Genomic DNA, 72089 nt, shown 5'->3' with positions numbered 1-72089 from the left:
CCAATCAAAACACATTTCTATAAGGTATAATTTCTTGAAAGAAAAGGTTGAAGCAAAGGAAGTCAGATTGGTTTATGTACCTACTAATGAACAGATTGTAGATATTATAAAAAATCATTTCCTAAAGATACTTTTGAATATCTCTCAGATCAACTAGGGATCACCACCCCTCTGGAAGAGACTTAGAGATGCAACGATGCATCATCTTGTAAGCCTATCAAACATATTTTCTGATCCGGGTTGATGAGATGATGTTGCTTCTCAAGTGGAGTAGTCAGCCATTCAGTTCAGTATTTTTGTTTGGCGGTACCCATCCTTTGTCATTGATTTCAAAGGGGGAGATGGTGTTCATGTGAAAATCAATTAATCAAAGGGGGAGATATATTTCAGATCAGTCTTTGGGAGATTTTTGGCATTCCTTGGCACTCAGATGATTTTCACATTAAGTGTTGCCATCAATGCCAAAGGGGGAGATTGTTGGCAATATGCTTGATTTCGTTAAGTGTCATCATTGATGTAAACATTGTATCATGGCTGGATATGGTAATGCTATTCTGGATGGACCTATCCCAGTTAGACTTGGTGTTTGTCTTGGTTTTGGCTGTGATTCTAATGAGGTATGATCAGATCCTTGGATTCGGTTTTGGATGGTTATTTAGGATGGTTATATTCTTGTCATATTCTATTGATTCATGTTTTGGTGCTCTGAAAGCTATCGCTTATGTTCCCGGTTGATATTTCTTGGTACCAGTTAGCTTTACCGGTTGGTGATACTTGATGATTTGGTTAAGAGATTTTGGTCTTGCTTATGGAAATGGTTTCTAACATGTTGAAGGCGTTCTTCATCATTTTCTAGTTATTTGGTGGCTTTGCATTCTCTAGTGTGTTGATTTGGTGGTCTTATTTGGATCTGATTGATTGTTCTATGATATTGCACTAAGGGTTTCTACCAGTTGGTGAAATGTGTTGGAGATTGGTCTTTGTGTGATTTTCGATAGATGTAATTGTTTGGGAATTTTAATTTGGTCCATTCTATGTAATATAAATTATAATATTGGTTCAATAATATCATGTGATGTAATTTTTGTAATTATGGGTTTATGGGTTTATGGTTTAGCCAACCTTATCATTAAGGTTGATGATCTATATTTATAGGTGACTTATTCATGTAATCTCAGTGTCAATGGTTATGCTTGCATTATCAGAGAAAGTTTTATGTGTGAATAATGATATATCCTTCAGCAGAAGGCTATGAAGGATTTGGTGTTACAGGGCAGACATATGTGCTTAACCAAAACTATATCAAGCATTAGGAGATGCTACTTCCACAGTTCATTCTCTCTGGATTAGAGTCTGATGTGTTTGTAAGTCAGTGAGACTTCTTTTTGTGATGAGTAGTGTGCTCTATGTAGTTGGCCTAATTGCAAGTGTGATCCCCATTGTAATTATTTCACATACTATTGCAGAAGTATTATTTGATTATGAGTAAGGTTTCCCACCGTGGTTTTTCCCTTTACTAGGTTTTCCACGTCAAAATATTGGTGTTGTGTGTACTGTTATTTCATGATTCATCTTTCACTGTTTTGGTTTCTTTGTGCTCTGGTATAAAGTTTATAATCTGCATTAACTATTATACTTGTGAGAAAATTGATTCACCCCCCCCCCCCCCCCCCGCACTCCTTAGTTTTCTTCTACTATCAGAACTGTCTAACAATTAATAGGTTGTACGGTGGGAAGTTAAATCTCTACCTAGTTGAATATATGGTTGAGAAAAAAAGTATGTCTCTCCATAATAGAAATGTATGACTGCAAGAAGAATATCACTACCAATAATAGTGTTGGAGGAAATGGACTCTATTGTCAAGACTAATATAGCACTACCCCAAAAATGATTGCTCCACAGACTACAATAATATTAGTATCACAAAAATTTTAATTTAGATCGCCACCCAAATTGTACCATAGTCATGAACTAGGTAAGAGAATATCACTCATGAATATATCATTATTGACTTGGATAGGAAGGATATCATTGCCAATAGTCTCATACTAGTTGATATATCACTCTTTCTAGTCAATGTAGGCATGAATACTATTGCAACTAACAAACAAAAGAGGACGAATATCACCACAATAGAAAACAGATTGAATGGAGGCAACTTCTAAAAATTTTGAGAATTTTTTATGCTGAAATGATATCAAATTCACAATCAATGTTGTGAGAAGATTTATATTCGATCTCACTTGATTACTTAATCCTCTGAATGGGAAGGCCATTAGCTTGGACCAAATTTGATAACAATTTCAAGAAATTAGATACCCATGATGAAGCTGGCCAAGATTCACAATCAAGCAATAACCAACCACACAAAATAAAATGTTGCAACTAAGTAATGAACAACAAATGAGATCTAGAAGAAAAGATTGAGATTAACTTGCAATGTATTGCTATGAATTGATATGGGTTTTTTCTAGCAAAGAACAAGGACATATATATTTATATTAAAGTACATGAATATAAGGAATACCACAAAATCTATGAGAGGAGCTAGGTGAACTCAGAGGACTAAAACTAGATCTTGAACTTCCACTTGAGCTAGAACTGGAGTTTGTGGAGAGAGGAGGAACATAATTATCTTCCATGTTTATGATTATTGATGAATTTTGTTGCACACCTTCTTTCCACTCCCATATTTCCCTTTCATCAAAAATCACCTCCTAACTAACAATCCATTTCTTTGTGTCAAGGTTATAAAATCTATATCCTTTAGTTGTAGTAGAATATCCCACAAAGCTAAAAATTTGGGATTTGGCATCCAACTTCTTCCACTTGTGAACTAGAACATGCACATATGTCAAGCAACCAAAGACTCAAAAATGAACCACTGAAGGCTTGTGACCACTCCAAACTTCCTTTGGAGTTATATTTTGAATTGCTTTTGTGGGACTTTGATTCAAAATATATACAATAGTTGTAATGACTTCTCCCCAAAAATTATTTTGAAGATTCATTGTCTAAATCATGCTTCATATCATTTCCATAATGGTGTGATTCTTTCTTTCAACAATACCATTTTGTTGAGGTGTATATACAATATTAAGTTGTCTTTGTATGCCATTCTTAATACAAAAATAAGCAAACTCATTAGAGGTAAACTCGACCCCTCTATCTATTCTGAGTATCTTGATATGCAATTTATAGAGCCTACCAAACATCTTTTGATTTGGTCATATTGACAATTCGAGGTAAAATTGAAATATCCAATGCAGATTGAATGGTGTAAAGATCTTTGTTGTCCTTCTTTTTGTCTTCTTTCAACTAATCTTTTTGTTGTGGTGTCCATGTATTCAATGTGTTTTGATACCAAATGAAAGATTATAATAATTTAAAAACTCACAAAATACAAAACATCAACTGAAGAGAAGACTAAATATTATTGATATGAAAAACATAATTAAAAGTTACAATAACACTAATTACATTTATAGACTACTCAATTCTATTAACAAAGAAAAGTAACTAAAAAACTAATAGCAATTTTTCAACTCCATAGACAAAAATTTTTAAAGACAAAAACCACTATTTAGACAATAGTTTCTAAAGGCTAAAAACTATAAAAAACTATACTAATGTGTATCTTAATAGTTTCCAAACTTCTATTTTATTAACAAAATAAAAACACATTCCTAGTAGTTTCCATCTAGCTTTGATCTCCATGGAATCATTATAATCTTGAGCTTGATCTCCAACATAGCAACATTCTATTCTTGAACATATCATTCCAATATTGAACTTGACTTCATCCTTGCATGTTTTTTCCTTTTCCTTTTAGAGTTCAACTTAGGTAGTTTGTAATTCATTTGACTCAAATCCAAATAATTTCACTTTTCTTATGAGTTTCATTGTTTGGAATTCACACTCACTAGCGGGGAGCGGAGCTGCACATTTGCATGGTGAAAGATTATGTCCGAGATTAATGTACTAGCAGGAGAAGCTGCCCACAACACCCATTCAACAAACTCTATGGGAACTCATCTCACTTAATGATGATGATGGGAAAATAGAATTGAATATGGGCGATGGAAGAGTGAAAGTGAACACAGGGATGCCTCCAAGTAAAGTTGGAACACAAGCCATTGTTGTTCCTTTGAGAAAATAAGAGACTCTTTCAAGGAAAAGGTTACATTTGATGGTTATGTGATAAATAAATAAGACTGACAATATTAAGTTTGTCCATAAATAGAATTAGCACAAAATATTTTATTTTTTTTCAAAATGGACTTATTATTAATTTATAATAAAAATTATGGAATTCATATATCAAATTGAACACATACTTTTGTTGCAAAATGAAGATTTCATCTTCATACTATATAGAAACAAACAATCTTTTATAAAAGTTCCAAGTTTTCCATCTCAAACTACTCCAAGTGGCTGAGGAAGCTCATGAAATATTTTTCCAAAAGAATGAGATGGATAAAGTCCATCAAACTACTAATGGAGGATACATTTTTGAGGACCTCAAATCCTTGTGGGAAGATGTTGTTGGTCATTATGTACCTTTGACGGTGCTATAAAAGCATTTTTACCTATCATTTCACTATTTTGAACCATTTTAGGCATGATAGGTGTATTTTGATTCCCTTTTATTTGCTTTCATCTATGTGTAATAGTATTAATGCTGACCTAAAAAAATGGATCTCCCCTGCTCTTCATCAGGTTTTAATCATCTTCATTGTTCAACATGCTAAATCCCTAGAGATTAAGCCTCACCCCTCAACCTCTAGGAAGAACAATATCCACTATGCCCAAAATGTGCATTGGCAGTACAATGATGAATCCTCAAATTCTTCATCTTCTAAATAATATTCTTTCCACTTGGGTACCTGTACGGACAAGAACTCTTCTAAGGCAAAAAGGTTTGATTATGATCAAGAATGCTCTAACAAGGGAAACTCTAATTATGCTCCTTCTGATTAGTTTGTCTTGGATTCCTTTAGCCCTAGCTCTGCGAAATATGTCAAGGCCCCTAACCTACCATTCTTTGGTGGTAATAATAGAAATTTTGAGCTGGGTTCTACCTCGGGTGTTAAAAAAAAATCCTTCCCTCTAGAGGTCTCTCATGGAAACAAAATTGCCAAGAAAAAAGTGTATTGAAATATAGACAATTGTATTTTGCCTAGGCTTGATGAGAATCAACAAAATCTAGATTTCTACATTGAAATCCTTGTTGAATTGGATAAGACTACCCCTGTATATAGATATATGGGCTCCTCTATAGTGGATACACTAGGGGTTCATGAGAAAGTGGTGAAGGTTTCCATGGATGGTCAAACCAGTTTTTTTCAATCTGGTGGTTGCGAAGATTTTTGGGTTGAAGAGAAAGATCAATAACCTTATTGTTGGACTAAGCACTTCGAACTCCCCATCCTTGTACAACATGAACAACCTACTTGATGTCAACAAGAAGCTGGTGGTGGATATTAAGCCCATCAAGAATGAACATGAACAAAAAATTATGAACTTGAAGGTGGCTCTAGATAAAGTCCATGAGAAGTTGAGTGTTCTTATTGTAGTGAGAAGAACAACCATGACTAATAGTATGGAGGTCCTTAGGAGATTGAATGAAAAATTCTAATCTCTCAATGTCTCCTCCTCAACCACTCATGCTTCTCCCTCCATATTGGTCTATGGAAACAGAAAGGAGAAGGTTGGTACGCCAATATATTATGATCTTTCTCCAATAATAAGCCCATTTTGGTCTCTTAATACACAGCCAATTCCACTTGCCCCAAATTTCCACTTGAAGTGCAATCAAAGTTTATTTTTAACCACCCTTTGTCAAGAACCACCCATTGAACTCCAATCCTCAGATTTGGTCAATTGCCCCTTGCAAACCCAAAACATGAGGGCACATTCAAGTTAGGTAATTCCTTCAACATTTCATCATCCCAATTAGTTAAAACATTGTGTTTGAGAGACTTGTTTCTGATTACTTTTTTGTCTAGGTCCATCACTTGTTACTTAAATTTTCCATACAAAGTCTCCCCTTCCATATCCTTTCTCTGAGAGATCCTTCTATTACACTCCTTCCAAATTTCTTAAAATTTTGTGGATGGTATAATTTCCCATAGACACCAAAATAAGACTTTATTATGCTTCATTGGCCACATTTTAAACCACTCTTCCAACTCGTGAGGCATGGGGTACTGCAAATTAAGTTTGTTCATAAAATTTTTTTATCATTTCTTTGAGTACGAACAATTGAGAAGAATGTGATTTGCTGATTCATTGTCCAATTAGCATAACACACACCTCTAGACACCTTGGAATCACAATCTTTGAAATCTATCTTCAGATAGCATTTTCCTTTGAATTTCCATCCATACAAAAATACAAGCATTGGGAAGACAATGGCATCCCCACAATAATTTGACTAGCCAGACTTCTATAGCAATTCTAGCCTCTTTAATCTTGTACCCCATGTTAACCTTGTATGATCTTGAATTTGGACCACACCATCTGAGAATGTCCTGTTCATTAGATGGGAGAAATTTCTATTCCACAAAATATCCTTTAGAGCCTGCTTCTGCTCCTCTGAAGCATTAATATTGTCTAAGGAGTTCTATTGCCAAAGATTAGTTCCATTTTGCTCAATCATACTCCTATAATTATAAATTTCCTTCCCCCAAACTCTACTAGTCTCTTCTTATATAGCTTCCAAATTTAGGTTGGACGCAATTGGAATTTCTCTTGACTAAGAATCCATCCAAAAGGAGGTTCTTCCCCCATTCCTAACTTTCCCATTCATTTATGTTATAGTTATGTAGTAGATTATGAAGGCAATATAAGAAAAAAATAAAACTTGTTATATTGATATTCATTCGGGATGCCTTTAAATAGGAAATACCAAAATAAATCTATTACAAAACTGCACCACATAAACAAACAAAGAAATTGTTTATTGATTTGACCTAGAACTAAACCTGCTAACTAATGTAATACACCAACATCCCTCCCTTAGTACATTAATTTGAACAAGAGTGGAACATTGCAAGGGTTTTGAACCCAAACCTTCTAGAGACTTTGATGAAGTTCCTTCACCAATCCTCCTTTCTCACCCAAGAAACATCGAACTAACTCCATTAGTGGATCTCTTGACTAAAGAAACTGCAACCATCTGTACAACATGAGAAAACATAAGTATTCCCACCCTCTGTGCACAATGAGACACATTTCCTCTAAAATTCCGCATCTGCTCTGAGTGTGTCTAATGCCTCCTATAGTACTACACATGAGATGCCTTCCCTTTGAAATTTCACATCTCCTCTAAGTGTGTCTAACACCTCCTCAGGTCTTGTGAAAATAATCCCTCTTCTGTTGTACAAATGACCAACCAAATGTATGCACATGAGGCACCTTTCCTATGAAAGTACACATCTCCTTCGAGTGTGTCTAATGTCATCTCAAGTTGTCGACAAATCACCAATCAAATGTGAATACACCAAGTCAACAAAATAGAAATCTTGCGCCCCCTTTCTCCTTGAAGGGACATATAATGCCAAGTCCCCTCTTTTCTTCAAGGACACAAATGTGATAGGATGCTTCTCATGCAAATAATAATCCCTGAGAGAGAATCTATTTTGAGATGACAGATATCCTCCTGCCTTCATTACCTCCAACCTCCAATATGAGCCTTTTATAGTTTTATCATTTTGATACCACATCAATCTTTGTAATAATACTAGCATCTAAGTTGTTGAAGGCTTTGTCATGTGTAACAAAAATGACTTTGGTTGTTCAGCCATAATTATTTAAAGATTCATTAACCCTTCAATAGTTATATAAAGTGTTCAATGGGTGGATCTAAAAGAAGAAACAATGTTTGACATATGTGTAGTTATGATAACAATGTCAACCTCAACCAATGATGAGCCCATACACCTCCAAAAATAAAACAAAGCTTCTTATATCTCCATTGAATACTTTTGAAAGCTCATACCATAAATAATACCTTGTATCTCTTGAATGTTTTATCCCTTTTAAATGAGACAATTCAATCAAAATTTTATACAACAACTTGCCTTGACAAAATAACTCCTTTATATCATCATTTGCAACAAATTGCCAAATTTTGGGCACCCAAACAAACCACTACTTTGAGGCTTACACGGCTTACATTGGATTGCAGATGACAGTTAGAAAAGGGATTAACCATGTTTGGTTGGAGAGTGATTTGATGAACATAATCAAATGCATTAATAGACACTAGGAGCCAAGTTGGACAATCAAGCATTTGATCAAAGATTGTCATCTCATGATTCCCAATTTGGATGACTTTAAAGCTTCTCACACGTATCAGGAAGGAAATGCCCCCGCCGATTATATGGAAAATATTGGGGTGGATTATGTGGAGGTTAATTGGTGGACGGAAATGGAAAGTTTCCCAAGAAACCTATGCGAGATGACTAGAAAGGATGCTAAAATAATAAGCCACTGATTTTCTATTCATAATGATAGAATGTCGTTGGGATAATTTTTCTTGGCACAAGTTTTTCACGCCTCCCAATTCTTTCTATTCTAGAGGCTTCGCTTGTTTCTGGTTAGGCTTGCTACTGTGTGTTCTAGGTGTGTTTTCTTGCTCTTTCAGAATTATGCATTTCATGGGGGGAAAAAAGAATAGGATGGAACCTGCCTCTTTTGATAACTGGAAAAGGAATATTGTTGTTTGGAATGAGATTTTGGACAGAGGCCCAATGCTGTATATGGAAAGGTTGAAGGGGAATTCGTCAAGTGCCACTATAGATTTTGTGAGTGGTTAGGATAATGGTACCCTTAAGGTCTATGGCACTGAATTTAGGATTGTTGAAGATTTTATCACTGAAATTATTGGTATGCAAACAGAGGGAAGGAAGTTTTGTAGAGAACAAAAATCTGCTAAAGAAGTTATCTCCACTTACTTCGACAAGAAGAAGGAGTGGAATAGGGTTCAGAGGATGGCTAATGATGGCTACAACCGGGAGGATCTTCAGACACCTTAGGTCAATGTCATGAAGGTTATCATGAGATACATCACTCTTGATGGTCAGTATGCGAGCATTTTTTCCTACCCCTTTGTCATTTTGAATCAGTTCAGGCACGATAGGAAAATTTCCATTCCGTTTTATCTTCTATCTTCTTTAAGGCATAGTCTAGAGAAACATGTTGAGAATGTGGATAATCCAGTCCTCCATGAGTCCTTATTCAACTTATTATGGATAATTCCAAGGCCCATGAAGTCAGGTTATTCCCTGTTATGAAAACCCTTTTCTTTTTCCAAACTAGAGGTTCAGGTGGTTTCTGACACAGATGTGGAAGGGGAAGATAGCGGGCTTGCCAAGGGCTGGAAGGATCACGACTTGTCTAACGATCCTGAGTATTGTCCACCTACTAGTAAGGGCTCCATTCAGAATATTTCCCCTGGTACAGGTAGTAGTAGGCACAACAAGTACCCTAGGAGGGCCACTAGCAAGTCTAAAAATCTAGAGACCAAGTTTCCTAACTTTGTCTCTCCCAAATCAAAGAATCCCAAATCTGGAAAGGGAGGCCAATATAGATAGTGAACAGGAGATTAATATCAAAATTCCCATAGACATTGATCCTTGGGAAACAGGGGTGTGTTGTCATTGACCCCGATTTGGATAATTGCATTTCCTTTGTGGCCAATGGTTAGTTGGATTGTCTTTAGAAGATGGGCATGGAGATTGAAGTGTTAAAAGAGGGTATAAAGGGTATTGTGGATACTTTTACTGATAACCTTGGACCCAATAAAACAGAGAAAATTCTCCAGTTGACCCAGAAAATTAGTGAGGATGTAGACAAGATGAAATCGAATTGTGAAAGAAGAATATGGAATTTGGAGGTGAGTGCGGAAGAAATTAAAGGAAGTTTGAAAAATCTGGTTGAGATCACCAAGGCCACCATGAGTAATAGTTCGGAAGGATTTCAATGAGGGTCAATAATATGATTGTGGATTACAGGGTTGATCCCATTACTAGTGTAAGTCCTTTAGACTCCAAGCAGAAAAAGAAAGTGAAGAGTGCAGGTGGTCAGATTTCTCACCCCCATACTACAATAGGTATGTGTATTCATACCATGAGCAAGAATTAGGAGCAAGGCAGCCCCAAATTTATCATGGACGAGTTGGAGACTATCAACAAGAAATTTATTCAAAAGAATGCATATTTGTCGCATTCTTATCAGTAGGTCTATGTTTCTTCTGGTCATGGTCTTTTTTGTGTTTTATCCTATTTTGTGGGCTTGGCCCAAGTAACAAGTTGGTTTATCTTTTGTTGCTGGTTTTGGTCTTTGATGCTTATTCTCTGGATATTGTAAAACTTTTGGGTTTCGGGTCCCTATAAAACCCATTTACCTTAATAAAAAATAAATTGCCAAAATAAAAATAGACTAGTACTCCCAATTTGACATTAACTCAATACTAAAATTACATTTTGAATAAATTAAGAATCTTTAACTAGCATGAGTTCATACCCACATTTCAAACTACTGCTTTTACTTTTATCAATGTGATACGATTAAAGCATCATGTAAAGAAATCTCCGTTAATTAGACTCAGTGTATAGGAAGTCTCAAATATTGAGTAGTTTACATACTATGTTTGTTGCAATCATATCAAGCACAACAAATGGAAAAAATCCTTGATATCAAACATTGCAACTTTTGAGAATATGGCTTCCAACACTTGAGCAACATAAAACTCCTCTTCAATAACATATATTCAAATGATCACAAAGCATTCATAGGATCACAAATAACATTGCACAAAGCAATGTAAATTTAGTAAAAAGTAATGGGCAAGAGCAGCAGAGGAGGTGAGAGCAATGGAGGAGGAGTTAAGGTTTTAGCAAATGGGGAGGGAGATAGCAATGATGGAGATCCATATGAGAGTTGAATTGCCTTGCCCTATAACTCTTTAGATAAGGCCTAGGTGTTTGTATTCTTCCTTGGTTGGAAGACCCTTTGGTGGCACCCCATATTTGTGGGGTTTGTGTTTTTCTTCTTTCTATGTCCCCCTGCAAGGTTCTTTTATAGTGGGTTGGACCATTGGCAACTTCCTTTCAGATCTACCTCCTTTTGAGGGTAGGATCTTGGGACTATGCTATGGAGCCCTTTTCTTTTGGGCTTTTGAAGGATGTTTTATGATCTATTTGGCTTGTTGTGGTTGTTTGTGAATGGACTAGTGAGGACCTCCTTTTCTTCTACCTTGTGGTTTTTGCATATAGCTTGGTCAACATTTGTGAACAGGATGAACCTATTGGGGTGTGCACAGATCTGAGTGTGACTTGGCTTTAGGTTGTCTGGGTTACAAACATGGGTTTTTCTATGTCCTCTTCCATAAATTTGATTGTTGTTTATATGGTCTCTATTCAATGGCTTTGATTGTATAGAATCCATTTCTTTTGTACAATTATTCTTTAGATTTGGATAATGGATGTGTGGGATCCCTTTTCGGTGTGGATTCATGTGGTGGTTTCCTTTTGTCGGAAGAATTTCTCAACCTATTTCTTTTTGGCTGCATGTAGTTTTTGAGCCTTACTTTTTGTTGCTTCCTGCCCTGTTCTAGGCTCTTCTTTCCATGGGTTGAATTTTTTGCTAGAATGGGATGCGGTCTTTGTTGTGGCAATGATCTCTAATGTGGAGTTTCTTAATTCCCCTATTATTGATGAGTTGTGGCCCCTTTTTGAATGGTGTCACACATGACAAGAACATGTTATAAATGGCACAACTTTAACATTCAAGACTCTTTACATTGCATTATACTAAATTAGTAAGTAATTACACCTCCTCTACATGCCCAGAACTACTATGTCATCAATAATTTGCTAACATATTCCCACTCTTCATGCAGCAACAATGCATAAAAAACAATGTTCAACCCTATCATCCTCGATGCCATGCCCAGTCATTCCCTTGTTGCCCTTATACCATATGAAGGCGATATAAGAAAAAAAACAAAAAAACTTAATATATGTATATTCATTCAGGATACCTTTAAATAGGCAATACCAAATTGAAACTGTTACATAATATAACATAGAGATTTTTTCAACCACATAGAGTTCTAGATCTTCCTCCTTCCACCATGATGCCTATTTTTTAATGTTACTTTTGGTGCATTGGGTAGCCATATGACCTGTTTGGAAGCACCTTCTACATCTAAACAAAATACCTTTGTAATCTTTAGGTTGCAACCAAAATCCATTAAGAGATTTGAAACAAAACTCTATAAGGGGAGCCACCTTTGTGTCCATTTTAACAAGAATATAGACATAGGTGGTATGAAGGAAATTGAGAGAATCCTCATCAACTCCCGAAAAATTTCCTAACATGTTTCCAATAGCTTCAAAACAAGATTCAGTCCAAAAATGCAACGGTAAGTTGGGGAGTCTTACCCATATTGGTATCTTCTCAAAAGATTCAGAAGCTAGGTTGAAGGCAGGATGCCATGGTTTTAGCAGGAGCATTTCACTTATCTCCTCGTTTTACCTATAAAGTTTTACAAAGGAAGTATTTCAAACAAAGGGCAATCCGGATCTGCTACTTCTTAAGAGACAACTTTAAGAGTCCATGGAAGCTACGCGCAAGAATTTTTTTTGAGTTAATACCATCATCATTGCAATGGATTGAATAAAATGAGTTAAAGAACTTTTAAAATTAAGTATTATTAGTCCCTGTCTTCAGCAGGAAATAATGTTTTCATCTCAAAATAAAAGTTGAAGAAAAAAATTGTGTTAATACCCTCATAGTCACAATGGATTGAATAAAATGAGTTAAAAGAAATTTTTAAATTAAGTATTATTAGTCCCTCCAAAAAAAATTCACTAGTATGTTTTGATTACGTGTAAATTGAAAAATTTAATCTTATACCAAAGTTTCATTTTTGTTTCTATTAAACTATTCTAAAAATTCTTAATTTTTTTATTTATCATTGAATGTTTGATTTTCTACTAGGGTTTATTTAATTTTAATTTATAAGAAAATATTTATGATTTTGACCTGTGAACACTGGCATTTGTACATGTATTTTAATGACTATAGCTAGCATTCGTTCATAATTGCCGATTGTAGTTTTAATAGTTGTGCCATTCATTGAGAAAAAAAACTCTGCTCATTGCTGCTACAATTTCATTGCATTCTCGTTTGGCAAGGGTGGAAGATTTAAGGAGGTAGAACATTTTCTTTGCATAAAGTTTCAGAAGTAGACAAGATAAACAACATAATCCAGGCGACACAAATCCACTGCATAAATCTAGGTATGGTTTGTAATTTGATACATATTTTTACCTTAGCTATGTATGCAAATTGGTCAACAATTCTTGGATTTGGTTGTAGAAAGCTACCATTATTTAAAAGTTGCAAATTTGGGAATTTTGGCATACTTAAGATGTGTTGTTTGTAACAAGCTATTTTGTTTAGTATTGTTGTTGAATGCAAATTCTTTTGTGAATTCTTGTGTTGCAATTTTAAATGTTGCAGTTATGCCATGCTGTAACATGTTTTGTTCATAAATTACTTAATTTTTTTTTCATGTTTTTCCTCTTAATTTTTCTTGGTAATTTGTGGATGTTTAAAAAAAAAATATGATGTTGAGGAAGGAATATGATTTAATGTTTTCCTAACACAAACATCTGACTACCTAGTTGAGAACCCTAGGAATGTCACTGTTTGATGAGATATCATGTTGCTAACAATGTTATAATATTGACCCCATTCTGGGAATATCTATATGTTCATTGATGTAGAGTAATAATATTAATGATGTTATTTAATGTAATTAATTAGATGAAATTATTATTATGGTGTTTAATTGTAATTAGATGCGAAGGGGATGACATTGTATCATTTGAGTATATGAGAATGAGTACAATGTACACTTGGCGTGTGAGTGTTTTGTTGAATAACTGGAATACCAAGAGGGGAGGGGTGCATTAGTATTCCTTTGAACTTATTTATACTTCTTATTAACTAATCACATAACATATTTCAAAGTGCAGTAAACAAAAATGCAGACATAGCACATAACACCAGATTTATATGTGGAAAACCCAATATGGGAAAAACGGAGAGATGATACTCCGGTTTGGCTCACTGTTGGTTTTGGACGTGTTTTACAAATTACCAAGAGGGCTTATAGCCAAATTTACAGAGTATAACAAATTTGAACTACTACAAGTGCATCAAACATATGCATGGAATACAATTACCTTGAAGTACATAAGTTGTCACATAAATTCGACGTGCGGAACTAGAACACAAAACATAACCACAAATATTTCACATATAGTACATAAAAATAATTATTTCAACAACCATACCTCTAGCAAACCATATCTTTGATGATATATATTTGCACCATTTAATTGTCAAGTTAGCTCAGCCAGAGTGGATGAGACCGAACTTAACCACACACTATAGAAATCCAAGTGCCTTCATGCTGTGTTGGCTTTCAGCTACAAACTTGAGAAGTGTGCATCATAGCATATCTAGATGGGACCAGATCTTGAAACATGAGCAATAATCATATCTGGGTAGGACCAAATTCATAAGAAGCTCCTGATAACACAAAATATCAAACCTCAAAGCTATACAAAACATGATAAAGAAAACTTTTTTGGATCGGATCACATACACACATGCTGGATAAAAACAATAACCATGACATCAATGACAAAAATGACAAATAGGGGTAACTGCACCAAGATGGTGAGTAGAAAAGTGGCCACATTCTGGAAATTCAAAAATGTGCTAGGCTTGGTAACACCAAGCCTAGCCAAAAACAATTAAAAAAAAAAAAGTTCCTAAAAACCTGTATAGGTTTTGAGGAACATTATATTTTATAATAAAAAATCAAAAGTTCTTCAAAACTCATACAGGTTTTGAGGAACATTTTATTTTATAATAAAAAATCAAAAGTTCCTCAAAACCAAAACATTATACTTTTTATAAACCCATAGGTTATGCAAAACTAGAAGATTTTGTCTTAGTTCTGCATAACCCATATGGGTTATATGTAGAACTAAAAACCAAATAGGAAGTGGGCAGAGAGATAGAGTGAGACAAAGAGAGAGGGTGATAATAGGATTAAGAGAGAGAGAGAGAGAGAGAGAGAGAGAGTAGGGAGTAGGAAGAGAGGGATATAATAGGATAAGGAGAGGGGGAGGGAGAGAGGGTTAGAGATAGAGAGAGAAAGGGATAGGAAGAGAGGGAGAGAGACGGGGAAAGAAAGAGAAGGGAGAGAAGGAGAGAGAGAGAGAGAGAATAGGATAAGGAGAGGGGGAGGGAGGGAGAGGGAGAGACATGAAGATTAGGAAAAGGAGAGGAGGAGAGAGAGAGGGGGGGAGAGGGAGAGGGAGAGGGAGATTAGGAAAAGGAGAGAGGGAGAGGGAGAGAGTGAGATTGGGAAAAGAAAAGGGAGAGAGGGAGAGAGGGAGATTGGGAAAAGGAGAGGGGGAGAGGGAGAGGAGGAGGGAGGGAGATTGGGAAAAGGAGAGGGGGAGAGGGAGAGATAGAGAGAGAGGGGGGGGAGGAGGTAAGAGAGAGAATAAGAGATAGGAAGAGAGGGGGAGAATAGGATAATGAGAGGGGGAGGGAGAGAGAGGGGGAGAGAGAGAAGAGATTGGGAAAGAGGGAGAGGGAGGGTAGAGAGAGAGAGAGAGGATAAGATAATGAGAGGGGGAGGGAGAGGGGGGGAGAAAGAGAGAGAAGGGGAGAGAGAGAGAGAGAGAGAGAGGAGGAGAGGGTGAGAGACATGAGGTAGATAGAGAACGAGAAGGAGAAAAGGGTGAGAGACTCGACAGAGAGAGAAGTGTGAGGGGGAGACAGATGAGATAGAACTCAAGGAGGATAATTAGGGCTTAAAATAGACACATACGGTGATGGGGGAAGGAAGACGAGAGAGAGAGGGAAAAAAGGGAGACATGCATGTATACAAACATATATATATATAGACATGCATATATACATACATAAACACATATTATATATGTATGTCTGTACATATATGTAGTAAATGATAAGTTTACAAACATACATTATTATGTCTTCATAACCTATATGGGTTTTGTGAAACACAAAATAATGGTTTTAGTTCTACATAACCCGTATGGGTTATTGGTGCAGGAGCACCTAGTCATGCTTCACTCTCCATTTTGGGTATTTTTCATGCTTAGGTGTCTTGTTAGTTTTGAAATATTTTCATAGGTTGTGTTTAGTCATGTCATAAGTGGTTGATCTCATTTTGTGCTTGAGAGATCAAGTTTTGCTTCTTAGGGCTTGAAATTGTCAATTTTGTGCTTCTAGGCCAAATAAGGCTAAAAAGTGAAAAATTGCTTTATAGGCTTAGACATACTTTGGAAAGCATTTAAACATGTTTATAAAGTATTTTTTTTATCATTTCTAGGTGATTTGGGAAGGTTGGTTGTGTTAGGTTGCTAAAATGTTACTTGGAGCAACAAAAGTTGTCATTTTTGCTTGTAAAAGTTGTCATTTTGGACACTTTTTGTAAAAAGAAGACAAAAAAATGCCTTATGTCCATACAGGAGTTGATAAACACTTTAAAATTCTATATATATGCCTCCCTCTTCTTGGTATAGGGTTGGCTTTTGTACTTTCCATCATAATCAATCAAAAGAGCAGCAATTTTCATGTTTTTTCTCATGTTTTGCACTCCATTTGTATATCAGCCCATACTGGGAGTTATCATTTCCATGATTTACCTTTTGGAAAGTTATTATATTATATATCCAATTCTTTTTATGTAATTAGTTTGCAGGTTTTGTGTATGGAAGTGGGTTGTACAAAATGGTTTCATTTTTGGCTCTTTTGCTGCCCTGTCAAGGGTTGTGGTCTTCAAAATGCATCAACTTGTCTAAATATAGGTTTGGGATCCCATGGATGGACTTAGAAAAGTTTTATTTCTCATGTATAGTGTAAATAATTAATCTTTTGGTCGGGGTTGTGCAAAGGAAGTGTTTTTGAGTTCATGCTAGGCAAGTTGGAGATGGACTTGGCTAGTAAATTTGAAAAAGACTCAAATAAGTTTGTACTCAGAGGTTGAGTGAAAAAACCTAAGGAAGAGGTCTGACCTAGTCTCCTTGAAGTTTTGGATGTATTTGGAGCTCCAAACAATGTGTATTTCACCTTGCAAGTGTGTTGAGTTATAGTTGGCAGCAAGTACCTAGTTTTGGGGAATTTAATATCTTTTGATTCTGAAGTTGATTGATGAACATACACATGCTAGGGAATCTTTTAAAAGGTGATAACAATGTTATTTAGAGGTTTATACATGCATTGGTGAAGTTTTCCATGTTATTCTAACCATGCAAAGTGCAGCAAAAATAGTAAAATTGCAGTGACAGTGCATTTAACAGCCATTTTTCAGTTTGTATGGCAAGTGTTTGTTATAATGTCATGTAGGGAAGTGTTGAAGAAGTGTTATAAATGATGTGTCAGAAGTTCTACAATATTTTAGAAGTTTGGTTTGGAGTTTAGAAGAAACTTCCTTTCTCACATGAACAAAACCCTCTCAAAGCCCTCCTTTCTTGCCTAGAGTTGTGGATAGTCATTAAACCACCTTCTCAGGAGTTAAGACCTCAAAAATATTTAATTTTGGAAATTTTAGACACCTTCAAAATCAGGTTCCAAGGTTGTGTTGGCCATCATTGCACTATACAAGCAAAAATCACCCAATTAGGCCTCCACGGGCTAGTAGCCTTTCTAGCCTTGTTTTATCAAAAGTTGAACCTGATTGCCTAAATGAAGTTAGAACCTTCCAAAATCTTGAGGGAAAGTTGAAATAATCACAATGAGCCTAATCCAATCGATAATGATAGTTAAGACATCAATTTGGGGTGTGGACCTATGGTGGACAATTTGAGTAGCATTGGTGAAATAAGATAGAACAAAGTTGTATAACACACAATAGGATGGTTGTTTGAGGAGAGGTGTGGGTGTTGAAGTTTGATGTTGTCAAACACTAATTGAACACAAAAAAAAAAAAAGCATATCCTTGGGTCCACTTGACAAACTAAACTATTTTAGTCTTATCGAGCAACTTCTCACTCAATCTCCCTATCAATTATGTAGAACTATGAATATTACTTTTTGTTTTTCAAAACCCTTGCGGGTTATGAAGAAATGTGAATAGTACTTTTTGTTTTTCAAAACCCGTGTGGGTTTTGACTTGGTAAGAGGGTTGGAAAACAACCCTAAGGCTTGCAATCCCATTTTCTCCCAATTTTTGTCCCTTTACACGTTTTTCATCTTCCAACATGATTTCTTGACTTTGTTGTCATCGGGTTTACAAATAATCAAGTGGCTATCTCTAAAATTACCACCATAATCTCACACGTCTTATAATTTTTCTAACCATGTAATTTTTTCTATTTTTGGACAACGTTAGCATAGTAAACTTTATTTTTCTTTACCAGTGCCTTGACAGTCCTCACAGAAATATGTCTACCTTTTTTTAATAACTTTTGATATACTTGACCAAATTGAAAATAAATTACATATTATTGTTCTACATTAGATTATATACACTTTAAAAAAAAAAGTTTTCATTTTTTATTATTTTGATTCAAGTATACCCAGTGCACGAAAAATAAATACTCAATGGAAAATTACAAAAAAGTACACAACTTCTATATATCACTCTTACCTATCATCCTACTAAAGATTTTTGCAAACTAGTGGATCTAGCTATATATTTTCTGCAACGCACGAAAACAGCTATGTTATATTTTTCTAAAAAAATCAGGAATAGTTTTTCGTGCGTGAAAGGTTTGACCCTCTTAATATTATCCAATTTTGAAAAAACTTTAGTAGTTTAGAAACTAGATTCAGAGAACTATAATGCTTATTATTTTCTCAACTCCTAGTTTTTAGTGCATGACCTTCAAATATCTCTTTGAAGTTTAGGTTTACCTGTTTTCAGAAGAAGAAAAAAGTGGTCACTTATACCCCCCTTTTTGTTCACCATCTTGGTGCACTTACCCATAGGCCAACACTCTCACCCTTTTTCATTGATGGCAATATATGTCATACAAAGCAAGTATTCTGAAATACTAACAAGAAATAAAGTATCAATAGTCTTTGCATGAAATGAAAGAAAATAATTAACTGCCAGAATTACTCCTAACACCACTACTCCCCCTTTGGCAATAATGAAAAATTGTAAGAAGAGTATCAAAACTTATGAAATCACCCTAACAGGAACAACTACTGATTTCCAGAGAACTGTTTAAGGTTCTAGGTGTGAGTGGTATGGAAGAGTCCTTGTGTGAGTCCCAATGAGAGATTACTTCTGTCAGAAACTCTATCCAAACCAGAAGGGACACATTAAGTTTCTCTGCTTCGGGAATAGAACTGGGATCAGTGTAAGATAAATCTGAAGAATGAGAAAGAGCCTTGTTCATAAAGAGATACTTGCATTGCTAAGATCTCTCAGCATTCCTAGTGGAACAATGATGTTATCTCTTTGTTGTTGTAGCTCATAGTATCTGTCATGTAGTTCCTCAATCTTTGATCCACCGGAGCCGAATAGGTCTTTGGAAAGCTTGAATTTTACATGTTCCTGTCAGATCTTGTCTTCAATAATATTGATCTCATTTTTTATGTTTTGAGTAGCATCCAACCACTGTAGACTAAAAGAAAACAATATATCTTCATTCTCCAAATAGGACTGGCCTTTAGAGATAAGATGGGAAAGATTTTGATAGGCTAATTCATACTTGCACTTGATTCCTTGCAAGATCCTTTCTCTAACATCAACTAACTCCTTCTTATACTTATTTCTAATTGTATCAACCTGATTATCTAAGGATTTGATCCATATTTTGCACTTTTCCACACTCAGAATATCCAGATCTAACTGACATTCAAGTATAGCAGTATAAGATGTGATTGGCAGGAGTACCAATAGAGAAAAGAATATCTTCTTCCATGCATCTTTTGAGGATCCGAGATTGGTTCCAATTATGGATACATGCACATTAGATTCCTTAGCTAGGATATTTTCCTTTACTTCTAATGGAATGTTGCATTGAATGTTTTTCTCATCCTTATCGGAGACTTCATTGAAATTAGAACCTTCAACTTCTTTGCCCTTATCGGATCTAGGATTGACCTGAGGGACTTCAAAGGTTTCAGGAGCATCATTGTTGTCCATAATATTATCTACAATAATTTCCATGGTAGAAACATCATTCACATCCATCGGATAATTTGAGGGATCATATTTATTTTCAGAGACAGTAAAATGCACATCCTTAGGTATACTGATGGTGGTATTGGTATCAAAGGAGAGAAAACCATGGTTCTTGGCAATACACACAACTATATCTATGATCTCTTTCTAAACCTTGTCTTTGGCATTGGGTACACCAAGCATTAGATATGATCTAAGTTATTTTTGGTTCTTAACTTTGTTTTACATACTTCGAATAAGGTGGCTTTGTTTTCCGGAGAGAGGGTGGAGTTGACTACTTCAAATATATGATCTTTAATAACTTATTCCTTTTCTCTAAAAGAATGCCTTATCCTTATTAACTCTTCATACAATTCATTTGGAACTATATTTTTATATTCTTCAATTATAGCTTCAAATTTTACACAATACATAATAAAACCTTTAATTATGGCATTCTAATTTTTATCACTAGCATTAGTAAATAGATTACCTACCTCCCTTGGACTCCTGCCTTGAGTGACAGATTCATAGATACTTTTTGCATGGATTGGTTGCTTGACCTTCTTTGCTTTGGACTTCTGGACATGTATCTGTTACTGCACAGTTTCTTCAACATCTTCCTCGGACTCCAAGAAAATAGTTTTTCTTTGGATTTTGATTTTCTTCTTTGGGGAGCTTGAGGAGGGAAGCTCTGCCGGACATGCATTGGCTATTTTGGATACACCGAGTCTTCTAGATCAACTGATGTTGGAAATTTTTTCCTCAGTCAGATTGGCCTTGTCCATGGATTCTTGAATGACCTTTTTCATTCTCTTTTCACAGTCTTTCTTGGTGAGTTCCATCCCGACTTGTAAGGATTTTTCATCAACAATCCCAAAATATTATTGGCATTTATCTATCGAACTCTCCAAGATAACTTTAGTTACATCATAAACAATATAATATGAAACTTCATATCCAAAAGGAGGGACCCTAACTTTTCAAGGTACAATAGCTTCCAAGTAGCATTTGCCACTTGTAATTATAAATGTGATGTCCTTTTTGTACTTCTCAACAATCTCATTTGGTATTCTATCTCGATTTTCCATGTTCATTTGAAATATGACAAAGAACATCGTAAACTCTTCTTCTCTGACCTTCTCATTAATAAATCCTTTAAGCCTATCTACAATTTGATGAGCTACCAGTTTCTCTTGAGACCAAAAAACCCTACCATGACCAAGTAACACTTCCATGAAGTAGAATAGGATACATAGTGATAGGGTACCGAATTTGAATGAGTGCTTCTTCTCCCTGCACTGAACAAGATTCTCCATAAATTATTTTCGCAGGATTTAGCAGAAGTCAAAATCTTTGTTTAACTCTGCCATCTCATAAGCCATATGCACAATGGTAGCAGAAATGGAATTTTTTCTATATGTCAAATAAATTTTGTTCCCAACCATTAGAGAAAGATACTTATCTGTTGTATTTCTGACATAGTCGATGGCTAGTGAACGCTTGTCAAATGTGGCACCAATTAATTCTATGATAAATTTAAATTTTTCCAACTTTGGTCTAAGAACTTCATCGAAGTCACTCAAACCTATGATAGGTTTCATCACTTCCTTGGTTATCGTATGGTTTTGTTCCAACAAGATATAACTGTCATGAAATCTGCTCATTTCCAATTTGACCCATTTCTCATCATGACAGAAATTTGGAAAGTTATTCCATGTGTTCAAGTTCTTCTGGACTACGTTGGTGAATTTTGATTTGACCTTGCCTTGCAATCAGCTATCTATTCGGTCTAGCTATCTAACATCCTTTTGTGATGAATGGATTCTTCTCGCTTGACATAGATATAACCCCTGACATCTTCTACCAAAACAACTCCAATCAGAATTTTAAAAAATGCTCCACTAGGATCTGTCTGAATTGCCACATAGGGTGTCTTTGTGAATACTAGTCGAGGCTTGTCAACAACATCGACAACTATGGGGGAAACCATGATTATTGATTATGTAGATTGTTAGCCTAAAACTTGATGGAGAAACCCTAAGATCACTTGATTTCCTTAATTGCTTTCACAACTCTTGAGTTCTTTTAATTCACAGTGAAATAACTAGTTGTGGCGCTTTCCTTATATTCTTTTCATCAAGGGTTTTGCATTAAATGCACATGAGCTATCTTCCATATTCTTGACTTTCGCAACAACTTGTTGGATCCTATGATGGGCTATGATAATGACTACTAGATCACTTATTTTTGCTATATACAACCTCAAACAACTTTGGCTGGGGATACAATTATGATCTTCTAATTACTCCCCCTTCACCAAAGCCATAAGATACTCAATTTCCGAACGAAATACTTGCACCAGAGTGGGATGTTGGCATTTCTATAGTTTCCTTATTTCTCTATATTTTCTTCATTTCAACTTTGACATCCTCCACATCGACCTCCTTTATTGATTTGGTTTGATCTTGAACTTTATTTCTTCTGCACTACCTTGCTGTGTGACTGGGTTTATTGTAGTTGTGACATTTGATATTTTCCAGATTTTGTCTTAACCTACATTGATTAGCTTTGTGCTTCAAAGGTGTGTTTCCCTAGTGGTTCTTCTAAGGTGTATTTCCCTCCTCTTCTAGGGTGTTGTTTGGTCCACCTTAGGTGGGTTTTAGCATGGGGGCTAATTGAGGACTTTGGGGTTTTGGGTTCTATACTTTTCTTAGGAGAGGATAATTATTCTTTTGTTGCAAGTTTGGTGCTACCAGTTGTGGGTTGGAGGTGGTTGTGTGTTGAGGGTTGGTTATCCTATGTGAAATTAATCAAAGAGGGCTCTACTTCCTTCTCTTGTACTTCTTTGATGGCAAGTGACTTCCCTCAAGGGATGTCATTTTCTTCTTCAGATAGTTCTTCTTTCTTTGTTGTCCCTCATCCTCCTATGCTTCTTTTGGGTGGTTGGTTAAACAACCCACTTCCTAGTGCTTCTATCTCCTTATGGTCTTCTACTATGTCCAAGAAATTCTTGAGTCAAGGTGACTTTTTAGATTGTAGTCCTATTGGGGTGGGCCAAGGTATGTTTTATGGAGGGGTCTACTTTTTATAAAAAGTTCAAAGATGCCTTTCAAAACCCTATTGGTTTGTTTGCTCTTATCCATTGTATATATTTTTTGTTTTGTGTTCTTTTTTATTAGATAAGTTTTTTCTATTTCAAAAGGTTTTTGGATACCTTCCAAAACTAAATGCATTTAACACCCTTGTAGTCTCCTCCTTGTCTTGATAGTAAAAGGTTGCAAGAAGCCTTTCAAAACTCATCATATTTTTTTTATTCCTTTAATGGCTTATTGCAAGCACAAGTTTTTTGGGATAGAATATGATTTGGGGCGTTCTTCTAAACCCCTATATTCTGAAAGTGTAAGCCTTTGAGAACTCATGATCCTTGTTCCCGCTAATCGAGTGTTCTGGGTAAAAGTCTCTCTTTCTACAAAGGGGTTTCCTCTTTGTAGGTGTTGGTGAGAACACTACTTGTGAGTTCTACCCTATTATGTATCAAATTAGGGCCCTCTCCCAATTTAATCAATTACAAAATACTTCACAAAGGAAATGAAACAAGTCCCCAATCCATAGATTTTGCATAAAACCAATGTTTGTATTATGTATCTATCTAGGCACTAGTTAGAAGAAAAAAACTATTGTCCAGTATAAGACATCTATTCTCTTCATGATTTATATGTCAAGCTCTATCATACTTACCTTTCCATACATTGCCTATGGATAGAGCTTTGCAATCTGATTGAACGTTCTCAAGCACAATGTGAAATTCATTTACTTGAAGTTGATCTTTAAACCAAGAAAATTCATTCACCTCCACATTGGACACAACCAACTATAGAATTTAGGTATATAAGTGAAAAACAAATGAAGAGATGGATTTTAGGCATGGATTTCATTCAAATCGCTTTTTGAATGGTGTCATACATGACCAGAAAATTTTATAAATGGTGCACCTTTAACATTCAAGACTCTCATTGTGTTATACTAACCTACTAAGTAATTACACCTCCTCTACATGCCTAGAACTGATATGTTATCAATAGTTTTTTGATACATTCACACTCTTCATGCAACAATAGCGCATAAAAACAATGTTTAACCCCATCATCCTCGATGCCACACCTAGGCATTGCTTTGTTTCTCTTATACCATATGAAGGTGATATAAGAAAAAATTAAAACATAATATATTAATATTCATTTGGGGTGCCTTTAAATAGGCAATACCAAACTAAAATTGTTTCATAACCGCACCACAAAAACCAACCATGCAATTATTTATTGGTTTAACCTAAAACTAAACCTATTGACTAATGTGAAATGCTAGGAGCTTGATGGTTGTAATTTACCTTACATGATTAGCTAAGAGAAATAAAAATTTAAAAGTGAGTAATATGGTATGATGTCAGTTCATAATCTATTTTTTGCATTATTGCCTAAATGGTTATGTTAATGATAAAGTAAGTTAGACATGAAGTAAGTAGATGATAAATGAGTTGAGGCATCAAACATAAATGAGTTGAGCAATCTTAATAATGGCAAATGAAATCTTGGAGATATGCATCAATAATTTTATATATTATAATAAAATATAGTATATTTTAAAAAAATTATTAAGTTTTTATTATAATTTGTGATATGAATATATTACTTGTTCATGAATTTTTTTAAGATTCTTTAGTCAAATCAGCTTCAATTTAAAAATACAATAGAAATTTAACTAGGAGTTGTAGGAGAAGTGCCTGCAACAGGTCGCCGATAGGCGAGGCTAAGATTGGGGAGGCATTTGCAAACTGAGGAGTGAAACAAATTGGAACACTTAAAATGAGGAAAGAGAATGTAGAAGTGGAGAAGACATCAAATATTATAGCCAGTCGAAGTGAAGTATGAAAATTTTTTTGGAACATTATTGTTGGCGATGATTTGAATTATATTTTGTAAATCTCTACAAGAATGTGTCAAGTATATTTTGAAGCACTTATTAGGAGCAAACCATCCGATGTGTAATCATTAACAAGAAGCTGATGAGATGTGAAGATTAAATCCTACAGGGGGAGGAAACAAAATGAAGTGAGCTAAAGTGAGCAAAAAATTGTTTTATAGTGTGTGGAAGAGATAATGTGAAGTGAGAAGGGTGGAGAAATATTTAAGTTAAACATAGAAGATTTGTTTGGAGTGTGAAGAAAAACAATGTATGGGGTAAATTATTGAATGTTCGAAGAGCAAAGAGAGAAGAAAGGTCGGTGTTACCTGTCATTTGTATGTGATGAGGAATGGGCGTTGGAAGTCTGGTTTGTCACGGTCGAGATGTTTATACTTTGAACCTATGTGGCAGAAAAAACTTATTAATATAGAGCATTTGTTAATTTAGTGAATATGCACATAGAAACATAAGCTCTTAGATGAGCATGCAGCTGGTTATTTTTCTAAATGTAGATTTTGTGCAGCTTGTGTGAGAATTCACAAAAAAAATTACAATATTAAAATTATTTGAAAATAAATATATTTGTCCATAATATGCACAATAATGAAGAAGATTAACCATGAAATAAAATAAAATCTATAACAAGAAAATGTCATCATTTTGAAATGAAGATTTGGTGTTTTGAAATGATGACATAAATGTCGTATAGAATAATGAATTAGTTTTGGATAAAACACAATAGGTAATTTTAGACTGTTGAATTTGAAAGTGTAGTATAGACTTAATGAATAACATAACCAATTGGTCAATGAATGTTTGCAAATTTTGGTAATGCAATTGTGAAAAGGAAAGCACATGGATATGGCGAGGTTAGTTGCTCCAGCTATGCAGTTCAAACAATACAACCTTTCAAGGGAGGAAATTATGGAAAATGTTGAGTAACAATATAAGAACATATATTAAAGTGACTGTTTTGTGGATTGTACAACGCCAATTTTTATAACCAAAAAAGAAAAACAATGCAAGCAATCTAACTATGCAATTTAAATAGTACAACCTGGTAAGAGTTAATTTTTAGGAACAACATATCTTGTAGTAGATACTTTGTTTGAGGATAAAGCTTAATGAGGGAGTTATTTACTTACAAAACTGAATAGCTTGGACGCGTTTGTTCACTTTTATTTTCCTTCTACATTGGTGGTTGAATTAGAACCTTGATTGTTGCATCGAAGACAACTTTAATATTAAAAAAAATAGAAAATTAGTGATGTAGAAGCGGTCCATTATTAGAACAACATTGTTTGTAAAGAGACAGTGTAGTTTTTGAAATTGTGTAGGTAAAAGCCAGCCTGAACCTATAACAGTGCTTAGGCAGTGAACATATAAACAAATATAGGTAGATTAGTGATGATATAGGTTTCAGTGTCATTACCTGCTGGTTTTTTCAGTTGCATTGTATAGATGAAGGAGGTTCAATCTTTTTCTTTAGCTTGTCTCCGTAATAGCAAGTAAAGTAGGTTAAAAATCATCAACAAGACATTGGAGAGAGTGGAATTGGGGGATGAATTTTCAGAGGGGAGTGACTGAAAGAGTAGTGAACACTTAAAATGTTGAAAGTGCATGTAGAAGTAGAAAAGACATCAAATATTATAGCCTGTGAAAGTGAAGCAACAACAAAATTTAGAAACATTATTTTAGGCGATGGTTTGAATGTTTTGTGGATTGTGTGATGCCAATTTTCACAACAAAGAAAGGAAAACAATGGAACTAATCGAACTATGCAATTGAAAGAGTAAAACCTCTGAAGAGTGAATTTTTTGGAACAACATATCTTGTAGTAGATACTTTCTTTGAGGATAAATCTTAATCAGACAGCTATTTACGTACAAAACTGAATAGATTCCATGTGTTTCTTCCCTTTTGTTTTCCTTCTGCATTGGTGGTCGAATTACAATCTTGATTTGGTGCATGGAAGAGAAGTTTAATATTGTAAAAGAGTAGAAAATCAGTGATATAGAAATGCTACATTATTAGAACAACATTGATTGTAAATAGATAGTGCAGTATTTTGAAATTGAGCAGGTAAAAGGTAGCCTGAATTGGTAACAGTGGTTAGGTAGTAACCATATAAATGAATACAAGAAGAATAGTGATGATATAGGTTTGAACCCCATTACCTGGTGTGTTTTTGAGTTGCATTGTATATATGAAGCAACTCAAATTCATTTCTTTATCTCCTCTCCCTAATAGCAAACAGACGAGGTTAAACATCATCAGTGAGACATTCTAGAAGGTTACAGAGAAATTGGTTCGATCGGAATAAATTAGTAAGGAATATACTTGCATTTTTTGGAGAGATTACAATAATTGGTACAACATCTTCATAACAAAAAAAGTTCAAAACTTTACATACCTAATTTTGCTCCAATTTAAAGGAGTGGCAGACGAGGAGTATAATGTCACAACTTAGTTACCCAGTGGAGGAAAAAGTAATCATGAACATTTTGTATTAAACTATTTCTTACAGTTGAAAACAAGAGTAAACTAAAAATCATTTAATGGATTTTCAACCAGAATGGACAGCCTAACAAAAAGAGATAGCTATACCTTTTTTAGAGACGTTATGGGGAAATTTGGTGGTGGAATCATTAAATGTGAAATTAGCATGCAAAGAGATGGCAACATACAAAAGTGCTGCAATACCTGATAACGTGAGGCAAAGGTTAAACATTGTTGTGTGTAGAAATTGCAAGTGGAGGAAGAAAACCCTTTAATGGGGGTGTATGTATGAACAACAAGTAGTGGAACAATAGTTAAAATGGACCCTGCAAGAAAAGAAGTGGCGTTATTTATCATATGCATAGTAAAAATGAAGAGAGTGCAAAAATTTAAAAGGAAAAGGGAGGAGTGGAAGTGAAAGGGTGGAGTGGCATACCTGATGTTGTTGTTGATTAGAGTGGATGATTGGGGGGTGATGTAGACATCTAATTGGAGAGAGCGACCAATCTATTTTCTTCTTTCTTCTTGATAGTTGTATAAGCATTGCTTTGTAATTTTGAGTACCTTTCAAAAGTGAAAGGTGGCTCTATTCTTAGATCTTCAAGTGATTTCACTCGTGAGATTGTAGTGAAGGTCAGCCTCTGTTTTTCAGTCTTTCCAATATCTAATGTTTCTTTGTCCAAAGTGAGGCCTTGGGATTTGTGAATAGTAAGGGGGAGTTGAGTACGACTACCTCGAGTAATAGGTGGTATAGGTACAAATTTAGGATTTGCATTGTCTCAATGAGGTCCAGTATAATTTTTGAACTCAAGAACCACGTACTTTGGCAAGTCAGGAGATTTAAAATTTGTATCATAGACAATGGATTTAATTTGTCCTAATGAGTCATTGACCAAGCCAGCTTGTATCCATAGATTAGCAATTAACGTTACTTGTTCATTGAGGGAGAGGAGTATTTCTGAAGGGAGTTGTTCATCATTATCATATGAAATGTTAGTTTTCCTTGGAACTTGGGCAAGACATCGTGCAACAGGTAAGTGCAGTTGTTTTAACATTTTAGTATTATGGTGTTTGGCTGATGCATTTGTTGCAAATAAATGAATTGAACAGTCAAAGTGTTTGTTATCATCAACAACTAGTTTAGTGGAGGATCAAGACATAAGAGCTTCCCAATCTGTTTCGAGCGCATTGAAAATTCTAATGTTCTACAAGATTGCATGAAATTGTTATTGGATATCTGAGGTACCTTGCTGTCGGAAACTTGTATCCAAGGTAACCACAGTTTGGAAAGAGTGCCATAATGCAAGGGTTGTAGAATGTGATGTATATGTAAAGGCTTGTCCATTACATGACGTAGTTGACCAAGGTCACCTACAAGGATTATTGAGATACCTCCAAATGGTTCATGTTGTTGGTGAGGGAATGCTTGACGTAATCTGCTGTCAATTTTCAAAAGAAATTTAGGACCCAAAAAGCTCATTTCATCAATTATAATATATTGTAATTGTTTGTATTGTTCTTGGAAGAACATTAAAGATTGGCCTGTCAAAGGTTTCATATCTCTAAGAGGGATGCACAGGGCAGCATGGATTGTTGTTGCTTGGATATTATATGCAGAAATGTCGGTTGGGGCAAGTACAAGCAAAGGATTGTGTTGTAGATTAGTGGAAAGGTTTAGTTTTTTTCTAATGCATTATATCAAAAATGATTTGCCAGTTCCTAGAGTCCCTTGTATAATCATACGGAAAGGTGGTACGGTTTGATGAGATGCATAATGGGCAAGAATAAGGTCAAGTGCAAGTTTTTGTTTTGCCGCCAAAGGGAATGCATTAGTGGTAGAAGAAGCTGGTTGGATAAGGGTAGGCTAGCAATTTATTTTATTTGTGAAAATGAAGTTAACATTAGTATGATGAAGTGGATCAGTGGGATGTGGTTCAGTCCAATCAAAGTTAATATCTTAATCACATCTACCCAACACTTGGAGATCATTGCTGATGATTTTGTTAGAAGCGTACATTTGTGAAAGGTACTCCCATTCATACTAGTCTTCATTGTGTGAATGTAAGAAATCATTATCATTAGAGTCTGCATCATTCTCTATTGTGCATTCTTGTTCCTTTTCCATAAATATGCCAACGTGAGTAACCATCCATGTACAATAGCTTCAAATTTGCAATGATTTGGTCTATTGATGTACCTATATCTGTAGGAATATGATGAAAGGTTTTGCACAAGAGCAACTCAGTCCAACAATAGGCTTCAAAGTTGTGATCATCCTCATTCGAAGAGGTTTTAAATTGGGGGTAGACATTGACAATTGCTTGTTTTTGCAGTTTTTGTCATTTATGCTTCTTACGCTGGCTATTGTATGAAAATTGTTGTGTTGATTTTATTAGTGAGACTTTTTCCAATTCAATAGGCCTTTCCATATAAGCAAAAATATAAAATTTGAAAAGTTTGACATTGTCATTTTGATCAGTAATATGATGGAGGACCTTCCTGCTAACATTAAGGGAGACAAAATGATGGCTACAACTAATCAATGGTAGCTTTTGCAACATATGGCAAGTTTTCTGTGCGCTGATGTCTCGATCAACAACTATCCCCATCATGAATTTTTGGTATGCTAGCAAGATGGTATCTTGAGTATTAGTTGTAGCAACTATTTTCTTCAACACATCAACATCCTCTGATTTTTGTTCTGTTTTTGAAGCATATTTGGAGATATATTGCAGAACAACCATTTTGGAATAAATAGGCTGGAAATCAACATTTGCATGTCATATTGCTAGCATAATTGGGTTGTGAGTATTTAAACGATTGTCATTTCTTTCTAGTTGATAACATGGCTTGCAGTCAATATCAATAATCAGCATTGAAAAATCTTGCTTAGGCCAAGGAGCCCTGTATCGACAATGGAGGGTTGGGCCTTTTTTTTTAAGTAAGTATGAGTAGATCATTTTGTATGCCACTGAACAACATTGACTAGTTCCTCATAATCAGAGAAAGGGTGAGCAGACAGAATTTGGTTTGTATTAACCATGCATGGATCCAACAATAAATTAGTGTGGAGTCTATTGTCTCGGGCAAGTTGGCTATGAGGATTCCATGTTGTAGCATACCTATCAAAAAAAGACTCAGTTGATTGCACATAATCATAGTTAGACCAGTCTATATTGTCCATATCAAGTGCATTCGGCAACCACAGAAAGCCATGTATATGTGTGGAGCCACGATGTTGTCATTCGTACTTGTACCAATGGTCTTTTGATTTCAAAACTTTGTCAATAATCTCCTCACATAATATTGTGAATCTAAAATGCAAGAACAACGCTGTAATGTGTGGATTGTGGACAATGTTTTCTATATAAAATTTCTTTGTGGATTGGAATTCTGAAGAGGAGTTGGCTGGAAATAATTTATGTAGTTTTGGCCATTTTGTATCAGCTGCACTCAATGTGAAGAACAATGTAGGTGCTCCCAATTGGTGTACCATTGTAGTGAGGTCCTTGTGTGATCTATTCCAATAAGCTCTAGTGCCTCGCAATGAAGCTGCAAAATGCATTAATTGGTTTGGCAATTGATCAAAAGGTGTAGCCTGTAACTGTTCACACAAAGCTTGCAACGTAGTTGGGAAGGAGTCTTCTAAGTTTGTCCGGAGGAAAACTGAAGCTAACTATTGGGAATGTTGTCTCATTATTAGATTGTAAAGATAATATCTGAACCTAACATGCTGTCCAAATCTTTGGTCATGATATCTTATCAAGTGCAAAGCATATTCATGCAAGTGAACATGTTTTGTCCTTGGTTGGAGTGGCAGTGCAGATCCATTTGCGAACAATGTTGTGAAGGCCATAGCAAACAAGCCTTCAGTGTTGTATTCATTAATGGGTGAGAAACTTATTTCAAGCCAAGCTGCAACATTTCGATCATCCTTATCTAGGTGCAATATCTTTTTAATGGCATCTAGTTCAAAGGTTGAACATGGAAACTTTGGAATGAATGATGATGTGGTATGTAATTCAACTTCATCATCATTATAGAATGGATCTTGTGTTGGTGAAGGAGGTTGTAGATCAATGCAATTTGGAAGGGTATGCAAAAAATTAGATATATCGGTAGATGTTTGTGGCAATAAATCAGTAGCTGCAACGTCAATGATAACATCACTGTAGTAATGGTCATGTTGAATTTTTTAATTCAATGTATCCATAACATGGAACCTGTTTACATAATAGTCATATTTTTTCGCTTCGAGATTTATCCTTCGAATAATCACAATCTCCAAATGTTGGAATTTGCATGGCAAAGCAGTTGCTATTTCTGAAATGTTTTGTGGGAAATTTACGGTCTGTCCTATATATTTGTATTGACCACCCCTAGCATGGCTAACTTGCAAAATAAGAGGAATCCTTGCTATAAGCATTTCTTCTACATGTGAAAATTGTTTTAAAACCATGGGTTGTTTGCCAAGATCAATATTGTTTGTAATAGAGAATCGGTGAACACCCTTTTCGTTATAGCATCTTGAGCAAATGACGTCAGGTTGAGTTAATTTGAAATGCATACCAACATACTTTTCTTTGTAGGTTGTACATATGTGTAGACGCGACAAACTATCTATTCTTGTTCGGAAGAAGCCAATACATGTGTAAATTTAGAAGATTTGAAATGGTCTGAGATTGTTGTTGATGTAGCAATAAAGTTGCATTTGTCTGCAGATCAATTGGTAAAGGTTGCTTGTAGGGTTGTTCATATTGTGCGACTGACTAGGTGAGCACATTTGAATGTGGCTGGAGCATATCTGAAGGATGGGTTGCAGATGAGCTTGACAATATTTGAGGTATGGGAATACCTGTAGAGTGGGTTGCAACTAAATTTGGCAATGGCTGCAAAGTATTGGAATCCATGTTTTGATTAAGGTGTTTGTATCGCTGCTTTATAGAAATTTCTTCTCTATGTTTTGCATAGTAAAGCCTATTTTGTTCTTTCTTTCTAGCTTTTTTGAAATCAGATATTTGTGCAGCGGGCTCTTTGGAGATCTAAGAGAAATACAAGAATGGTGGTGTGTTAGAATGAGAAGTAATAAAGGGGAAAAACCAAGTGGAGGGCTATTGAGTGTGCAGTACATTTGGTTGGAAGCGTATTTGTGATGTAAGAATCTGAAATGCAGTGAAGATTCTTCAATCGGTAGAACCCCAATTCCCTTCCAATGGTTCTCCACCCTCCTCCGTAGATTGAAGATGAAGGGAATTCTATTGTATGGATGGATTAATGAGAAGGGGCACACCTTGGTCAAGTGCGTTTGTGCAATGGTGTATACGGGTGTGGTTGCATACTTATATGTATAGAAATGGTATACAAGGGTACATATAAATGGCTCAGTGCATTTATGCAAGGGTACATATAAATGTGGTTGTTTAGATGAATGCGAGGACATATGGACATACTTATTTATGTATATAGATATATATGTAGTTCAAAATAGTATATTGTTACATGTGTGCATATGTAAATACATAGATAGAGGAGCATATATATGTATATGCACATACACACATGCATATATACCTACATATATGTATATGTATATGTATATGTATATACATATACATATACATATATATGTATATGTATATGTGTATATATATATATATATGTATATATATATGTATATACATATACATATACATATATATGTATATGTATATGTATATGTATATGTCTATATATATATATATACATATATGTATATATATATATATAGACATATACATATACATATACATATACATATATATGTATATGTATATACATATATATATAGGTAAATAGTCATATATATGTAGTTTAGAACAGTATATGCTTACATATGTGCATACGTAGATAGATAAATATGTACATGTATATACACATATGTATATATAATAAAATGCATATGTATATGTGTGTGTGTGTGTGTGTGTGTGTGTGTGTGTGTGCAAAGAGATAGATGTATATGTACAAAGATTTATTTCAAGAAGGTAGCATATATGCAATTTAGAATGCCAATTTGATGCCATTTGACAAGCAGGTTATGAGAACAACCATTATTAAGGAACAACATTAATTTGACAAAGGATGTTGCAGAATACATACAACAGGGCTATCATTATGGACAGAAAATAAATAAATTAATGCCTCTGTGAACAATGGAATGGGTTGATTAAAAAAAAACTGAAAGAATTACATAATGGTGGGAAAGTGGGATATAGAGTAAGAAATGTTTGAAAAGAGTAACTAATATAAGATATAGATTAACAAAGTTAAATAACAAGAAAAGGAATTTTTTTTGGCGAAAACACATAGCTTAGATGTTGATTCCTTAAGCAAATGTAAATACGAACTACAAAATCTGTCAGGCTTGTAAAGATTACCAACAACCTATGGGAGGGCTCGAGGACTTGTTAGAACTAATAAGTTGAAAAGAGATGATAGCAAACATAGATGTGGACAACCATGTTTTTAATTTCTATTTTTTTCCCAAAATCCCATATGTCTACACCAAATTAGTAATTCACTATTTCATAGGGGAGTTGATTTTCCAAGAACTGCTTACAATATAACAAAGTTATAATTGAGTAATTTGCAACCATCCTTATTTTTTATTTGGAAAGATTCAATCACAATGCAATAAAGTTGTAGTTTACAAGTTTCTTTAAATTCTAGCCCAATGTGAAATAACACAGATGCAATTTCAGAACGTAGATGAAAGAATGCAAGTAGAATGTAAATGGGCATGAACAATCAGTGCAAAGATAAACTTGTTGGAACATAATTGGAAGGCTGAATTTGGGTCTCTAAAATTCATGTAAGAACCTTTTAGTGGAAGACTTATTATAGTAAAAAGAGGCCTTGTGAGATCAAAGCTGCATGAAAATAATACTTACCGTTACGGTTGACCAAGTAAAATAAAGACGAAGGAAAAATAGTAATTGTAGGAAGCATTTTAGACAATGGGAAAACTGGGTTAATGATAGTTAATCCTATCATGGCCTCTTACATTTAGAAGTCCTATCAATGATGCTGGTAACATATAATCTAACAAATCTTTGCAATGCAGAAGACCTGCGAACTATGCTGGCAAGGCAGAATATAACAAAAGTGTATTTAATGGCAGAAATATGTTGTTCAAAATGCATGAAAGGCAGTGAAGACGCTTCAATCGGTAGAACCCCAATTCCCATCCAATGGTTCTCCACCCTCCTCCGTCAATTGAACATGAAGGCGATTGTAACATATTTATGTATATAGAGATATATGTAGTTAAAAACAGTATATAGCCACATATGTGGATATGGACATACATAGATAGAGGAGCATCTCTTTGTAAATGCATACACACACATGCACATATACCTACATACATACATACATACATACATACATACATATGTATATGTATATGTATATGTATATGTATATGTATATGTATATGTATATGTATATGTATATGTACATATATATATGTATATATATATATATGTATATATATAAATAGATACATATATGTAGTTCAGAGCAATATATACTTACATATGTGTATATGCAGACACATATATACAGAAAGACACACACACACACACACACACACACACAAACATATATATATGCACATGTATATTAAGATTCATCATGTACACACCACATGTTGTTGCAGGATGCATATTGAATTTTCCATGCATTATGATATTTTTCGTCATATTTGTTCTAATTTGCACACTAACGATGTTTTGTAGGAATGTAATATACAAGCACCTCCTAAGTCGGCAAGAGAATTTATTTCAAGTGTGCTATGTAATAGACATGATGGTTGCATTTATTATAAGATGCCTTGTTTGGATGGTTCTTGTGCTATATATGGTGGTTTGCATCGTTTACCAAGATGCATACATTTGCAGAGCACACATGAAATTGGTATGAAACTAGTTTGTTTCAGAAAATACAAGACAATCACATATGGAGTTAAAGATGGAAAAGATTTGAAGAGATGTGAGCTAGTGAAAAATGATATATGTGTAGCTCAATTTATGAAAATGTTTCAAGAGAAACTAATTTATGAGTACATAATGCATACACATAGAGCTTGATGGTTAGATGAGCGATTCAAGTTATGTAAGGACACATTTCCTCTTGGCACCATTGTTTCTATCGTTGATTTTGCTGAAAATTATACACTACAACCTCAAAATGAAGTGCAATCCATGTATTATCACTCTACACAAGTTTCTATTTTTGTACACATAGCATTCATGCATGCAAACGATAGCACAAAGGAGGATAGAAAGGTTGTAAGAGAGTATCACTTCTACATAAGTGATGATCGTACTCATTCATCGGAGTTTGTACAAGGATGCTTTAAATTTTTCTATGATAGTTTAAGGGAAAGGAACATACGATACAACCGACACTTAATATGGTCAGAAAATTGCACCGCACAATTCAAGAATGCAAGGATGTTTTATTGGTTGACAAGGATGCATGTGACAAGTGGTGTACAATATTTTTGGAATTTCACTGAGGCTGGACATGGTAAGGAAGAGCACGATGGTGCAGGAACATGTGTGAAAAGAATGTGAATCAAAAGAGTGGGTTGACAAATGGTCTTGTAGACCATTGGTTCCCATTGATTCATATCAAATTCCCAAAGCACTACAATTGAGCCAAATGGAGACATCAGTGGATTTTGACCATGTATCCGACCTAGTGGATTCAGGTGATTTTTCGAGTTAATTTTTTTGCAAGTATTCTTTTTGGTTTATTTTGTTGTACATCATACTTTATTTTTGGTATTAATTAACACTTTATAAAATGCAGGTCATGTGTATGCAGTTGTTGCAGAAGAGAACAATGAAGAAGGAACATATTACTATTTGTGTTGTTGTGTTAAGTCTAAAAGAAAATTGACAACCACAATCATTGACGGAGAGGGTATTGAGTACCCAATAGGGTCTGTTGTCATGACAGGAACATGTCTTCGGAGATACCCTATCAAGAATTATGATGTTTGGTTGTTCGAGAAATTTGAAACACATAGACATATTCTTCATTTCTCTAACCTTGTTGTTGCAACAAGTATTCATTTGATGAAGTATCGTGGTAGACCTCATAACAAGATTTTATGGAAAGTTCGTGTATCTGACCACGAGGCAATACTTGACACAATACGGGTTAGAGCCAATCTTGAAGGCTCACTTGATTGATTCTATGGTTCAGAGTAGAATGATTTCGAGAATTTTGTATAAATCATCGACGAATTGTTCTATATTTGTTTTTTGTATATATAAATGCCCATGAGCTGATTTTTACATGTTTAGGGGCATAATTTTGTATATTTAAGTGGCAATGAGTTGATTTGTACATATGTACATGCCAAATTTTGTATATTAAAATGGCGATGAGCTAAATCGCACATATTGTAATGCCAAATTTTGTATAAAAGCCCATGAGATGATTTGTATATTAAAATGGCGATGAGCTGAATTGCACATATTGTAATGCCAAATTTTGTATAAAAGTCCATGAGATGATTTGTAAGATAATTTTTTGTATAATCAAATAGCCAAGAGCTGATTTGACCATATTTAGAAGCAAATTTTTGAATAATATGTGACAATGTTTTGTGACTATTTTGTGTGTCAATGTTTTGTGACTATGTTTTGAGTATATGTGATGTGTCCCTGGTCAATCATGAGCATTCTTGATTCTTGTATAATCATGGATAATTATTTGAGTCATTATCGGGTCATAGGGGTCATAGATTGAGACTTGATACAATTTGAGCAAAAATTGTCATTGTTGTCAAAAAAATTATCAAAAAAGTTGTCAAGCAACTTCTACATTGCGTTGGTAGGGTATGACTCTCAAATTTTTGGTGCTTTGGGATGCACAACAGGGGCATGTCTAGCGTAAACCTGGCCACCCAAATGCGCTCGCGATGTTTGTTTGTACATACGACGAACCGAATCAATTCTAGCCCATCTTGCAACTTTTCCTTGCAAGCAACTGACGGTTTTTGGAGCAGGCGAAAAAATGGTACGAATTGAAAATGGATCCGAGTCATCGAAAACCGAGATAGGCCATTGTAGAGGAGTCTCACACGACCCCATAGGATCAAATAGATCGACCGTATGTGTCATGGATTGGAAGAAACAGTCCATCAAATTTTGATAATTTTTTGGACTCATGGCACTTGAGAGTTTGCACCGGTAGGGTATGACTCTTGATGTTCTGGTGCTTTGGGATGCATGACAAGGGCATGCCTAGTGTAAACCTACCCACCCGGATGTTCTCACGATGTCAGTTTGTGCATATGACGAACATAATCAATTCTAGCCAATCTTGCAACTTTTCCTTGCAAGCAACTGACAGTTTTTGGAGTAGGCGAAAAAATGCTACTAATTGAAAATGGCTCTGAGTCGTTGAAAACTAAGATAGGCCATTGTAGAGGAGCCTCACTCGACCCCACAGGATCAAACAGATCAACAGTATGTGTCGTGGATTGGAAGAAACAGTCCGTCAAATTTTGACATTATTTTGGACTCGGGGCACTTAAGAGATCGCACCAGTAGGGTATGACTCTCAACGTTCTGGTTCTTTGGGATGCACAACAGGGGCATTCCTAGCGTAAATGTGCCCACCCAGATGCACTCGCGACATCAGTTTGTGTGCACGATGAAAAAAATCAATTCTAGCCAATCTTGCAACTTTTCCTTGCAAGCAACTGACGGTTTTTGGAGCAGGCGAAAAACTGCTACTAATTGAAAATGACTCCGAGTCGTCAAAAAATGAGATAGGTCATTGTAGAGGAGCCTCATGCGACCCCACAGGATCAAACAGATCAATTGTATGTATTGTGGATTGGAAGAAACACTCCTTCAAATTTTGACAATTTTTTTGACTTAGGGCACTTGAGAGATCGCACCGATAGGGTATGACTCTCGACATTCTGGTGCTTTGGGATGCACGACAGGGGTATGCCTAGCATAAACCTGGCCACTCGGATGTGCTCATGGCATCAGTTTGTGTACACGACGAACAAAATTTGACAATTACGAGCGTGAGGGTGCTCTTGCACCAAACACATTGTTGTTTATATTCATATTGTCGATTTTTGTTGTTTATATTCATATTCATAATTACATATGCAAATATTCATTTAAATTTATAAAAGGGCAACCACCAAATATAGCGAATACATTATAATGAACTGAATACAAGGAATTTTGTAGAGTTAATTCAACATTTAAAAAAATTTATCAAATCATATTCCACGATTGCAATGTTTTATATCATATATTTTTATTGTTTATATTCATATTGTTGATTACATATGCAAATATTCATTTAAATTTATAAAAGGACAACCACAAAATACAATGAATACAAAATAATGAACTCATAAAACATTTATTGGATCGAATATTGATATTTATATATATAAAAAAAGGCATGTCTGCCAAGTCAATACAAGTATTACAAAAATGTGGCATATGCCATGTCTAAATCAATATACAATAAAAATGTAGAATATATCTACATGTATTGGTCATTCTATAACCAAAACTAACACTATATGATCCTAAACTTGTGGCGGATCTTCAAAATCAAGCCTCTTCGGTGCAATACGTGGCTCTGTAGATGGCTACAAAACCATAATTCAAAAGCCAAGTTAGAATTCTTTTCTAGAAAATAGTTCACGATTAACAACATAACTATGCATTTAACTTTAATTCCTTTGCAATTGAAATGTAGATTACCTCATCAGCTGATCCAGGAGCTAATGTCTTCACTCTCCTCTCCTTGTCACTCTTAGGAGTTTTCTTGAAGACATACTTAAATGGATCCACGTTATGGTCGTACCGCGAAGGAGTCTATTGTAGATTAAATGTACAATTAATACAATGTACTAACATAAATATATCAAAAACACTTAAAAGCTATAATATAGAGAACAATGACGTACCTGTGCCTGAGATGCTTCTCCAAAGGACTGAGGATGGCTCACCATCGATGTAGAAACTATCGCTATTACCTATACAAAAAATTTACAAAGATTAAATACAATTAATATAATGATAAGCATTGAAGGTTGAAAACAAATAATTTTACATATCAAACAAAAGTGTACCGGATCCTGAGATGCTTCTCCACTGCAAGGAGGAGGGTTCGCCATTGACGAAATAGGTATGGATATTTCCTGTAGGAAAAAATTATAAGATTATAATATATCACAAGTTCACATGTACGCATGCATATAATTATGAAATCAAGAAAATAAAGTAGAGATACATACCTTTGCCCTCTCTTGATCCGTGGGCGAATCAGGTGCATTCAACATATCCACAAAGCTCAATGGTCATTGTACATGTAAAATAGACAAAAAAACACTAATCAATCTACAAACCCCAACTAATACTTGATTTCAACATTTTCAAACAATTGTACAACTAAAAATGTGTTCAATTACCTTCTTCATATGTTTTGGCGTCTTCGAGGAATTCTTTTTCTTAGGACGAGCCCTAGACGCGGAGGGGGTACCCTAAAAACACAAAATTAACATTAGATATTAGTACAGATAATAGATTAAACATAATTTTAAAATTCTAAAATGAAATGACTTGCATATTCCATCAAAACAATACATAAAAAGAGTTGTACAAAATATGATACCATATAGCCTTGTAGGCCAAAATCGATCGCTGAGAGCGTGATGTCATCAATCCGGGACATTTCGTCCCCTGTCAACACCTACAAACCAAAAATTGGACCAAGCATTAAAGATAGTTAGTATATCTTGTATTTTTTTGAATTCAAAGTGTACTATTCTATTTTAACATGTTACAAAACTTATACCTCAGGCATCAAAGTTGCAGCTATGGTAACTAGGGGAGGTGTATGGGATACTGCTGCTGCATCCTAAAATGCATATTATTCGTCTCAATTTAAATCGATGTATAAATAAAAATTCATTTATGTAATTACAAATTTAAAATGATTGATAAATAAAATGTTATGAATTCAAATCAACACACCTATGTTTGTGGCTCATGGGCAAACACCATGTCCATCAACTCATCTGTCAGCACGACATCCTCAACTATGTGAGCCTAACATCTACAACCACAAATCATGCGGAGATGATATGAGTATCCATCTGCACCAGCTGTATCATCTATCCTAGAGCATATCCTCAAGCAACTGACACACATATGCTCGATGGGGTCTTTGTCGCCCTCTAACGGCTCATCATCCAATACAATAGGGTGTGCTATTGACATCCCATGTTGGATGATGGCACCAGTCGATGATGTGGCTGCCTGAAGAGTTTGTAGTTCCATCAACTCTTTTAGCTCTAATGAGACAACCTGATGCACCTTGGGTTTGGGTGCTAGGGGGTGGCGACTCTCCGCGGCTAATCGCCTACAGGCTCTAGGTCTATCTTGGGCAGAGCCACCACCTCTACCATGAAACTCTCTCATGTCAAAATAGTTTGGTCACACATTGAGCACAAACTCACAATATATTTTTCTCAAAAAGTATAATGGCACCTCATAATTATTACAAGATAGATCATCAAAGACCATCCACCACCTCTGCCAAAAAAGATTATTCATCTACGCATTGGTACACCAATGTATGGGAAACCTCTTTGCATTAAGAGGCAATGAATGACCAATTTTGGGATCAACAAAAAGGGCACATATTTGTTGTTTAGAAATATTTTTGTTTTTTACTCCATCGTATGATAGCCCATTGGCATAGAATTGATGACACCTATCCCTAAAGCTTCCTCATTTGGTAATTTCTGTGGAAACGGCTATGGCACCACTAGCTAATGTTTCTAGGCTAGTGGCGAGGGATTGATGATGGTCAAGTTCATATGTTTTCAATTTTACAATCAGTCTATTGATTTTAGACGTATTTTGTCCTAACTGATTAAATAATTCTTCATGTCTTTCGACTGTGCGGTCAAAAGGAGGAATTGGGGGTTGTTCTTGTGTGCTTTTAGGAGGTGCATTTGGTTGTTCTTGAGGGTTTTCAGGAGGTTCATTTGGTTGTTTGTGTTCTGGATTAGAAGAATCTGGTTTTTGAAACAAAAAATGAAAAAACCTAATCAAAATTATTGAAATTAAATTCAAAATGTAAAGTAAATTGCATAAACCGGAAAGAAAGACAAAAATAAACAAAAACTAACCTTGATCCATAGCCTAGAGGACAAATCTAGCACCCCCGTTCGCAGTTTAGGTGAGAAAACGGGGAAAAAACGAAGTTAAAAATACGATTTATGGGTAAATGAGACCCAACTTCTTTTACCAGGCACCGCGTACGCGGTTTTATTTGGATTATTAGCGCGTACACGCTACCTTTTCTAGGCTCGGGAAGAACAAACCTAAGCGCATACGCGGGAATTTGAAATTTTAAAACTGCGTACGCACTGCTTGTTTTTCCAAGTTTTTTTTGGGTGGTGTCCACTTTTCTGACCACCATCTTTGTGCACACGCCCATAGATGGTGGCCAAAAAATGGTTGTATTAAGAAAGAAAGCACTATATTTGGATAAATTTACACTTACTAATATAGACACCGATATCACTTAAATGGGGCAAGACACAAATATCATATAGCAACTATAGGGGTCCAAAATATAAGTCTTTTGTCAAATATCAAATAGGGACTCTATAGGAAACAAACTCAAACTAAAAGAGAATTATAAGCACACTAGAGTCCTTATACTAAGAATGATATGCATGGTAAAGGCTCAATAGGATAAACATTGATGGAGAGGTTCCTTAATTTTATCTAAAATTAGAGATGGTATTGTAAGGCATAGAGAATGTTCCTAAACATTCTATGATAATTAAACAAACATAAGAACCCATTTATTTAAGGTTTATCATAATTAAAGCTTTTAAAAATTACTTCATACAAGAAATTAATCCTTATGATTTAATAAGGCCTTGGAGTAATCCATGAAAAAATGTGTGTGCAAGTGAGTTCATTTCATCTTCATGAAGTCAACAGAACTAATCATTATAGGTACGAATTGCAACAACATTTGAGATAAATCTCATTGTAGTGTGGCAATCAAAACATACTCAAAGGCTTTTAACAACTATAATAGTTATTTTAGAGGGGCATGTTTGGAAAACCAAAAGCAATTGTCAACTTTTCACTATGATGATAGACAAATAATGATTTTTTTCCTTTTTCACACAACTAAGTAAATACCTTGCATCTAAAAGAGACCTTGTTGCTTTCATCTCCCAAACCGATTTCTCCAACTTTAAACATAGATCTACTATGTTTATGGATGTAACCTATCTCCTGCACAAGAATGTACCATTTTATGACCTTCTATCTAACTACATTCGGAGATTTTTTTGATTCCTTATCTTCCATAAATCTTCTCGCCAGTTGCTCATCAAATGCCCACTTCAACATAGATGTTTGAAAGAAGAACATAAGTCACATTTCTTTTAGAGCCTGTATTCATGTGTTATTTGCAGGCAGCATGAAAACATATCCACACAACTCACATCTTAATGATAAAAGTTTAAGGTGTTCTCCAGATAGATATGAGCAAGTAGGTCAACCATCTGCACATAATAATCGAGTGTAATGCAAAAAGGCTTACAGTGTGATTGAAATATGTACAGCCCACATACACTTAACCTGCATGGCTGCATGCACATATAACACGAACAAAGTTGAGAGCATTCTTGCAAAATTCATTTGTGCATATCCCACAAGCATTGCATTACATGAGACCACATTTTTGTGCCATGTTTATACTTCCACATTTTTCATACATGTCAATCAGTGTTGCGTTTCCAACGATTATATCTGAGAAAACCCTCCCTTCCGTGGAGCTTTGGTGGGATGTCTATGCCATGTTCTTAAGCTACCATATTGGCACAGGTGGGGAGTATGCTGCCAATCATTTTGTTTGAAAGATTTTATAGCCTTGTCAAAAATCCATTTTGTGCATGTCCTGCAATCATGGCACATTCCATGAGACCACGTTGTTTGGAGGTATTTTGTCACAAATCCATTTTTGTGTGTATCCCGCAATCATAGCATTCCATGAGATCAATTTTTTTGGAGGCATTTTTTTAAACAATTACCACCCCCTTGTCATGCTTCCACATTTTGCATATATGTCTACTAGGTCAGTTGCAACTACAGCATCTGGCAGAATTCCTCTGTCCTTTACCATTTGACAGAATCCATACCCTGTTCCAAAGCTCCCATTTCGGCACAGGCAGGGAGACTACTGGCAAAGGTTGCGGATTCCGGTTTTACATCTGCCAATTGGATACGCTTGCAAGTTCCTGAAGCCTTTTCAAAACTCTATTTTGCGTATTATCCAGGAATATGGCATTCCATAAGACCATATTTCTTTGAGGCATTCAATCAAACTGGTTCATTTCCCTTGTCTGTGCTTCCACATTTTGCATGTATGTCCTATCAGAGCATTTCAAATGGCTTCCTTGGCTGCGATGACAAAATTCCATGAGAGGCTTTCTCTCTCTATCTCTCTTATGTGATTGAACTCTTTACTACCACGTACCAAACTTACGCAGCGCGGGAGCGATTTTGAATTCGTTTTGGATTATAGGCGTGAACTGGGCAGTTAACTACTGACTGCAACAGTTAATAGGGCCGCTGAGGAAAACGGAAACGGGTGCCGGTGAAGAGAACGGACGGAATGCACCCCACACGAGCCACCTAAGCGTTGCAGTCAACGCTTCGAGTGTACTCGTTAAGCCGGGTCGTTGAAGTGTAACGCCTGGTGCCGCTTCTATCTGCCATTTTGCTCTCCAGGGCGACGTTGTGTGGCTATATATATGACTGAGATCCACGCTGCTTGCTCAAGTTTGCTTGCTATATATATAAATGAATAATTTACAGCGTAGGGAGTAGCATGACATGCTTATCTAGTTTATGAATAATTTACAGCGTAGGGAGTAGCATGACATGCTTATCTAGTTTGTTAGGAGTCACAGGAGCTCTATGTCAATTAGCGTGACTATCACGTACAGATTCTTATTAATTGTATACTTTTTAATATATGCGAGATTATATATAAAGATACAAAGAGAGATTATTGTCAAGGTGCTTATATTTTATTTATTTTACAAATCTAGTTAAAATTGCACATCTCGGAAATCTTGATGTCTTTTATATAGATATTTTTAAAGATAAGTATGCTAGTAGCTTCTAGAGTTGTGACGTACAAACAACACTAATTAATGAAATAATAACTTCACTAAATATAATTAAATAGAAACAAAACAAATCTCTTTTATTCATAAAATGTGTCATACACATGATAAAAACTAAGAAATAAAAAATTCCTTTTATTCATAAAAATGTGTCAGTCCTTGTATGTCACATTAGGATCCATCGTGAGGTGTCACATTCCAAAAGGAGAAAAACTCGGGTCTATCACTAGTTCGAGGATGTATAAGCCTAGATAAATCCATTAGGTGCCATTAATGTCTGATGAAAACATGGTGAGTTATGTAAAGTTGGAAATGAGTCTTAAAAGATAATAGTGAAGATCACGAGAGAGAGGAATTATTAATGATCTCGGGAAATCAAATGGTTGAATCAAGTATGTTTGAAATGCGTACAAATTTAGCTTAAATGAGGACTTGTAGAATCATGTAGTTCACCAAACAAATGAACATTTAAAGCCCAAACTTAGCCTTACATCAAAATTAGGGAGAGAAGACATGTTTGGAATTTATCTTTTCGGCACCAATATGCCCGAGAAATGATGAGATGCCAAGGTCGGCAAGAAAACATTTGAAAAGAGTCCAAACTCGGCTTAGGATGGACTCCAAGGAATGAGCAAATTTTTAAGAATGAAACATAAGTTTTGGCCTCAACTTGGCATTAAGTCAAATTTGGGGAAAATTTATATACTTGGACAAATGCATTTAAACTTATTCTCTCTAACTCTACTCTCAAGTCAAACTTGAAGAAAGAACTTGTTCAAAATTGAGATCCCAGGAGCATTGCAAGAGCTGAGTAAGCACAAAATTCTCTATAGACCGGATACACAAGAGAGTTGAAAAGCTGAGTTCATCAGTCATGATGGAGGCCGAGATTTATTACAAAAGTACTTTCACACCCTATCTTTGATTTGAAGACTTAATGCAACTCATTGAAACAACTTGAAATTAGTATAGTTTTTAGTTTAATAATTAATAAAATTAGATTGATTAATTTTTGGGAAGTTACTCTTGTAGAAAGTTTTAATAATGAAAATAGCACTTTAAAACGCCATTGCACTATAATTTAATACATTCAATCTCAATCGAATCAAGTATTAATGGTGCGCATGTGAAGTGCTTTTAAGAATAGTGGAATGGCTGACAACATGGGGTTTTGGAGTTTTCTGCATTGAAAAGTTTGCTTGGATGCTGAAATGAATGCATTTGTTCCGTAGAGGAAGTCGTAGATAATGGGGTTAAGGAATTCAGTGATTGATTTGGAGCAACTATCTATTTTATGGAGGTGCAGACAAGGCATTCAAAAAATCCCTGACGGGCATGTAGAGGAGAAAAGTGGTTGTGTTCTTTTATGCCTATATAATGAAGAATATAGCATGGAAAAATATTAGTTGGAAGACAAACTGTTGTGTTGAATACAAGGTGACTTATGTTTGGAGTTTATTGACCTGACCGTTACCATTTTTGTGGGGCGTTTGACATTTACTTGTTGGGCATTTGATGTATTGGTGATGCATGAACAAATTAATGGAATATGGTGAAGGCATGAAACTAAAACTTTTTGTAAACATTGATTTTGTAACAAGCCAAACCACTATAGATGAGGAATAATATAAAATAAAATTATCAAACAAGAACAATTTGAAAACAAAAACATAGATATGTAATTTTTTTTTTGATATATATGTAAATGATAAGCTTAACTTTTTTTTATGCAAGTAGTAATATCAATTATTCATGGAGTACAATGTATATAAACATTTCCAAGTTAACATGAGTACATAATAAATAAAGTATAAGAGGAGTTTAGGGTTCTCAACCTTTGGTAATCCATTAAATTGATTCCTTTATTATTTAAAGTAAGTAATCAAAGGGAAAGTATCATTAGGGCAATTTACCACTCAACCATAGACATGGAAATCTTCTACACATCTTTCTACTAAAAGTGACCTTGCCTTTGCAAGGGTGTAAGTAGGGTAAAAGGTCTAGTGCAATCCAAGGCAAATGTTTTGATCCTACACAACCCTAGTAGGTCACACACTATAGGTTTTGCCTAACTAGTATGGCCTTTGACTAGGTAGTACATCTAGACCATGTGAACCAACAAATTCTTGTAATTGACAGTGTCACCTTGGCCAAATTTTTCATAGTTGCAAGCATAATTTAACGTGTAGTCATTGTTCACCACCCTATTCGGCTAGAGCCAATAATAGGCATTAGTCAACTGACCAATCACAATTGTCTCTTATGCTAATTGCATACTAACTCAAGTTTAGAGGCTCACTTGTTTCTAGCTTTAATAAGTTCTATCTAACCATTCTAATTTTAGGCTTTGTTGTTCTGCATTATTATGGAAAGCTACCATTCACAACATTTTTATATTACTTCAATTGAGTCCACTATTGTAGATTTCAATAGGCACCATATTCATGAACATGAGCTTGCATGCTTTCACCCTCATGTTTACAAATATACACATGCCCTCAACTCTAGGGTTCACAATAGTTATCTTTACTTTTGTTTTGCAACAAGTTCTGTAAAATGAACCTTGACTTACAGCATATGAGTACGTATGCTTGTTATTAAAACAAAAAGATGAAAACACAATGCAAAATTCTTCCTTATTCAATACTTTAAACTAGAAATCCTTCAACCTTTTTTATTTGGTTTATCTTCTTCACTGTTCATTCAAGAACAAGAATGATTAAAGCACAGTGCAACTACTGCATCTTCATAGTTAATCTCTACTTCTATAAAGACTGTTATAAATCATAAGACTATTTTGTTTAGCTAAAAGAGATGATAATTATTATTTGTTGCTATTATAATTCTACCCATAAGGGCTATATAATTTAAGTTTATTGCTTTCATTATGGTTTAGGACAAAAAAACGTTTCTTATCATTGCCATTATATTAGCTTCTTATTCTCAGAATTAAGACGGTACAAAAGGCAAACCCTTTCTTTAATGAGAATCATAAATGCCTTAGCATAGCTATGCTATTGAGCTTATTACATACTAAACCATAATATTGTTGTGATACAAACTTATTAACCTAAAATGTCAGGTATTAGAATTATTTCCTTCTAACAAGAACACATAAATTTACTTTAATTATTCTTCCTTTTTAATTTCAAAATTCAAACAAAATTTTTAAAATTGGAAACATGGCTTATGTGATTGTGTTCCAAGTTGGTTGAGTAGAGTACTTATTCTAAGCCTTCAATATTCCTTTCTTAGCTTTCCATAGTATCCCCAACCTCTATTCTACCAGAGTTTGAATTTCTTCTACTTCTCCATTAGAAAGAATTTACCAAAAACAAGTTATGTGATTATCCTCTATTCAATCTTCTTTCCTTATATAATGTACAAACTTCAAGCTTTTCCCAATTAGCTATAATCCTTAAAAGGTTAAGAATATTTCAATTAATTAATAATAAATTTTAATGAATTTAAAGTCCATTACAGTAAACTATCATTGGATGTGTTGATTATCACTTACAAGAAGTTACAAAATTCTTCAATATATATTTTCATTTTCCTTTTGCCTTGGATTCCATTACCCACATTGTTGGGTTCAACATCTTTTCCATAATATAAGATGTGGTTGAATATACTATGGCTTGGAGCCACCTTGCTTTATGAATATGGCCAATATAAATGTGATTACTTTTAATTATGTAATATGACCAATATATGTATGGTTTCTCACGTATTCTTAAGTATGACCTTTAGCCCTTTTACATGAATAAAAATTGATTCATAAAGTTCACTAGTATCATTTTACAATACTTATATGAAAATGATACACAAACACACAATTAAGTTATATATACACTTGTGTCATATTAACATGTCGCAAATGTATATACATATATATATAAACATGTATATATGTACTCCTTATATTATACATACATAATAATTTTGTATCAAATACATTATATTTAAATTAACTCATAAGTCCAGAATGATTATCAAATCAATTTTGAGTTTGAACTTAGTTATTTGATGCCTTAAGTCAACATCATGAGTTCTATGTTAATAACAAACCCTAACAACTTGAGTGATTGTCTAGGGTTGGCCATATTAGGTACCTAGTTCACGACTCCACATCACTAGGCTCTATCATCAAAAATTGCCATGACCAATACCTAAGTTTTAGAGACTTAGATGGAAACTCAACCCTTCACCTGATTACCTCCATACCCAATGATATTTTCCCTCCCTTCTTGGAGAATGGTGAATTTCTTTCAACCACTAGGTCAAAACAATGAAGTTAGTCTGAAATCCTATTAGTAATTTCAACATGTAAAAATATGAGTAGATAGTAGTATAAAACTTATTGACTTATCAAATAAAAACATCACATATGAAATTGTAAACCATTGTTCAATTGGCATCAACTAAACATCACATATTAGTGCAAATTGAGCATTGAAAAGTATTAGTGAAAGAGAGGGATGTAACACATTATTGAAAGATTAGTGGCTAGATGGAAGCATCCATTAGCAAGGTATGAATGTTTTCTTTTGTTTCGGAATAGATGCAAGAAACTAAGTAAAATATATTTAAATTATGTGTGAAAATATTTGACAGAATAGGACCATTTTGTGAGAAAAATGAATGTTGTTTCTATGTGTGGGAAGTGGGAAGTAATGTAAGGTAGCATGAGTGTTTTTATAGACTCTATCAATAACATTCCAAGCACTATCAATCTTTCAATGATACCATTATAACAAGCAATTTTTACAAAGACAAACAATGTGGGCATGAATTTTAGGGCAGATCAGATGTGGCGATGATAGGTTCAAAAAATACATCTCTAGCATAAAATAATTGGTTGACATGACATGTGCATGAGGCAGGTTTTTTGAAAATAAAATATAATTTATATATTTTCTCTAATTTTGAGTATTCTAATATCTTCAAGTTATAAGATCATGTTCTTGTCATTTTTAAATCGCTTGAATCTAACATCCTTGTTGTTATGTCACCATATGCTTGGACCTACCAAGCCATCATTGCTATAGTTACAATGCCTACCAAGATTCACATGCAACATCAAATGGATAGAGGATAAAAAGGATAAAATCAAATTTTGCAGATAATAGAGGCAGGAGGATATCTATCATCCCAAGCTATCTTATCGATTAGGGATGATTTTTTGGATGAGAAGCAACCTTTTTGTGCCCCTGACGAAAAGAGAGGGCTTGGCATTATGTGTCCTTTCAAGGATCCAAGAAGAGGCAAAATTTCTTATGGGTGCACTTAGCGTCTTCACATTTGGTTGGTAATTTTACAACACTTGAGGAGGGATAAAACACACATGGTGGAGATATGAACTTCCGAAGAAAAGATGTCTCATGTGAAGACATTTGATGATATGTACAACAGAGGAGTGATTGTTTGCGTAGCACTTGAAGAGGTATTAGATACACTAAAAGGAGATGTGAACTTTCAGAGGAAAGGTATCTCGTGTGCCTCACTAGAGGAGGTATTAGACATACTCAGATGAGATGTCGAATTTCAGAAGAAATGTGTCTCATTGTGCATAGATGGTGGGAACAATTTTATGTTCTCTCATGTTGTAGGCTATACAGTCAGGAGATCCACTAATGCAGTTAGTTTAGTGTTTCCTAGGTGAGTGAGGAAGATTGGTGAAGACACTTCATTAAAGTATCAATAAAAGTTATGTTCAACCCTTGCAATGTTCCACTCTAATTTGAATTAATGTTATAAGGAAGTTAGAATTTTACATTAATTAGTATAATTTCTCGATTAATAGTTAAATAATTAATAAAATTAGATTGATGAGTTTTTAGGAAGTTATCCCATAAGAAAAAATAAAACTTTAAAAAGCCATTGCCTTCCAATTTTATCCGATTGAATCAAATTGATTATCAACTTACCTTTTTGCGCTCTCAGAACTTATTATTCTAAAAGCTTTCGCAAAGAAAGGAGAGACCAGTAGGCCGAGGTCGGATGATCAAATCGAGTGGAAAGCTTACATATTGAAGACTGGTTTTCGACAAAGGCAAATTAGTGAGCTCAAATAAAGCTAAAAGGTAAGCGATTTTGTTCATGTCTTTGGGCATTTGGTGTTTTAAATCGATAAATCCATGCATCTTTATGCCCCAAATCTGAGAACAACGCCTGTGAATGAGTGTGAGTTGATATTTGATTTGTAACGAGTGACTAATTATCAATTGAATCTTTACCAATGCTCGACACGAGGAAGGTCAATATATGCATTCGAGGGTTTCAAGATTGTGCGATAATTTATAGAAAAACCCTAGGTTAATAAATAATAGGCAGAGAGCTTTTGTGAAGCGTCTGAGATACCCGATGCCCTAACAGTAGCTTCCATCGCTTTAACAAAATGCATAGTTTTACTGGACCTGTCATGCTTCTTCCTAGTCATCATTATGGGGTATCATATTGTTTGTGCTAATGTTTCTTTGGTTTTGCTTCAAGTGAGTTTAGACATTCCTAGATTCCTATTTTCTAGAGGCTACCTTTCTCAGTTTATCATGGTTCTTTAGACTCTTGCCTTTGTATTTTCAACATGAATTGGTTGAGGAATGATGATGAGATCACTCATTTAACTTCATTGATTAAGTAGTGTCATGGGGGTCACTCATGTAGATTTAAATGTCATTCATATTTTTGATTGACTGATATTATAGTTGTTGTCATGTGATTATTGTTCGAATACCATCATTTATGACACACATGCAGATTGATGTCTTCTTGATCTTAATCATCATCTTGTTCGAGAGGAGATTCTTCAATTACAACATTTTATCAGTCTGAGCTTCAGCTTCAATTTAAAAATACACAACAAATTTAAAAATAATCTTAATGGCCTTGTGATTAGTGCATGCGTGTCTGCCATGGCAACATCCACTACAGCGGTGACCGACCAAAAAACAAACATCCACTACGGCGGTTGGGCCAGGCAAATTTTTAAAGAATCTTAATGGCCATGTGATTTAGCACATGAATATCTGCTATGGTAGCGTCCAGTATGGCGGTTGAGGCGAAGCTCAAGCACCTATTTAAATGGATGAGACCCTCCTTCACTCGGTATCTCTGAAATCGTTAACTTGCTTGCTGTGTTTAACAAGATGAGGGCTTTAACTAGTTTCATTATTCTCATTGTATGTGTTTTTCCTTTTTGTTTTAGAGTCCAACTTAGGTAGTTTGTAAATTTACATTGCTTATGAGTTTCGTTGTTTGGAATTCACAGTCACTAGCGGCGAGCGGAGCTGCACATTTGCATGGTGAAGAGTATCTGCCCACAACACCCATTCCACAACTTGTGCGGGAACTCATCTCACCTGATGATGATGATGATGATGATGATGATAATGATGATGGGAAAATAGCGTTGAATGTGGCCGATGGAGGAATTATTGAAAGTGGACGCGGGGATGCCTCCAAGAAAAGTTGGGACACAAGGCGTTGCGCCGGTGCCTTTGAAACGTTGCGACGTAGCAAAACTTTATGCTCCAACTACGCAAATGCCGATGGATGCAACGTCGTGCACGTTTCTGCTGGAGAAAGATTTGGTGAGAGGAACCAAAGTTTCTCAAACCTTCTTGCGAGAAAGGGAGAGGCGTTTTCTTCAACGCTCCGTGGCAGACCAAATCCCTTTCTCCTCCGACAAACTTCCGTCATGGGCGTGGCTATTAAGGAGACTTTGCAAGCATGCGAAAGACCTGCCGAGGAGGGCGAAAACAACTTCTGCGCAACATCGTTGGAGTCCCTGGTTGACTTGAGCACGTCGAAGTTGAGGAGCAATCGCTAAACTGTGCTAGTCACGAATGTTTCAAAGTTCATGTCAAAATCCGTGAGGCAGGATTATACCATCGTGGGAGTGAAAGACGAGGGCGCAGCAGAGAAGGACGTGTATTACTGCCACAGTAAACAATATGCGTATGCTGTGTACTACTGCCATAAGTCGGCATGTACTTTGGAAGCAGGCAGGAGGATCGCAAGAGTTTGGGTGAAGGGAGAAGATGATAGGACGGAGGAGGCGGTGGCTGTGTGTCACAAGGACACCAGCGCCTGGATTCCCAACAACATCCCATTTAAGGCGCTGAATGTGAAGCCTGGTACCCCCTCTATCTGCCTTTTCGTTCCCCAAGGAGACCACCTGTGGCAGATAGCCGACTGATCAGATCCGCTTCCTTGCTCTCTCTCGTATAAATAATTTGCAGCATAGGGAGTAGCAGGAAATGCTTATATAAGTAGTTTGTTTGTGTGAGGAGCACTAGCTCTCTTTCTGTCACTTCAGTGCTGTGCACATGCTAATTATTAGTTCCTATAAAAATTATGTATTTAACTATATATCATTTCTTTTTTAAAGTTTAGCTTTTCAGCATTGTTTTTTATTTGTCTAAAAATTAATGGTAAACTCCTTAAACACTGATGATCACTAATTTCAACAATAGCCATGAGAAACAGGGACCACAGAAACAATTTCGGGATCAACAAGCCACCAAATGCACGTGTATTACCAGGGTGCACTAGGGTAGAGAACTCAGTAGTTGTGCATCTTCAAATCACTCTCAATTTTTTACGGCAGCTTACTTGGCAAGTCCCCTACTTATAACTAAGGTTTCAAGGCCACATTAGCACGGTTTTTGCCAAGGTGTCCAAAACAACCCAAAAAAAAGTGAGACCAATAGGTGTGCAAAAGGGACCCAATACTTGTGCAGCTGATGTGGCATCACATGATTGGTTGCTTTTTACAACAAATGGTATATTTCATTAAATTATTGGTACTTATCATAGCAATAACAACTTTAAAGTCACAACTAAAATTTGGACATTAAATCAGTAGGTATGGGGGTATTAAATCAACAACTTCTATCACAAGAATTGGAATGTCCTCAACTACTGGGTCCTTTCCCCTAGCTCTCTTTATGTGAGTTTGGCGTGGTACACATGCTAATTATTAGTTCCTAATAAAATATGTTTTCAACTATATGTTATTTCAGTTTTGTTTTTTAGTAGTTGTTTTTAATCTGTCTAAAAATGAATGGTGAACTCCTTAAACACATTTTACATTGGTGATCTTGATTTACATATATTAGTCATTGAAGATAGAAGCGTAAGTTCTTCTGGCAGGGAAGTCAAACTTTGTGCAGTGCTCCATGCACAAATGCTTCAATTTCATTTGTTTTTTGAATCCCTAAGGCAAATATTCCAAGTCACGTTTATCAAGAGTCGAGCACTCAAGGGCCGTGACCAATATATAAATTTTACTATGTTATTATCTTTTCATAAAATATATCTTTGAAGATTGCTTGCACTACATTTTATAATTTTCAAGGATGTAATTTGATTTCATAATTTTAATTAACTAATACAAAATAAATTGATCAGATACTTTGTAAAAATGGGATTATAAATGAATATTAATAAATGTTTTTTTATTTATTCACTTTCCTAACTTCTATTTTGGAGTCATCTTCTACCGAATAAAAGTTCTATTACTGTATAAGTTATATTATAGTTACTCATGAAGACATATTGTCTTTTGTAATACAATTATTTTGTTAATATTTTTGTATGAATTAACTATTATTCTTATATAATTTGTTATAAAAAATATTATTCATATCACAAGATTTATGTGGTTGTTTCTTAAATAGCTTAATTTTAAAATTAATTTCCAGACAAGGAATATTATGTCTAGGATAGTATACTTAAACTTTCTAAATGATAATTTCTAAGTGATAAGTATATTAAACTTTGAAGTTAACAAAATTCTTGATCTAAGGGATTGATGAAGGGCTAGTCCACCCAACACTAAAACATAGTACAATAATCGTTAACAAAACAAAAAAATGAAATAAGGAAAATAACCTAGTTTCAAATTCTTCAATATATTTTTGAGTCATTTTGAGGCTTCTAGGATATTAAAATTTGAGCTTTAAAATTTATAGAAGAAATTTTCTAGGATAAAAAATTTAATATATCCCAAATGATATAAAATATTAAGAGGGTTCTTTCACCATGTAATGTCATAAATTACACCCAATGCAATTTCACATTACATTAGCCTTGCCTTTACTCATAACTAAGATAATCTATGCATCCAAAAACTTAATCCAATCTAGGCATGCATGCTTTTTCAATTTTTATTATTTTGATGCTGACAAAAATCCATTTTCAATTATATATTTAAATTTTAAGTTAATATGAATTGAGATTGATTAATTAAGAATGAAATTGAGGAATCGACAAAAAATGATGTATTAAAATTGATTGAATTGAACTAGAGTTATTTTGGCTTTAATGTAATGTCAATCTTGATTATTTTGATGATGACAAGATCTCTCTCTCTCTCTCTCTCTCTCTCTCTCTCTCTCTCTCTCTCTCTCTCTCTCTCTCTCTCTCTCTCTCTCTCTCTCTCTCTCTCTCTCTCTCTCTCTCTCTCTCTCTCTCTCTCTCTCCATCTCTTTGTTTGTCTATCTCTTTAATCTATATGTCTCTCTCACTCTCTCGCTTCCTCTAATATGTCTCTCTCACTCTCTCTCTTCCTTTTTGTTTGCAAGTCAGTAATTTCTTAGAAATAGACCACTCTCCTTTGTTATTCTACTTAATTAAGATAAAGTATGTCAAAATCCATTTTAAAAATGGATGTGACATTTGATATCCAAATTGGCAATACAAAATGGTCTGCATAACACCATTCAAGATTTGCAAGTCTCTCACCTTGCATGATCATTATTCTAACGCAACTTTGTCATACACATGACTACTAAATTAGGCAAGAAAATATACCATTCAAATCTAGTTTAATAATTAGATTATAAATTAATATAAAATGAGATTGATTAATTAAGAATAAAATCGAGTAATTGAGAAAAAATATTTATTAAAATTGATTAAATTTACTTTTACTTTACTGTAATGTCAATTTTTATTATTTTGTTGTTGACCAAATTCCATTTCCAATTATATATTTAAATTTTAAGTTAATATGAATTGAGATTGATTAATTAACAATGAAATTGAGTAATTGACAAAAAAGTATATATTAAAATTGATTGAATTTAACTAGATTTATTTTGGCTTTAATGTAATGTCAATCTTGATTATTTTGATGATGACAAAATCTCTCTCTCTCTCTCTCTCTCTCTCTCTCTCTCTCTCTCTCTCTCTCTCTCTCTCTCTCTCTCTCTCTCTCTCTCTCTCTCTCTCTCTCTCTCTCTCTCTCTCTCTCTCTCTCTCTATTTCTCTATCCATATATTTCACTAATTCTATCTCCCTAACTCTCGATCTATCTCCCTATCCACTTATATCTTTCTATATTGCCCTCTATCTATCTATCTCTCTACCTATCTCTCTTCCTCCCCTCTCGCACTACCCATATATATATATATATCCTTCTTTCCTCTCTCTCTCTCTATACCTCTACATCTCTTTTTTTGTCTATCTCTCTCACTCTCTCTCTTCCTCTATATCTCTACATCTCTTCATCTCTATCTTTCCTTATCTATCTCGCTATCTCTCCCTCTACCTCTCACTATCTCTATATTTAATTCTCTCTCTTATTCTCTCGCTCTATCCTCTTCTCTACCTCTATCTTCCTCTCTCCCCCACTATTTTAAGATATGTTTCCCTTTCTCTTACTCTCCCTCTTTCTAGACCCTCTCTCCCTCTCTCTCTCTCTCTCTCTCTCTCCATTCCTCTCTATCTATATTTTCTTACACCTCTCTCTCTCCCCCTCTCTACTCTCTCTCCATGTCTCCCTATTGCAAACATAACATGTCTATATGAATTGACCTCATATATTACATAAATATATACCAAAAAAAAACCAAACACCTTTTTGACCTACCTATTGCACACCAAAATGCGATTGCTAGTTTATATGTCTCACAAGAGGGCATGCTGACTCTGAGAGTACACGGAATTGAAAGGCCGCAACTATTCTAGCTCCAAAACAGATCTTTCGTTCAGCATGTTAGTGACAGGTTAGTCAATCGCAGCCATTAATTGCAAAATTGACAGCGTAAAACGCGTGACTAACACACGTGTTAGTCAATCCGTACTGTCTTTTTGGAACTAGAATAGACGCGTGCGAATTGAAAGGACTAAAATCTAGAAGTCAGATGTCCCGTCGGAAATGGCGTTTCAAATGGACAATTTTAATTGCTTGGAATTTATGCACCCGCGAAAGACGCATCAGATGCCACGCTTCACGCTCGGCTTGAATGCCTTTTAGTTTGGAGGATGGCCGACCAATTACAGGGAGAGCTTACTCATTCAATCCTACCTATTTTATTCGTACTAAAAAGGCAGCATTAATATTCAACTGGACAAATCGCTGTACAATAATTCAACCCAAAAAACATTCTAGAAACAGTCTTTATCACAATCGAAAAAAAATCTGATCAGGAAATATATTCCCCAGTGAAGTAAAACTTGTTAACCACGGTTAGACAATTTCACGACAAGTTGCTTTAAGTACATAGATCAAGTATCTGCAATATAAAATGGTCTGCATAACACCATTCAAGATTTGCAAGTCTCTCACCTTGCATGATCATTATTCTAATTCAACTTTGTCATACACATGACTAGTAAATTAGGCAAGAAAACATACCATTCAAGTCTAGTTTAATAATTAGATTATAAATTAATATAAAATGAGATTGATTAATTAAGAATAAAATTGAGTAATTGAGAAAAAATATTTATTAAAATTGATTAAATTTACTTTTACTTTATTGTAATGTCAATTTTTATTATTTTGTTGTTGACCAAATTCCATTTCCAATTATATATTTAAATTTTAAGTTAATATGAATTGAGATTGATTAATTAACAATGAAATTGAGTAATTGACAAAAAAGCATAGATTAAAATTGATTGAATTTAACTAGATTTATTTTGGCTTTAATGTAATGTCAATCTTGATTATATTGATGATGACAAAATCTCTCTCTCTCTCTCTCTCTCTCTCTCTCTCTCTCTCTCTCTCGCTCTCTATTTCTCTATCCATATATTTCACTAATTCTATCTCCCTAACTCTCGATCTATCTCCCTATCCACTTATATCTTTCTATATTGCCCTCTATCTATCTATCTATCTACCTATCTCTCTTCCTCCCCTCTCGCACTACCCATTTATATATATATATATATATGTCCTTATTTCCTCTCTCTCTCTATACCTCTACATCTCTCTCTCTCTATACCTCTACATCTCTTTTTTTGTCTATCTCTCTCACTCTCTCTCTTCCTCTATATCTCTACATCTCTTCATCTCTATCTTTCCTTATCTATCTCGCTATCTCTCCCTCTACTTCTCACTATCTCTATATCTAATTCTCTCTCTTATTCTCTCGCTCTATCCTCTTCTCTACCTCTATCTTCCTCTCTCCCCCACTATTTTAAGATATGTTTCCCTCTCTCTCTCTCTCTCTCTCTCTCTCCATTCCTCTCTATCTTTATTTTCTTACACCTCTCTCTCTCCCCCTCTATATTTCTCTCTTTCCATCCCCCTCTCTACTCTCTCTCCATGTCTCCCTATTGCAAACATAACATGTCTATATGAATTGACCTCATATATTACATAAATATATACCAAAAAAAAAACCAAACACCTTTTTGACCTACCTATTGCACACCAAAATGCGATTGCCAGTTTATATGTCTCATAAGAGGGCATGGTGACTCTGAGAGTACACGGAATTGAAAGGCCGCAGCTATTCTAGCTCCAAAACAGATCTTTCGTTCAGCGTGTTAGTGACAGGTTAGTCAATCGCAGCCGTTAATTGCAAAATTGACAGCATAAAACGCGTGACTAACACACGTGTTAGTCAATCCGTACTGTCTTTTTGGAACCAGAATAGACGCGTGCGAATTGAAAGGACTAAAATCTAGAAGTCAGATGTCCCGTCGGAAATGGCGTTTCAAATGGACAGTTTTAATTGCTTGGAATTTATGCACCCGCGAAAGACGCATCAGATGCCACGCTTCACGCTCGGCTTGAATGCCTTTTACTTTGGAGAATGGCCGACCAATTACAGGGAGAGCTTACTCATTCAATCCTACCTATTTTGTTCTTACTAAAAAGGCAACATTAATATTCAACTGGACAAATCGGTGTACAATAATTCAACCCAAAAAACATTCTAGAAACAGTCTTTATCACAATCGAAAAAAAATCTGATCAGGAAATATATTCCCCAGTGAAGTAAAACTTGTTAACCACGGTTAGACAATTTCACGACAAGCTGCTTTAAATACATAGATCAAGTATCTGTAATAAGTCAGGCTACCCAAATATGGCGTGGCTTAATTCCCCTGTAATACAGTTGGGTTTTTCACTCATCTTCCTCTGGATGATATACAGATTTATCACAAAAAATAAGAGAAAGAGCGACAAGGAAGAGTTGGGATTGCCACCAGGGCCACGGCCATGGCCGGTGGTAGGCAATCTCCATCTTTTGGGAAGTCTTCCTCACAAAGCTCTGGCTAAGCTGGCAACCAAGTACGGGCCCATCATGTTCCTACGCCTGGGCTCGGTGCCCACGGTGGTGGTCTCTTCTCCTGCCATGGCCAAAGAGTTTCTTAAAACCCATGATTTGATCTTCGCCAACAGGCCCCCTACATCGGCGGGCAAGTACATGACCTACGAGCGCAGAGACGTGGCGCAATCCCCTTACGGAGAGTACTGGCGGCAGATGAGAAAGCTGTGCACAATGGAATTGCTGACGCCCAAGAGAACGGAGTCATTCAGGTGGGTGAGGGAGGAAGAGGTGTCCGCCATGGTCAGATCTGTGTGGGAGGAGAGCCAGCATGGCGTGCGCCTCGTCAATCTCAGGAAGCACATCTTTTCCGTCTTACTCAACATTGTGTGCAGAATGTTTGCAGGGAGAAGTTACTCCGACCATCAATTGAGCGGAGGGCAGGAGTTTTCACAGATGGTGGCTGAGATTATGCATCTGACGGGAGTAATTGTTACGGGAGACTTCATTCCCTCTCTTGCTTTTCTCGATTGGGGAGGCTACTGCCGCCGCATGCAGGCCATCAATAAGGTATTTGATGAGTTTGCTGACAAGCTCATCGATGAGCACATTGAGCGAAGAAGGGTTAAAAAGTCGGAAAAATCGGACATTGTGGACGTGATGCTGGACATGGCTGAGATCGGAAGTGCGGAGATACAAGTCTCTCGGCTTCACATCAAAGCAATCATCACGGTCAGTAATTTTCATGGACCCTCAGAAACTACTAGCTCTTTAGTATTGTCAAATTGTGGAACTATTCATTTCGTTAATACCCAATTGCCATATTTCTGCTTAGACCTCACTAACAAAACGAGTTCAATTCTTTCGCAGGATATGTTAATTGCTGGAGTAGAGACATCTACCACAACTATAGAATGGGCGATGACTGAGCTGTTGAGAAACCCTCAAGCAATGTCAAGGGCACAAGAGGAGATTGAATTAAAGGTTGGAAGAGACCGTATGGTAAGAGAGAGTGATCTGGTAAGCTTACACTACTTGCGATGTGTGGTGAAGGAAACTCTTCGACTACATGCACCAGCGCCCTTGCTCATGGCACACGAGTCCACCCAGGGTTGCAATGTTGGAGAATACTACATTCCACCAAAAACAAGGTTATTTGTGAATGTTTGGGCAATCGGAAGAGATGAAAGAGTTTGGGAAGATCCTTTAGAATTCAAGCCCGAGAGATTTATTGGCTCAAGCATAGATGTGAATGGCCACCACTTCGAATTGTTGTCTTTCGGAACAGGAAGGAGAGGATGCCCTGGGATTTACATGGGGCTTTCTTCTGTTTACTTGGTTGTGGCTCAGCTCATACATTGCTTTCATTGGAATGTGGAGGGTGATTTGGATATGGAGGAAACGTTTGGATTGACCCTACCAAAGAAGTTTCCTATCTCTGCTTTTCCCTCCTGGAAGCTCACCACTGACAACCCATCATAAGGTTGGATGTACAGTTGGGAGAAAAACTACTAATTGCCATTGTAATTGTGTGAAGGTTCTGCCTCTTCTTATTGGTTAACTATTAGTCAGTCATCTTGTCATTTTAATTGCGCATTTATGTGAAAGGTTTGGTGTACTATCATATCGACATTTAATCAGTTGCAATTGTATGTTTATTTTAAAGGTTAGGTGTACTACTATACATACATATAATCAATCATCTTGTTAATTGTTGGTGAACTATCATATCGACATTTAATCAGTCACAATTATATGTTTATGTTAAAAGTTAGGTGGACTATCATATCGACATTTAATCAGTCATCTTGTCAATGTAATTGTATGTTTATATGAAAAGTTAGGTTAGGCCCTCCATATTTATGGGGAAAGTTAGTTGAGGCCCTCTCTTGTTGTTGGTTTACTAAATAAAATTAAGGAATGAATTTTTAAATAATATTAATAGAAGTTTCTTCTTTTTTATGTTGGAGTGTTTTTAACTATTTACTATTATCTATTTTAATATGCATGATACAATTAAGAAAAACTATGATTTTAAAATAAATTTAAATTTAAAAATCTTTTAATCTAGTGAGAAACAAATGTCATAGTTATCTTGCTATTGTAATTGCATGTTCATGTGGAAGGTTAGGTTAGGACCTCCATGTTTAGGTGGAGAGAGGTGAGGCCCTCCTTCTTACTATTGACTTAGTAAATAAAATTATTGTAATTGCATGAAGGTTCTACCTCGTATTATTGGTTAACTACTAGTATAGGCATATAGTCAGTCATCTTGCCATTGTAATTGCACACTTATGTGAAAGGTTAGGTTAGGTCCTCTAGGTTTATGTGGAAAGAAATTAGGTGAGACCCTACCTCTTGTTGTTCATTTAGTAAATAAAATTAAAGAATAAATATTTAAATATTATTAAAAGAAGTTTCTTCTTTCTTATGCGGAGTGTCTTTTACTATTGACTACTTTCTATTTTTATATGTAAGTCCTGATACAATTAAAAAGTATAGGATTTCAAAATAAATTAAAATTTAAAAATCTTTTAATCTAAGGGAAAACAATTGTCATCTAGAACCAAGAGGCATGGTAGGAGCAAATGAAAAGACTAGTCGAAAAGTGGAATCTCATTAGGGACAATTAGGTTGTTGCTTAGGTGGTGAGATTGTGATGTTGTTTTTTGCTATTAATATAGTTTAAGATAGTTCTATTTGTTTTAATTTTTGGTTTATGATGCTCATTATTAAGTCTCTAGGCTTATGGTTTATTAGGCTTGTGAGACCCCTAAGACTCTTATTATTAATTTTGAATCTGGGAACTGTTGTTATTGTCTACTTTACTCAGTTATTTGTTAGTTTAGTTAGTCCTTATTGTAGGAAGTATGGTAGGATTAATATGGGCTACTACTTTAGTCTATATATTTTTTATTACTTCTGAAGGCTAGCATCTTTGTTCTATGTTGGGTGCCTAGCTATGTGATGACTGGGGTTGTTTTACTACTCTTTTTTTATTGTTGTTGTTTTGTAATGGTTCGGGGCCCTTTCCCTACTAAAGTAATAAAAAACAAGTGTCATAGTGGGAATACTTGTCTTTGTAGTATTGTAATAAAATTATTTATTATTGTTTCGGAGGCAAGTGAAAAATGTGCTGACTAGATTTCCATACCTCGTTGCAATTTTTATTTTTTGTTTTTGGATTCAACTATGTAGGATTTTTTGCATCAACTTTTTGGATTACACCCTGTGATCCATCATTAGGATTTTCTCTCCTAGAGCTCTCTCATCTTGATGATGGATCAAGGAGTGTGATCCAAAAAATTGATGCAAAAAATCCTACACAGTGGAATCCCGAAACAAAAAATTGGAAAGGTTATAGCTTTTAGATTTGACCATGACCCCAAGCATGAATTGTACTAGGTGCAACTATGACTAAGGGTTTAAAATCAAATTATTCCTTACAATAAATAATTCATTGATTAGTTGATTTTAAATTTTATAGAAAAATTGCTACAAGCATAGTCAAAGTTGATTAAATTTGATTAATTAGTTTTTGATTAAGGTAAAAAAATGTTTTTAATGGACCTTAAACCCTTTAACAAAATGTCTAAACTAGATATATCATATTATTTGATTAATTAGTTGATTAGTTAAAATCAACCATTATTTGATTAATTAGTTGAGTTTAACTTTGATAGTAAATTTCCTAAAAGTGAATTGAAGTTCATTTTGTCAAAATGAAAATTTCAATACAATAGTACAAATCAATGCAACAACAGTATAAAATCAACACTACATTACATTATTAAATTATAGATATTAAATTAATCTATCTAAAAATTTCAAAAAGATCTATCTTATTTTTTTTTTTAATTTATTGAATAATTTTTTATTTGATTTTTGAGTTATCTAACCATTTTCATTGAATTATTGTAGAATTTGTAGTCAACAATTTTATATAAATATTATTATCAATTATAAATATTTTTATTTCTATTTTTCAATAATAATATAAATATGAATATTATTATAAAAATTAAATTATTTATTTTTCTACTTAAAGTCATTTTAATTATTTGAGAGTTATATTTTTTATAGGTAAGTGCTCCAAGTAATTGGGTAGCTCCCTCTATTAAAAAAAATTGAAACTATATGAAAATTCTATAAGCCATATAAATTTGTATCAAGACAAAGTGATAAAAGTATCTTACCCTAGCCCCAATTTCTACAATTATATCAACAACTTCTTTAAGAATAAACCCCTCGTTTTCATTTAAAAAAGCAACAAATTCAACAATATTGTTTCTTTGAGTCACTCCCTTTCTATATGATTCCTAAGCCTTCTCCGGCTTAGTTTTCTTATTTCCCTCATTCATATACAACAATCCCTATCACTAAATCTCTTCATGGGAGACACCACTACAAATTAATTCATGATAATCCTTGTGCTACTATCCATGAACCTCTGCTAATTTGTAAATCCATTCTTTGGATTTAATAATCTTCATTTTCCAAACTTTGAACCTTATGTTGACATCAATCCTTAAGATAGATCCATCCCTCAAACAGTATTTTGCAATGATTTCTATAAGACCTGGTCGTATAGAAGGGTTTGACCCCACCACTACCTCCTCTTTTTTTCTAGTTTATTTTATTTATTTATTTATTTTTTTGGGGGGGGGGGTGGGTGGTGAACTCCATAATTTGTAATTTTGTTTGCTTGTTTTTTTTTCCTATGTTATGTGACTATTTATTGGAGAGAATGTAAAGTAATGAGACAATCTTTTTTCGATTAAAAGGGGAGATTAAAATAAAGGATATTAAAATCTTTTGGTTTAAAGAAAGATTAATAAAGGATAATCAAAGGTGATCTTATTGAAAGGGTGTGATGGTTTGGAAACCACCCTTTAAAAGGTTATATAAGTCATTTATGTGAGACTTGGAAGGGGACAAAGAGATCAGTCATGGAAGAAGAAGAAGAATAAGAAGAAGGTGGTGGATTGGTCGGCTATGAGGCATTTGGAGAAGAGGCATATAGCACATTCCCAACTCAAGGTATAGCGTACACTCGAGAGTGTCATGGCCAATGTCGTTTTATTTATGTCATGATGGGTTCTCTGTAAGACAGTGGATTTTGTTTAAGAACTAATTACCTTTTAGGGTGTTATAGCCATAAAGGATCCAAGACCATTGCAATCTTCTTAGAGTGATTATTACCATTCAAAATGCTTAAGATTAAGATAAGTTTCGGAAACCTTAATTCTATAAGAATATGGTTGAATTATGTGGCTATGTTATTCAGTTTTGTAGTGTCATAAAATTATGACCCTAGCAATTTACGACTACATTGGGGTCCTCACGCATGCGAACTCGAATCCTCTAGCCTGATCGGAGACCGGAGACTGCTCAACTTGCGAAAACAGCTTCTTCCTTAGGCTCCTCATCACTTTGTCCGTACTCTGCCCTAGAGAAAGGGGTAGGACACCTGGGTGTGATGCCCTTGTCCCCCCTTGGACAGGGGTGTGGCACCCTTGACCCTGCCCTATTTTTAGGTAGGACCTTCCTAGAGCATGCATTGTGGGTTGTGCAGTGAGCAGGAAAACTTCCCAGATGTCGACCCATGATGAAATTCAAATCCACCAACATGTATTTAAGGGGAATTTGTCCTCTAATTTGCATAAGTGGAGATTGCATAAGTCGGATAGGTCAAAGTTGGAAAGATTCAAGTTGCATAAGCGATCAAGCATCCAAGCATTCAAGCATTCTTTTCCAGCATTGAGCATTCTCAAGTCTCCCTTCAAGGCTAGGCGTTGCATCAAGTCAAGGATTCAACCATTGAAGAGGAGATCCCTTTCAACATTCAATTCTACACAAGCATTTCTATCAATATTGCTACTACAACCTCCCTGGTTATATCCAAACCGGATGAAGCATTTGATGATGAAGGAAATCTGGTTGTAGAATCAATCGACACTATTGATGTTGATGCCCTGGACATAGAAGATGTCACTCAGGACATACCTTCTGAGGGAACAAGACAGGAGCATCAGGTCGAACACGGCAATGACCAAGGCAAGGACAGACAGGAAGCGGCTAGGGAACAGGCAGAGAAGAAGAAGAGGGATGAAGATGAGGTAAAGCGGAAAGAGGAAGAGAAGAGAAAAGAGGAAGAGAAGAGAAAAGACGAAGAGGAGAAAAGAAAATGTGAAGAGAAGAAGAGGCAAGAAGATGAGAGGAAAAAGAAAGAAGAAGAGGATAAAGAAGAGAAGCGGAAGGATGAGGAAAAGAAGAAGAAGGAAGAGGAAGATAAAGAAGAGGAAAAGTGGAAGGAAGAAGGAAGAGGAAAAGAAAGAAGAGGAGAAGAGGAAGGAAGCTAAGAGGAAGAAGAAGGAAGAAGAAGACAAGGAACATGAAAAGAAGAAGGAAGCAGAGAAAAAGAAGAAGGAAGAAGAAGAAAAGAAAGCGAAAAAGGACAAGATAGGAGAAGCGGAGAAGAGCACACAGATGGAGACTCCGAAGGCAACCAAGAGTCAAGCCAAACTGGCTGATATCACCAGTCCTATCGATCTCCAGTCTGCAAGTGAATCGGAGCTAATGCAAAGCATCAAGGTAGCTCAAGAGTGCCTTGAAAACTTACAACAAAAAAAGGAGCAGGATGTAATCCAAGCTGTTGTGGATACGCTTACCAGTTTGATACTCGATACAAATCTTCCAAACATCGATTCTTCATTAGTTAGACTAAAGCTCCTATGCAAAGTAGTAGATGATCAAGTGCAAAGTCTTGAAGAGGCAGCAGAGGCTAATGTCAAGAAGGAGCATCAAAAGGCTCTTAATATAGCTCTGGTGAAAAAGTTGAATGAACTCCGGTTTGAACTGAAGAAAGAACAAAAGGATATAAGGGACGCTCTAGATGAGGGGAACATGCTACTCAGCAAAATCTGTCAACCCTATCTATTTTATGATGATGTGCTAGCTCAAAAGCAAAAGCTTCAAACAAACTTACAGTCTTACTTCAGCACATTCAAGCTGCCTTATGATTCCTTTGCAACTTATGGGCAAACCATTCATCGGTTTCAGATCCAGTCAGCCAAAATGGAGCAAGAGATCAGCACACGGTCTAGAGATTTGCAGGAGCTACAATTGGTTTTACTTCAATGTCTGCAAATTCTTCAGAAGTGTTATCTGAACCTGGATGCCTTGACAGTTACACAGGAGATGAGCACAGTTGATGCCATGGAAGAACAGGTCTCCCAGATGCAAATAGAGAAAGAAGTGTCCTCCTCCCTACTTGAGTCCTGGTCTCTATCAATGAAGCAATTCTTGCAGGACTATAAATTTGTTTTTGACAAGTACTATTCCTTATTGTCATAAACTTTTATTATTTATATATATATCAAATGGAAATAGGATTCCTTAGTGGTACTTTGTCATTGTTGGCAAAGGGGGAGAAGTATTCTATTTTGGAGAAGTATAGGGGAGAAGTATTTGGTATTTAAAAAATTTTCTATATGCTTTGATATATGCTATCTACTCTGATATATCAATGTTTATGCTCTGTATGCAAAATTGCTATTCATTGTATTGTTAAAGGGATAGTGTATATGCTTAGGGGGAGCAATTTTGCTAATGGCATAATTTTGTTGTAAAACACTTAGATGTCAAAATTTTATTTTCCTAAGTGTTGCCATCAATGCCAAATGGGGATATTGTTGGCATTCTTGATGTTCATGTTGTGATTGTCATTGATGGACACACACTTGCATTAAGATCCTCTTTATATGTATGAGTTAGAGCACAACTGATATTTGTTCCAACTGATATGTTGCAAGTTGTATTATAGTCATTAGACTATTGATGTTTTGCAGAATGTGTTTATCGGTCTAAAGTGGCATGTTGACCTCAAGCGGTACGAGGGATTAAAGCGGCATAAAACATTTCTACCAGTCTTCATTTTTGATAAACCGGCAACTGGTATTTTGTATGAACCGGTAATACTCTGTGATGAGTTACCAACTGGCATTTTGTGATGAGTTACCAATCCACCGATTGTTTGACGATGCCGACACTGTAGCGATGCTTTTTGTGACATACTACCTAGTATGTCTAGGTTCATTGAACCTAGGAAATTATAATGCAATCCCATTGGACTGACATGAAATCAGTTTCCTTTATAAGGACATCATGTCTAGGGTTTTAGGGTGTTGTTGTTATTGTTGTTGCGATAGTCGATATAACGGCTAGGGTCTAAGGTGATTGAGGAGTTGGAGAGAATATGAATGTGTAGAAGACTGAAGTAATGCAGGAATGCATTAAGAACGAGCTATCAAGGATCTAATCGAGCAGTCTGTGCTATTAGATAGATCAAACACTTGTTGATTACTCACATCATTGACAAGTCTGTAGCCCTTAACCGGGTAGGCCTAAAAGCCTTTTGTAAAATCTTCTAACAAGGTGGTTCACCTCTGTGAATCTAAAATCCTCTAGCAAGGTAGTCTTTAATCGGACTTATCTTCTAACAAAGATTGAGATTCCTAACAGGATCTGTTCTGGTGAAGAACTTTGTAAGACCTTAACCGGTCTGGTTTCTATTTTGCAGATAGTGACTTGTGAGTTCCATCTCACCATAGTTTTTCCCATTTGGGTTTCCATGTCAAATATCTTGTGTTATGGTTGTATTGCTTTTGTGGGTGAATGCTTTATTTGCATTTTGGTTTGCATGTGTGATAACCAGTCTGTCTGTTAAACTATTTTACCGGTTTATCTTTAGAGTATTTAAGTGTTTAAATGCAGTGTTTTTTGGTATACTAATTCACCCCCCCTCTTAGTATTCATCAAACAGTTCGTCAAGTTTTGACAATTTTTTCGACTCAGGACACTTGAGAGATCGAACAGGTACGGTATGACTCTCGATGTTTCAAGGCTTTGGGCTACACAATAGGGGCAACCCTAGTGTAAACCAACCCACTCGGATGCGCTCGTAACATCGATTTGTGCACACGATGAACCAAATCAATTCTAGCCAATCTTGCAACTTTTCATTGCATGCAACTGATGGTTTTTTGAGTAGGCAAAAAAATGCTAATAATTGAAAATGACTCCGAGTCATCAAAAAATGAAATAGGCCATTGTAGAGGATCGATGCACAACAGGGGCATGCCTAGAGTAAACCTACCCACACAGACGCTCTCATGACATCGGTTTCTGTACATGATGAATCAAATCAATTCTTGCCAATCTTGCAACTTTGCATTGCATGCAACTGACAGTTTTTGCAGCAAGCAAAAAAAAGCTAATAATTGAAAATGGCTCTGACTTGTCGAAAACATAGACAAGTCATTTTAGAGGGGCCTCAGGAGACCCCACACATTGAAATGAATCGACCATATGTGTCCTGGATTGGAAGAAACAATCCGTCAAGTTTTGACAATTTTTTGGACTCAAGACACTTGAGAGATCGCACCGGTACGGTATGACTCTTGATGTTTCGACGCTTTGGGATGCATGAGAGGGGCATTCCTAGCGTAAAAATACCCACCCAAATGTGCTAATGATGTCGGTTTGTGCACACGATGAACGGAATCAAGTCTAGCCAATCTTGCAACTTTGCATTGCATGCAACTGACAATTTTTGGAGCAGGCAAAAAAATGCTACGAATTGAAAATGGCTCCGACTCATCAAAAACCGAGATAGGATATTGTAAAGGAGCCACACTCGACCCAATGGGTTCAAATGGATCAACCATATGTGTCTTGGATTTGAAGAAACAATCCGTCAAATTTTGACAATTTTTTGACTCAGGGCACTTGAGAGATCGCATTGGTACGGTATGACTCTCGACATTCTGACGCTTTAGGATGCATGACAAGGGTATGCCTAGTCTAAAACTACCCACCTAGACGCGCTTGCAACGTCGGTTTGTACACACAATGAACTGAATAAATTCTAGCCAATCTTGCAACTTTGCATTGCATGCAACTGACGGTTTTTGTAGCAGGCAAAAAAATGCTAATAATTGAAAATAGCTCCGAGTTGTCAAAAACCAAGACATGCCATTATAGAGGAGACTCACGTGACTCCATGGGTTCAAACGAATCAACCATATGTGTCCTGGATTTGAAGAGATAGTCCATCAAATTTAGATAATTTTTTGGACTCAGGGCACTTGAGAGATCGCACCAGTACGGTATGACTCTTGACGTTCTGGCACTTTGGGATCCACAACAAGGGAATGCCTAGCATAAACCTATCCACCCAGATGCTCTTATTATGTCAGTTTGTGCACACAATGAACTGAATCAATTCTAGCCAATCTTGCAACTTTGCATTGCATCCAACTGACGGTTTTTAGAGTAGGCAAAAAAATGTTACCAATTGAAAATGGCTTTGACTCATCAAAAACTAAGACAAGACATTGTAGACGAGCCTCACGCGACCCCAGGGGATCAAATGGGACCATATGTGTCCTAGATTTGAAGAAACAGTCTGTCAAATTTTGACAATTTTTTGGACTCAGGGCACTTGAGAGATCACATCGGTACGGTATGACTCTCGATTGCACGATAGGGGCATGCCTAGTTTAAACCTACCCACCTAGACATGATCGCGATGTCGGTTTGTGAACATGACAAACTGAATCAATTCTAGCCAATCTTGCATCTTTGCATTGCATGCAACTAACGGTTTTTGGAGCAAGCGAAAAAATGCTACCAATTGAAAATGGCTCTGACTCATCAAAAACCAAGATAGGACATTGTAGAGGAGCCTCACGTGACCCCACAGGATTAAACAGATCGACCATATGTGTCCTGGATTTGAAGAAATAGACCATCAAATTTTGACAATTTTTTAGACTCAGGGCACTTACGAGATCAAACCGGTATAGTATGACTCTCGATGTTCCAGTGCTTTGGGATGCACAAAAGGGGCATGCCTAGCATAAACCTACCCACTTGGACGCGCTCGCAATGTCGGTTTGTGCACACGACAAACTGAATCAATTCTAGCCAATCTTGCAACTTTGTATTGCATGCAACTGATAGTTTTTTGAGTACGCGAAAAAATGCTAATAATTGAAAATGGCTCTGAGTTGTCAAAAACTGAGATAGGCCATTATAGAGGAGCCTCATGCGACCCCATGAGTTCAAATGGATTGACCATATGTGTCCTAAATTTGAAGAAACAGTCCGTCAAATTTTGACAATTTTTTGAACTCAGGGCAATTGAGATATCGCACCGGTACAGTATGACTCTCGACATTCTGGCACTTTGGGATGCACGATAGGGGCATGCCTAGCATAAACCTGTCCACCCAGATGCACTCGCAATGTTGGTTTGTGCACACGACAAACAAAATTTGACCATTGCGAGCGTGAGGGTGCTCTCGCACCAAACACATTGTTGTTTATATTCATATTGTTGATTTTTATTGTTTATATTCATATTGTTAATTACATATGCAAATATTCATTAAAATTTATAAAAGGGAAGGCACCAAATACAGCGAATACACAATAATGAACTGAATACAAGGAGTTTTGTAGGGGTTAATTCAACATTTTAGAAATTTTATCAACTCATATTCCATGATTGCAATGTTTTATATCATATATTTTTGTTGTTTATATTCATATTGTTGATTACATATGCAAATATTCATTTAAATTTATAAAAGGACAACCACAAAATACAATGAATACAAAATAATAAACTCATTACACATTTATTGGATCGAATATCGATATTTATATATAGAAAAAAGGCATGTCTGGCAAGTCAATACAAGTATTACACAAATGTGGCATATGTCATGTCCAAATCGATATATAATAAAAATGTAGAATATATCTACATGTATTGGTCACTCTATGACCAAAACTAAAACTATATGATCCTAAACTTGTAGTGGATCATCAAAATCAAGCCTCTTCGATGCAGTACGCGGCTCTGTAGATGGCTGCAAAACCACAATTTAAAAGCCAAGTTAGAATTTTTTTGTAGAAAATAGTTCACAATTAACAACATAACTATGCATTTAACTATAATTCCTTTGCAATTGAAATGTAGATTACCTCATCGGCTGATGTAGGAGCTAATGTCTTCACTCTCCTCTCCTTGTCACTCTTAATTTTCTTGAAGACATACTTAAATGGATCCACGTTATGGTCGTACCGTGAAGGGGTCTATTGTAGATTAAATATACAATTAATACAATGTACTAACATAAATATATCAAAAACACTTAAAACCTATAATATAGAGAACAATGGTGTACCTGTGGCTGAGATGCTTCTCCAATGGACTGAGGATAGCTCACCATCGATGTAGAAAGTGTCGCTATTACCAATACAAAAAATGTTCAAAGATTAAATACAATTAATATAATGATAAGTATTAAAGGTTAAAAACAATTAATTTTTCATGTCAAACAAAAGTGTATTGGATCTTGAGATGCTTCTCCAGTGCAAGGAGGAGGGTTTGCCATTGACAAAATAGGTATGGATATTTCCTGTATGAAAAATTACAAGATTATAATATATCACAAGTTCACATGTATGCGTGCATATAATCATGAAATCAAGAAAATAAAGTAGAGATACATACCTCTACCCTCTCTT

General features: G+C 35.4%; 3 protein-coding genes across 3 annotated transcripts; all 3 read left to right on the top strand.

The window, feature by feature from the left end:
- The first annotated feature begins 52121 nt into the window (after window positions 1–52121).
- On the top strand, window positions 52122–52804 carry LOC131874178 (uncharacterized). Its single transcript, XM_059217433.1, has 2 exons — window positions 52122–52154; window positions 52244–52804. Exons 1-2 carry the CDS (start codon window positions 52122–52124, stop codon window positions 52802–52804), a joined length of 594 nt encoding a protein of 197 aa, XP_059073416.1.
- Window positions 52805–52834: 30 nt separating this feature from the next.
- Window positions 52835–53173, top strand: LOC131874177 (BURP domain protein RD22-like). Its single transcript, XM_059217432.1, has one exon. It carries the CDS (start codon window positions 52835–52837, stop codon window positions 53171–53173), a length of 339 nt encoding a protein of 112 aa, XP_059073415.1.
- A 6074-nt stretch (window positions 53174–59247) lies between these two features.
- Window positions 59248–61126, top strand: LOC131874633 (cytochrome P450 750A1-like). Its single transcript, XM_059218340.1, has 2 exons — window positions 59248–60221; window positions 60360–61126. The coding sequence occupies exons 1-2, from the start codon at window positions 59307–59309 to the stop codon at window positions 60969–60971; spliced, it is 1527 nt and encodes a 508-aa protein (XP_059074323.1). The 5' UTR covers window positions 59248–59306; the 3' UTR covers window positions 60972–61126.
- Window positions 61127–72089: the final 10963 nt, after the last annotated feature.

The sequence above is a fragment of the Cryptomeria japonica genome, chromosome 3, assembly GCF_030272615.1.
Source record: "Cryptomeria japonica chromosome 3, Sugi_1.0, whole genome shotgun sequence".
Lineage (NCBI taxonomy): Eukaryota > Viridiplantae > Streptophyta > Pinopsida > Cupressales > Cupressaceae > Cryptomeria > Cryptomeria japonica.
The sequence above is the reverse complement of the archived record's forward strand: the minus strand, read 5'-3'. Positions and strand labels throughout refer to the sequence as shown.

Excerpts from the sequence above, each read along its gene's own strand:
- LOC131874178 (XM_059217433.1), top strand. The coding sequence starts at position 52,122 with ATGAGGGCTTTAACTAGTTTCATTATTCTCATT. Across the intron at positions 52,155-52,243 it reads CTAGTTTCATTATTCTCATT|TCACTAGCGGCGAGCGGAGC; the intron begins GTATGTGTTTTT and ends TGGAATTCACAG.
- LOC131874177 (XM_059217432.1), top strand. The coding sequence starts at position 52,835 with ATGTCAAAATCCGTGAGGCAGGATTATACCATCGTGGGAGTGAAAGAC.
- LOC131874633 (XM_059218340.1), top strand. The coding sequence starts at position 59,307 with ATGGCGTGGCTTAATTCCCCTGTAATACAGTTGGGTTTTTCACTCATC. Across the intron at positions 60,222-60,359 it reads ACATCAAAGCAATCATCACG|GATATGTTAATTGCTGGAGT; the intron begins GTCAGTAATTTT and ends ATTCTTTCGCAG.